At 33.9% G+C, this 72,089-nt stretch overlaps 5 protein-coding genes and 1 pseudogene across 5 annotated transcripts; 4 read left to right on the top strand and 2 right to left on the bottom strand.

The window, feature by feature from the left end:
• Positions 1-16,021: 16,021 nt before the first annotated feature.
• LOC143580187 (uncharacterized) lies at positions 16,022-16,678 on the top strand. The gene has a single exon (XM_077063283.1). The coding sequence runs from the start codon at positions 16,022-16,024 to the stop codon at positions 16,676-16,678; it is 657 nt and encodes a 218-aa protein (XP_076919398.1).
• A 2,631-nt stretch (positions 16,679-19,309) lies between these two features.
• LOC143580185 (secreted RxLR effector protein 161 pseudogene) lies at positions 19,310-20,077 on the top strand (annotated as a pseudogene).
• Positions 20,078-25,747: 5,670 nt separating this feature from the next.
• On the bottom strand, positions 25,748-33,557 carry LOC143580193 (transcription factor E2FB-like). The gene is made up of 13 exons (XM_077063287.1): positions 33,426-33,557; positions 32,128-32,320; positions 31,904-32,049; positions 31,746-31,834; positions 31,608-31,659; positions 31,490-31,542; positions 31,346-31,396; positions 31,174-31,222; positions 29,277-29,342; positions 29,127-29,203; positions 28,818-29,040; positions 28,675-28,741; positions 25,748-26,156 (listed from the first exon to the last, which is right to left on the bottom strand). The coding sequence occupies exons 1-13, from the start codon at positions 33,555-33,557 to the stop codon at positions 26,029-26,031; spliced, it is 1,326 nt and encodes a 441-aa protein (XP_076919402.1). The 3' UTR covers positions 25,748-26,028.
• Positions 33,558-35,433: 1,876 nt separating this feature from the next.
• Positions 35,434-41,041, bottom strand: LOC143580192 (protein SEMI-ROLLED LEAF 2-like). The gene is made up of 19 exons (XM_077063285.1): positions 40,861-41,041; positions 40,564-40,638; positions 40,379-40,494; positions 40,084-40,198; positions 39,894-40,022; positions 39,713-39,760; positions 39,445-39,602; positions 39,189-39,385; positions 38,408-38,676; positions 38,178-38,327; positions 37,814-38,095; positions 37,577-37,726; positions 37,413-37,488; positions 37,126-37,253; positions 36,778-36,975; positions 36,551-36,682; positions 36,354-36,470; positions 36,052-36,198; positions 35,434-35,786 (listed from the first exon to the last, which is right to left on the bottom strand). The coding sequence occupies exons 1-19, from the start codon at positions 40,993-40,995 to the stop codon at positions 35,607-35,609; spliced, it is 2,802 nt and encodes a 933-aa protein (XP_076919400.1). The 5' UTR covers positions 40,996-41,041; the 3' UTR covers positions 35,434-35,606.
• A 5,977-nt stretch (positions 41,042-47,018) lies between these two features.
• Positions 47,019-49,600, top strand: LOC143580191 (uncharacterized). The gene is made up of 5 exons (XM_077063284.1): positions 47,019-47,067; positions 47,837-47,998; positions 48,080-48,196; positions 48,872-48,979; positions 49,515-49,600. Exons 1-5 carry the CDS (start codon positions 47,041-47,043, stop codon positions 49,518-49,520), a joined length of 420 nt encoding a protein of 139 aa, XP_076919399.1. The 5' UTR covers positions 47,019-47,040; the 3' UTR covers positions 49,521-49,600.
• Positions 49,601-56,135: 6,535 nt separating this feature from the next.
• On the top strand, positions 56,136-57,550 carry LOC143580184 (uncharacterized). Its single transcript, XM_077063282.1, has 2 exons — positions 56,136-56,522; positions 56,594-57,550. Exons 1-2 carry the CDS (start codon positions 56,136-56,138, stop codon positions 57,548-57,550), a joined length of 1,344 nt encoding a protein of 447 aa, XP_076919397.1.
• The last annotated feature ends 14,539 nt before the right edge of the window (positions 57,551-72,089 follow it).

Here is a 72,089-nt window from a genome sequence, read left to right as displayed (position 1 = left end):
CCTCTTTAGTAATAAACGTCATTTGTCTATAACTTATGTTTACAAATTCTTATGTTTCTTACTCATGAAGAAACACTACTTTGACTACCCTTTGTATGTAAACTTTACGTTTCTTAATTGTGAAGAGACAGTTGACTATATTACTTCTATGTAAAATTTTGTGTTTCTTAATCATACAAAACCAATATTTTAGCTATATCCTCATGTATATAAAATTCTATGTTTCTTAGTTATAAAGAAACCTTATTTTAATTATAACCTTTGTATTTATAAATTTGATTAAGGTCTAGGCTATACCCCCGACTAGGGTCTAAGCCATGTAATATAATAATAAAATAATAACTTAGGCAGAACCCCTATCTTACACGAGTATTCGAAGTTTATATGCCTAAGCTTGTAAGAGAAACACTTCTACTCTATGTCACGAACAGAGCTTAAACCGTCAGAACTTCGAGGCTTGGCACACACTACGATGCTTGGCACTTAAAACAAGACTAACTATGTGAGAGAGAGTGTGTGTTTTGGTGTGAGATGGGAAGTGTCGTGAACCCCCTGTTTATAATAAATTTTATAAAGAAAGTGGTACTTATAACTCATTTCTCTTTCTTAATTATCTTGTAATCAGATTCTATCTTTATGCTTACCATACAAACACACACACACACACATATATATATACATATATTCTAAATCATTATTAATTTGTTTGTTTTCTTTGGTCCAATAAAATATTGATCTTTGCATTTAACGTGGAGTAAGTTTATAACAATTTGCATGCAAATTAACACCTAAGCATTGAATTTGCAAGTTGTCCACTACTTGAGTAAATTGTTATTCTTTATTATTCCGTGTGTACAGGGCCGCCAATCTTTATCTTTAGATGCACAATTAATATTTATGTATAGTAAATTCATTTGATGTAACCATCTCTCCATTTTATATATTATTACTTTAATTAATATTATTAATACTAGCGGTTAACATATTTGAACATGGAAGTATGCAACATTAGTAAAAATATTAAGTACACCACATGAACCATATGGGTAGATGATATTTATAAATTTACATTAATTAATTAATTAATTCTAATTACACTAAATTGAGTCCCTCATCTTTCCTAACTTGTCAAATTTAGACCAAAATTTTGGGGATGTTACACTCGAGAACACAACCATTCTTTTTCTTTCCGACCTCTTCTTTTCCTTTATTTCCCTAAATGATAGTCAGGAACACATCATTAAGAGGGGGTGTTTGGGATGGCTTATTCACCAACTTATAACTTATAAACTTTTTGAGAAGTAATAAATTGTTTGGAATTGCTTATAATGTGAGAGGAAAAGTTCCATAAGTTACACTTTTGTAACTTATTAACTTGATAAAAAGTTATAAGGAAGTAAAATAAGGAATCCCAAGCACCCCCAGAATATCCGACAAAACTCTCAACATGGGCCATGTCCAGACAAAAACTCTCATGTTGTATTTTCTGACAACATGATGTATAAAAATTATGCATCTTTTCAACACTAAAATACCTCTAAATAAGCATAATTTCGGAAACTATATTAGAATAAATAACCACTAACTTATAGTTTCTATCTATAAATAAATATATCCCTAAGAAATAAAACAAGTTGATTTAAGAAGAAAAGTGGAGTAAAAGGTGAAAACTAACTCAACACACCCCATGCTGAATCAAGGCATGACCATGCCAGAGTATACGAAGTAAAGACAAAAATCAGGAAATCAAGATATGACCATGTTAACCAAGACACACCCCATGTTATCAAGAACAAGAAAAGACAAAATATAAAATTATAAAGCAAAACATGGCCATGCCTTCCCAAAACATGATCATGCCTTCAGTACAAGAGAAAAGGAAAAAAACTAGTGAAATTTGGATTGTTGTGGAACTCAACACAGTCGTGCCTTGCTTAACACGGTCGTGCCTTGCTTAACGCGTCCATGTTAACTCGAGCTGTATGATCTAACAAAGAACAATCGAGCTGTATGATCTAACAAAGAACAATCAATGCAACATGACAAAAATAACGACATGGCCTTGCCTTGCTTAGCACGGCCGTGTTTTGAAGCCCAAATTAGCCTATAAATTGAATGTTCATCTTCTTCATTTAATACACCTCAATAGACTTCAATACAACATTCACTCCACTTCAACCACCTCTTTTAACTACCATTAATAAGGGAGTTAATCTCATCCATCCAACCCTTGAAGATTAAGCTTTTGAAAGAAGTCATTAGCATCAAAGATTAGTCATCCAAATTGGTTAGATTGTTTCAATTTGATAATGTTTGTATCTACTACTTTGATAGTTATCATTATGTTTATTAGTGGCTAAACTTCCATAGTATCATCTTGGTTTATAATGAATCTTAATTGAAGTTTAATAATGATAGTAGAACATGTGATTGGTATTTAATAATTAATGATTATCACTTGATGAGGAATGTTAAAATACTCTTAAAAGATACCCCAAGTGCCAAGCTTGACGATAAGCCGAGAAATTGCTAGTCTTGTGAAGCCTTGGCGAACCTTAAAATAGACACCAAGATTCCGAGCTTGATGATAAGTCGAGAAATCGCCATTATTGTGAGGGCTTGATTGATAGATTAAGAATCCTTAAAACTACCCCCCAAATACCGAGCTTGATGATAAGCCGAGGAACTGCCACTCTTGTGAGGTTTTGGGTAATAATTTAAGAATCTTTAAAAGAGTCGCCAAAATTCCGAGCTTGATGATAAGTGAAGAAATCACCATTCTGGTAAGGGCTTGATTGGATAAAAAAACATGAATCTTAATATTAACATGGACCCAATGGAATATTAGTAGTGATTGATCATTTTTAAAATGGGAACTGTCATTCTTGTAAGGGTGCAACATAACCTATTTTAAACAACTCTTAAGTGGTTATTACATGAGTTCTATAACTGTTCAAGAGTTGTGTGGGTTAATATTTGGTAATTCAAGGTTAATCCTTTACAACTCAACTAATCTTAATTGATGAATATCAAGGACAATTCACTTAGTAATTTAAGGGATCGTCTCATTTTAAAGTGAGATAACTTATTTTTATCAAAAAACCACTTGCTTACATAAAATGATGTTCTAGTAAGAAGATCATGAGTTATCTCTTTCTTTAATTATCATGGAATAACATGACTTAAGATGTTATCCCACATTTAATCACCATTGCAAGCTCATGTCACATGTTTACTAATTAATTATTAAACCAAGTTAAGAGGAGTTTGAACCAAGATAATACACTTTTATCTTTGATCTTCTTTCTATCCTAAAATATTGTCTTTTTAATTTATGTCTTAAATTTCTTTAAACTCATTTACCTAAACCAAAACGAAAACCAAAACCAAAATGATATTGGTTGAAATAAATAGAACGATTTAATAGTAAAAATCAATAAGTGTGTTTGTGGATCGATACTTGGTTCTTACCTATACTTCACTACATATACGATATGTACACTTGCCTATTTTTGTGTGGTTTAGTTAAGATAATAATCATTTTTATAAATTTAAAACTAGACATTGTGTGAATAAACATTTGAAAACATAACAACTTTATCTATACCATATCGCACGCATCACAACACTATCAAACAAAACTCTCAACATGGGTCGTGTTGAGACCCCAGATCAGCCTATAAATACCTTGTCATTCATCATTAAATACATACCATCAAACACCTTGAAGAACATTATATCCACTTCGACCGCCTCCTTATACCACAATTAATAAGGGAAATATCTCATCCATCCACATTTTGAAGATCAATGAGATTAAGCTCTTGGAAGAAGTCATTAGCATCAAAGATTAGTCATCCAAGTTAGTTAGATTGTTCTAATTTGATCATGTTTGTATCTATTACTTTGATGTATAAAATTATGCTTAGCATTGGCTAAACTTTCATAGTATCATCTTGATTTATAATGAATCTTAATTGAATTTAATAATGTTGGTTAAACATGTGATCGGTTTATAAAAAATAAAGGTCATATTGTAATTATCACTTGATGAGGGATGTTTAAATACTCTTAAAAGATACCCCAAGTTCCGAGCTTAACGATAAGCCGGGGAACTGCCACTCTTGTGAGGCCTTGGAAAATAAACTTTAATAGAGACAACAAGTATTGAGCTGATGATAAGCCGGGGAATTGTCATTCTTGTAAGGGCTTGGTAGAGAAAAAACATAAATCCTAATAGGAGCATGGACCAAATTAAATATTATTAGTAATTGATCATCTTAAAATGGGAATATTAACAATGTTGTGAAAATGGAATGTTAATGTTAATCCACTAAAATTGGTTAATTACTTGTCAAGTGAGTGTGTAACATAATCTAATTTAAACAACTCTTGGATGGTTATTACATAAGTTCTATAACTGTCCAAGAGTTGTGTGGGTTAATACTTGTTAATTCAAGGTTGATCATTTACAACTTAACTAATCTTAATTGGTATTATAAGTATAATACAAGGGTTATTTTTACTAAAATATCAAGGACAATTCACTTAGTAATTTAAGGGATTGTCTTATCTTTAAAGTAAGTTATCTCATAAATACTTAATATAAACCACTTTCTTACATAAAATGATGTTTTAGTGGAGATCATGAAGGTATGCATCTCTTTCTTTAATTATCATGGAATAACATGACTTAGAAATATTGTATTATTCCCACATTTAATTACCAAAGCAAGTCTATATCACATGTTTACCAATTAATTGTTAAACCAAGTTAAGAGGAGTTTTAACAAAGACGATACACTTTAATCCTTGATCATTTCTATAACTATATAAAAACCCAAAAAATATTTCTTTTTAATTTATGCTTTTAAATTTCTTAAAAAAATAATTGTTAAACCAAAACTACTATGATGTTTACTTCCGGTTAAAATAAATACAACGATTTAGTAGTAAAAATCAACAAGTGTGTCCGTGGATCGATATTTTGTTCTTACCTCTACTATACTACATATACGATAGGTACACTTGCCTATTTGTGCATGGTTTAGTTAAGATAAAAATCATTTTTATAAATTTAAAACTAAACATTGTGTGCAACAAACCCTTTGAAAAACTAACGACTTTTCTTACCCATCAGGCCTCATGGAAAGATGCTGATTGGGTTATGCTCCAGTTCCCGGAATTCAATTTTGGGGACAAGACTTCTCTTGAATGGGAGGGAAATGATAAGAATCATGAAGGTCCAAAAGAGCTAATTGTCTACTCAAGGAGGGGTAAAGTGCAAAGTGGCTAGTGGGCACATGTTAGTATTAATAGGAAGGGAATAATCATGTTAGTTAGTTATGAATTTTGTTAGAAATGAGCGGCTCTTGCATCAATGAGAGAGGGAATATCCCTGGATTGTTAGTGGTTCTTTTTCTATCTTTTCTTTGTTATTCCTTTATGTATTAAATCAAATTCCTTTATTGGTCCTTTTCTATCTTTCTTACACCTCATTTTCCTTATTATTTCTAGTTATTTGCTCATCATTTTCAATCTAATTTCCCCTGCAACCGGTTAACTGTTCCTGTTTGATTTGAATACTCATCAGTATTATACCAACACTATTGTATAAGAAAATTAGAGGGAGCGACAAAACAATGCCCTCATCACTTACCTTTTATAGCTGACTTCAAAGTCGGTCGTCATCGTGTAGCGTGATGGCCTTATAGGTTTGTCGAGTCCGCCCTAGCTACGCCACGTGGCATGACACGTGGCACGATTACTTTTCCAGCACGCCGCATAGCGTGATTGGTTAATTGAATGCTTGTCACGTAGCATGAAGACTAGCAAAATATCCAGATAATTACAAGGTTTCACGTATCCCGATGAGCTTTGTAATTATCCATCACGTAACACGACAGAATTGACTCACCGTTAGGCTAGAAAATTATCATGACCAGGCCTACTCTACAAAAATACTAAGGCGGCTCATGGTGATGCGAATGTGCGAAGTGCAAAGTGCGCCATCAAAGCGCCACATTGCGTCCATCGCACTTCGCCTATGCCCGTGCGTGTGCGCGTTGAGTGCTCTGCACCCTTTCTAATGCCACCAAATGTGTCTTGTCATACAAAAATATCACATTATGAGCCCTCATCTTTATAAGTAGCTCACAAGTTTATCAATCCATCAATGCGGGACTCGGACAAACCCACTTTCTCATAGATCACATTCTCAATCACACAATTTGGATTATTACACACTAAAGCCTCTAAGCAAGCCCTATATTATAATCTAACCTTAACTTTTTAACCAATGCATTACCATAATAATCATATTACAATTAGAAAACTAAACCAACTTGACCAACTTATCAACTTAGGTGCTTCCATATTCATCAACTTGTGAACACTGTCCAGAATTACCAACGTAATTGTAACTTAATTTTTATTGTTTTTCAGCCATTAATCGTCTTTGTTTCTTGATCCATCCTTCATATCACAATTCAGATCTGATTACCAACTTGAAATCGAAATCTGAGTCGAATAACCAAGAAAATCAAACAATGGTCTTCCCGTCACTAACTTGGGTAGTAAATATGACTCAACTTTGGTTTCGTGTTTCCCGACATTAGTAAACAAGATATGGTGTGGCTTCTTGAATCAATCCATTGACAATCACTTGATCTTCCTTAACATCTCCAATCGGTTGACCCTAAATCTCATTATGTAGATCTCTCATTGACAAAAATGATTGGCCTTAGATCTTTTCGTGACAGCTATAGGCTTCCATGCAGCGGCTAAATCTTGGTATCAATCCATTGGTACCACGAGCCTGGGCATAATACACCAAGCTCTGATAATACTTCAAAGCATAATATTGATCAAACACTTTACTATTGCAAGAGAAACCTAACACAAAAACTCGTTACAATAATTCTCTATTGATCACACATCGAAAGCCTCTAACCAAGCCTTATGCTTATAATCTAACCTTAATTTGTGGACCAAGACATTACCATAATAATTGTATTACAATTAGAAAACTAAACCAACTTGACCAGGACATTACGGGCTAATTTGACCAAGAAATTACCAAGACATTACCGGCTAACTTAATACTAGCTCCTAGGTTAGATAGGGCATTGCTAACATATAAATTTCCTATGAGCCAATGGATAGTAAAGCTCCCTAGTTCAAGAATTTTCTGTGGCAGTTTGTTTTAAAGAATATCTAAGCATTCATAGTTCAAGTTGATGTGCGAAAGTTCCTCTAGCTTCCTTTTGTCTGTGAGAACTTCTTTTATAAATTTGTCATACTTCAGCATTTGAGCAATAAATTCAACAAAAGGGATGTTGATATGAAGTTGTTTGAAGAGTTCTAGAAACTTCCAATGCTGGGTTTCCAATATTTCCTTCTTTGGACGACTAGGGTATAGAATAGGTGGAACATAAGTTCTGATTGGTTCTTTTGGTTGTGTGGTACTTGCTGGGTCTAGCCTCTCTTGCACCTTCTTGAAAGCTTTTTTTTCGTGACTGGTTCTCAAGTTGGTAAGTCAAAAATAGTGATTCTGCCACTTCTTAGGGTTACATCATAGGTTTTTGCATTTGGGTTTGTAATTGTGTTGCTTGAAAGAGTACCGGGTGGTCTTTCGGAAAATTGTCGTGCAATTTTTCCTATTTGGGTTTCAGATTCTGCAAAGATGCTTGTTGGCTTTTTAGGCCAGCATCATGTTTCTTTAATACTCCATTGATTTCAATGGACCTCAAGTCGGCTCATTTCTCTGCTTCAGTGTTTTTGGCCATAGTTTAAGTTAGGTTTTCTTCAATTCTCGAGTTTTCTAGGAACTGACTGATTCTAGAACTTTATCCATGAAACTGGGGTTTAGGTTGGTATGCTTGATTCGTTGGCCTTTTGTCGAAACTTGTTGAGGCTTGACCATTTCCTTCGACCTTCCAACTGATGTTCGGACGGTTTCTCCAACCTGGATTGTAGTTGTTGTTAAAGGTGTTGTTTTGGCAGGCTACGAAGTCAACTTCCTCCATGGCCATAAGGACTTGCTTGCATTCAATAGTTTTGTGTGATCCTCCACGGGTGTTAAAACTAACTTTCGTATTTGCTAGCTCGATTTGCAGTTGTTCGAATTTCTTGGAAATTGCTTCAAGATGTGCGGTGACGAGAGTGTTATAAGCGAAACTCTTCTTTGATTCCTTCTCTAGAACTTCAAATGCTTTATATAGATATTTGGATCCAAGATCACCGATGTCGATTTGGTTAATTGCCTGCTTGTTTTGGTTGGATTGTGCGTTAAAGAAAGTTTGAACTTGTAGCCACAAGTGTAATCCATGATGTGGTCATATTCTTAAAAGGATCTTGTATCTCTCCCACATGCTGCGTGTAGTGATTCACCATCATCATTTTGTAATCTGGCTTGTTACTTTGCAGTTTTGTTAGGCGGAAAGTATTTCAGAAAGTATTGTTCTACCATCTGTTCCCAGTTGCTGATGGATTCAGATGGAAGAGATTCTAGCCAATCTAAGGTTGGCCCTCTAAGAGAGAAATGGAAGAGTTTAAGTTTGGCTTGATCTTTTGAACATTTTTGAATTTTAAAGGTTCAGCGGATTCGTAGGAATCGAGAAACATGAGAGAGAAGGTCTTTGTCGAGAAGCCCATGAAATTGAACTGAATGTCCACCATATGAATGGTGTTGGACTTAATTTCGAAGTTTTCGGTGATTACGGGTGGTGCTACACCATTGCCATGGCCTTTGAGTGTTGTCCTGGCATATTGCTCATGTTTGGTTCATTTTTTGGTTCTGCCATCATGTGTTCTGTTTGATCTTCTTTCGACGTCATGTCGTCTAGTGAATCATTCTTGATTGTTTCAGCTACTTCTCTCGCTCGGTTGCATATTCCCTTACGCTGTGTTCCCGAGTTCATTTAAGAAAAGAAAGGCAAGGAAAAGAAAATTTTCTCTTCTTATATTTTCTTTTGGTATCTCCTCTTTTGCTTCGACTTATTTTCCTTCCTAATCTTTCCAATTTGGAAAGATACAAATTCTTTTATTTTACTCATCATTTTCTCTTCCCTCCCCTCCTTTTCTTTCTTTAAATGAAACTCGGGAACACCTCTTTTAAATTTTCCTTCCTTTTCCTTTCTTAAATGAAACTCGGGAACACAACATATTTTTTCCATCCCTCCTTTTCCTTCCCTTTTCTCAGTTAAATGAAACTTGGGAACACAGCCTTATGTAAAAGTCATTCGGGGTCAGAAAATGGCGAAACAAGCTCAAGTGAGAATGTAGAGGACACTCATGACATAGAGAAAAAATAGATAAATGAAATCTAACTATGTAACTAAACTAAAACTTAAAAATAAATGAAATATTAAACTTTTCACAATTATAGACAACGGTTAAAAGAAAACCTGGATCGGTCTTAGAAAATATTACCATGTCCCCTGCGACGACGCCAAAAACTTGTTGTGTGTGTGAGGGTGTATAAAACATTGATTGGTTTCACACAAGATTGTGTTTTAAATTTATAAAAAATGATTTCTACTAAGCCTAAACCACACATAAATAGGCAAGTGTACCATCATATATGTAGAATAGTATTGGTAAGACCCAAGTATCAATCTACGGACATGGAGTATTTCTAATAATAAATCTTTGTTTTTAAATTAACCAGAAGACATAATCATTCAAGGTTGTTTTTAAACTAATTCTTGGTTTAAATTAAAGTAAAATATGGTGAACAAGTAGACGGATTTTATACAAGAAAATCAATATATGAAGGCTACCATCTAAATCAATAATCCACTTAACTCTTCTTTGACTATTAATATTATGAATATGTGACTTGCTTTAAGAATATAAGATAGAATGATCTATCATTCCTAAGCGAATTACCCTAGGACATAAAAGAAAGTAGAATGCATAACTTTACGTCTACCTCGAAAATGTCAATTTAATTAACATGTAGTTTTAGTGAAGTATAAAGATTATGATTGACTTTGATTTCTCAAACACAAATCCTAACAACTTCTAGGGAATTGTAGTTTAGTCAAACAACCCCCCTTGGTTGATTTAAGTAAATTATAATTACACATTCCTTATAACATGTGATTTCTGTAACTAGCATGACAACCTAATCAATCATACTTAACAATCTTATTTTAGAATTACCAAAACTAGAGAAATTGATCATAGAATGTATCTCATCATTTCAAAGTCCAATACAAAGAAATATGTTGTTGATAAGATACCAAGATTTTATTTTTACCATTCCTAGTCTCTAATAACATGAGTTAATCATATATTATTATAAAAGTTTGTTTTTAAAGATATTAATAATCAATATTGAATTAATCTACCAATACAACTAAAGAAATACACTACAGACAAATGACGCCGTTCTAGCCTGTCCACATAAGATTTCACATAAATTGTTACCATTTTTATATTTTCCACCTAATTAACAATTAATTAAAATAAAAATCAAATGGTCAAAATAAATGGCATTCCATTTACCAAAATTACATATCACAACAGTTAACATAATTATAAAAGCATTCTCATCCAATCCTCCATATTATGTGAGGGGGTGTTTTTATAATTTAGAGAGTGATTTAGGATGTTGTGAGTGAAAAGTTTTTATATTTTAGAAAACGTGGTGATTTTTCTGAAAAGTTATTGTTCACCCCCTATAACTTTTAATATATTTTGAAAGTGGTTGTGAGTGAACAAAAGAGAAATGGTAATGATAAGGGAATAAAAAATTATTATTTAATTGAAAAAGAAAGAGAAAATATAGTGTGTTTTAGTGTAATTTTGGATTTAAGGATAGGGGGTCGGATGAGAATGCTCTAACAACGGTTTATTTGTGGATTAATTAAAACCTATAATTACGTTTTTATTTAAAAAACTAACCTCTCTATCAATTTTAATAACTCATAAAATGCTTTTCTTATACTTATGTTATTTACTCGATATTGATAAAACATATTTTTCAAACAGAATAATAATGGAGTGTAATAATATGTTTTTGTTGATTACACATCACATTGTCATCTTACATTGTTGTTAAAGTTGTCATTTACAACTTTTATGTATTTTTTTACTTATTGTTAACTTTAAACAATTTTATATAGAACCATATGACTCGTAAACATTTTGACTTGTTACTTTTTACATTGTTGTTACTTTTTGTTAAAAAGATATTTTAACTTTTCATTTATCTCAGTTATTTGTATGTTTTTTTATTTGAATTAAATATCAATGTAATATCTTATAATTCATGTAATTTTTTTATAAATATAACATTTGCATTTTATTAAATTTATATGACGATTTAAATATTTTCCACCGGTGTGTAACACGGGTCACTATCCAATGTTGTATTCAAAGAAGTTTTAGAGATTTATAAATTGCAAAATTTTGTTTATCTATGAATCCATAAGGTATTTTATTATATATATTATTAAATTTAACTTTTTTGTTGTATTTATTTAACCACATGTGTATCGCACGGGCTCTATCCTAGTGTATTAAGATGACACAACATATTTCATTAAATGATAATTGCAAATTAATTATTAATTACTTCACAAAAACTAAATCACATATTCAATATAATCATCAAATAGAGTTAAGTTAAATCATAGATTTAGATGGTAAATGGAAGTTTAGCTCATGATGAGCATGACAATGAACATCAAAGAAGATGAAGATATCAAACATGTGATTAAACAAGAACAATCTAACCAAATTGGTGATGAATCTTTCTTCAATGGTGATGGATGACGATAATGGATGATAATGATGGATGCCTATAAGCCTTCAAACTATTCAATGGATATTCATTTTGAGTGTAATGTAAGGATAGAAATGGGCGGGTTTAGGTATTCCCAAACCCATACCCGGTTATTAAAGTTTGTCCCAAAGCCGTCGGGTTTTAATCGGGTAATTACCCGTCGGGTTTTGGGTTTTCCCATCGAGTTTCGGGTTCTTATCGGTTTTTGATAAAACACCTATTGGATAAACCCGGCTCAAAACCCGCCAGGTTTCTACCTGGTTTTGAAAAAATATAACTAATCAATTACAAAGATGGTTACAATAATATTTAAAATATATTAAATAATTGACATAAACAAGTTTTGACAAATAATATATTTGGAATATAGTATGTATATAATAAGATATGTTGGGTATATAACCGGGTAAATGGGTTTATTTTATCGGGTAATTGGGTCAGGTAATCGGGTATATTAGAAATCCCAAACCCGCGAAAAATTTCAAAACTAATCCCAAACCCTAATGGGTTGGGTATTACCCGTCCCATTTATGTCGGGTTTCGGGTTTTCCCATCGGGTTCGGGTTTCATTGCCATCCCTAGTGTAAAGTGAGTGTTTTTAAGTGATAAACTCGTCCAAATCCTCTCCAAACACACCCAATGTAATGAGACATGCACAATTATTTATAGGTTATCTCGACAATTGGGCACGGCCCCGTGGTGAGTTGTCCAAGTATAATAAATGCTTGTCAGGTCGTAAATATTTTGACTCATCGCGGGGGCATGACTAAGGGAGCACGATCTCGTGTTTTTGCTACCAGATTCTTGTATTTTTGTCTTATATTGGGTAGGGTGACCATGAGGGCGTGGTACATGAGGCACAGCCCCGTGATTTGGTGCCTGATTTTTGTCTTTTCCTGGAAAGGTCATATGGGGGCGTGGTACATAAGGCACGGCCCCGTGATTTGGTGCCTGATTTTTTTCTTTACTTGAAAAGGTGACCACGGGGGGCGTGGTAGATGAGACGCGGCCCCATGTTTGATTCCTCAGATTTTGTCTTTTCTTGAGAAGGTGACCACGGGGGCGTGGTAAGTGAAACATGGGGCGTGTTAGACTGACTGGTACGGAATTTCTTTAATTTTCTTCGTTTTTCTTCGTGTGTCCACTAGTTTCTTCGTTTGATGCTGGAATAAACCTAAAAATAGAAAATAACATAATAAATAGCTATTTGAACTAAATAATATAAGAAAAGATGATATTTTGGATATTATTTGATGCTTAAAAGATGTATCTTTTTATATACATCACTGACCCATATTATAATTCGGGTAATTTATAATTGATAAAAGTGTATTATTCAGTTTTTTTATTAATTATTTATGTTATTAATGTTGCAACTTGATCGCAAGTGCTATTTCATGTAATTTGAATCATTAGTTGCATTTAATCCAAGTTTAATGGTTAATTATGTCAATTTCCAAACTTTTGGTGGTGTTTTTAGGTCAACTCGGTCAAAACTCGCAATTCAATCTTTCTTTCATGAATTCTAGTCTGATTTGTGGTGTTTTTAACTTTTGACTTCCAAAAGTCAAACTTTTCGTTGATCTTCAATATTTAACGAATTTCAGGGAAAGTATAGTGTTATTTTCTGTTCTTTTACATACAAGAATCAAAACCGCTTAATCAAATCAATTGGTTTAAGGTGGTTTAAAATTCAACTGCTCATAGTTAACAGTTAATGATTCATATTCTTCAAGTTCAAGTTTTACTCGTTAATTCTTCATCTTTATTCTTTAAATCAAAAACTTTTCATAAGCAAACTCATTTTTACGTATATGGTTTGTTGGGAGTGATCCCGAGACCTAGTTCCGAGTGTGACATTCGCCATTTTTCAAACCCGAAAACCCAACCGTTTTAAAAATCTGATTTGAAATCAAACCATTTGTTATTAACAAAAGATGCCATTTTATGTTTTTCTTCGTAATTGTATTATATAGCCAACTTGGTTTGTTTTTGGATTCATCCTTATTAATAAAAGAATGTTTTTCATGTAATAATCATGTCTCATACTTGTCATGTCGTTTTAATATCTTTAACGGTGTTCCCTTATTTTATACCCGAAATTGACCTAAAACAAACTACCGAGATCAACATTGGCAAAAACCAAAGTCTGGATGAAACACCCCCCCCCCCCTCGCGTCACGCGTACAGATGGTATATGTCCTACACGTAACGCGGCCTACCCATTAGGTCAACAAAATTCGTTTTTTGGTTCGTTTTCGAATGTTTAAACCCTGAACTTGTGTTTTAACCATCAAACCGACTAAGACTTAACCCATAGTTATTCTAGAACCCTCCAAACACATTTTTATCTCTAAAACAATTTACTTAACTCAAAAACCATTTAAACAAAATAATTAAAGTGCATATGAGTAAAACTAAACATCAAATACCCGGTTTCATGTAAATCTCATTTCATTTTATCCTTACATTATTTAACCGCGTTCGTAAAATGTAACTTAAAATCCCTAAAACTCATGCCTTATTTTTATAAACTATTATACCATTTATATGTCATCCTCAAAGACTCAATTTTAACTATTGAGTCTTTATATCTATGACATGCACGTTAAATCGAACCGTCGGTTACTTTAGGATTTATTCTAAGTTTTTCTTCATCAACGTCACATGTTCCACGTGGGTTTTCATCCCCACTTTCTTTTCTATACTTTGGGAGTATCTTGCATACTTACTCAAACAATAACGATTTAAACTTAGATTCTCAAACCAAAAACTTTAGGTTATCTATTGCTTAGAATAATTGCCCGATTGTGTTTTATATGTTTCATATGATTAATTGTTAAATGTTTATTGCTTTTGGTGGTTGGTCTCATCCTCATCTTCATCCTCAATAAGTATAATCATACGCCCCTACTTTTAGTTTGGTAGTTTTACCTATTAGAAAGTAGTCTCACTTACTTATGTTTTATATACCTTAATTGTCGCTTTTATTTACAGTTTCACATATGAGTTGTGGATTTTGCCTCATATTATATATATAATTGTGGAATTGCTCACAAACATACATGTTGACAAAATATATTTTATGAAACGCTACAGGTTTGATAATTGGTTGATTGAAGATTTGAAAACGTTATGTTATTTTGGACCGTTTAGGTTATTAGTTAAATGAACTATTTATTTTCCTTGTACTTTGTTTTATTTGTATGAAAAAGTTGTGTTGTTATTTGATGTTGAATGAAATGAATAAGTTCTTTAAATATTATCACTTTAATAGTGTCGTGTGCATCGAGCATTCATAATCGTGTCGCACCCTGACATGTTTCGATGTTTTGGTGGAGGGGGGGAGGGGAACCGGGTTCGAGTCTGATAAAATAAACACTCTCTTAACTAACTTTAAAATTATTAAATGCATGAATTTAGAAAATAAATTAAAATAAATATTTAGAAACATGACTAATAATTATATTAACCAAACATCGTAAATAAAACCGAACCTGACTTGTTAAGTTTATTTTTCTTATTTCTTTCGTATTTAAAACCTAATCTAAGAACCGAATTTCCTAGTTTTCAAATTCATCTTTCGAGGTTCTTCTAAGGTAGGTTTCTTTTATTAGAGTTTACTATTAGGTCAAGTTAACCCTGTCCTTCATCTTAAAGATTATTCAATCTCTTGCATTATTTTCTCGTCGTTAAAGAGGTGAGTATTTCATAGCCTGCTTTATTGTTTTCAAATATTTTAGGGTGTAGCATGTGACGTATTTTCACAAACTATACTATTTCATCTCTAAGAAATACATATGATTTACATAATAACATCATATGTTAGATTTTCATCATGTAGTATATGCTATGTTAAAATACATTGCCCACGTGACAAATTAAAGACCAAGTGTGCACTGCATGAAGTTTCCTATTATTAATATTATTTATTTGAGTATTTTGTTTATTCAATAAATTAGGGAGAATAAGTCTTTAGATAGTGGGGTATTGGTTGTTAGTTAGTTTTCTGGTCTTACTCCTTTATTTTAGTAGTCATTGTGAACGTTGAGTTTTGTTCACGTTCATCTTTATATATTTCCAGTTTGTGGTTGCAGAATTATTATTCAGAAAAGCTCGAAGTCTTTTATGAGCATACCTCTTTGTTTTCTCTACATTATTCTTTCACTTTTGTATTGCATCTATTTTGATTTTCACTTAACAAGTGGTATCAGAGCGAGGTTCTCAATGGCAGATCTTCAAGTAGTCGGTGGTGTAAAGAAACTCAATAACCAGAATTACAACTCTTGGTCAACATGCATCAGTTCATACTTGCAAGGCCAAGATCTTTGGGAAGTTGTAAACGGGTCGGAGACAATACAACCAACAAATGAAGACACCAACGGGAGTATGAGAAAGGGGAAAATCAAGGCAGGCAAGGCCATGTTCGTTCTAAAAACCACGGTGGAAGATGAGTCGTTAGATCACATAAGCGAGTTCAAAACTCCAAAAGAAGCTTGGGATGCTTTGGCAAATTTGTTCTTAAAAAAGAATGATGCCAAACTCAAACTTTTGGAAAATGAATTGTTGTGTGTGAATCAAAGAGAAATGACAATTTCTCAATACTTCCACAAGGTGAAGTCTCTATGTAGAGAAATTGGAGAACTTGACCCGGAATCAAAAATTGGTGAACCGCGGTTGAAACGCATCATCATTCATGGGTTGAAGGCGGAGTTTAGAAGCTTTGTGGCTACGGTTCAAGGTTGGCCAACGCAACCGTCACTCGGTGAGTTCGAGAATTTGTTGGCTAGCCAAGAATCTCTAGCCAAACAAATGGGTTGTTTGTCTACCGGGTCGTCTTCAAAGTCAAAGGTTGAAGCCTTGTATGTGGGTAAAGGAAAATGACGGTTTCAATCAAGCTCTCAAGGCCAAGGTTCCAGCCGGTTTAATGACCGAACCAAGGTTCAAAATCAACATGAGAGAAAGAACCGGGAATCTAAAAAGAAAGAGAATAGTAATGATCGGAGACCTCGATCGTTTAAGAAGAAATTCCCATTTAAATGCTATAAATGCGGAATGCGTGGCCACATGGCAAAGTATTGCGATACCGAACCGGTTGAGGAAGGTAATGTAGCTACTGCATATAACGAAGAAGTCTGGGATGCCGAGGCGTTAGTCGCTCAAACAGAAGAAGTGTTTGCATTTACGGCCACCAACGAACGTCGAGACAATCGTTTGGATGATTGGATCGTTGATTCGGGCTGTTCGAATCATATGACGGGAGACAGAGGAAATTAAGTAATCCCAAAATATACGGAGGCAGCCGGGTTGTGGTTCTAGCTGATAATTCCAAACATTCTATCGACTCCATCGGTGATGCAAGCTTTCCTCCGGGAGATCGGAGACGGGGCCTAACTTTAAAGAACGTGTACCATGTTGATGGGATGAAGAAGAACCTGCTTTCTGTTCCTCAAATAACAGAATCAGGTCACTATGTTCTTTTTGGACCTAAAAGTGTGAAGATTTATAAGGAATTTGAGACCTCCTCTACGCCAATTCTTGAGGGGCACAAGAATGATACAGTCTATGTTTTATCAGCATCGTTAGCGTATGTTGGCAGGGCAAAAGGAAATCATGGTGCAGATATGTGGCATCAACGTTTGGGCCATGTGGGCATTGACAAATTGGGCTTAATGTCTGATCGAAACCTAGTAGATGGGTTACCCAAATTGCAAGTTAATAAAGAAATTGTAAGTCCAGGTTGTCAGTTCGGTAAGGCAAAGGAGCAACCGTTTCCAAAAGAATCGAAGTTTAAGGCGAACGAGGTTCTCGATCTGATTCATTTCGATGTCTTTGGCCATGTCAAACAACCTTCTATTCAAGGTATGAAGTATATGGTAACATTCATTGATGACTTTTCTCGATATGTGTGGGTTTATTTTTTAAAGGAAAAATCAGAGGTATTTGCAAAATTCAAAGAGTTTGAAGCTGATGCAGACACCCTAACGGGTAAAAAGGTTCAGTGTCTGAGGTCTGATAATGGGGGTGAATACCTCGCCACTAATTTCAGTAATTACCTGAAAGAGAAATGAATCCGGCGACAGTTAACGTGCTCAAATACTCCTCAACAAAACGGAGTGTCTGAGCGCAAGAATCGACATTTGGGAGAAGTCACAAGAAGTCTAATTCATGGTAAAAATATGCCTGGAAGGTTCTGGGCAGAGGCAATGCGAACGGCCGCGTTTATCATAAATAGACTACCATATGAAGGTATGAATTATACTTCGCCATATGAAAAGTTAACAAGTACAAAGCCAAATGTCAGCTATCTTAGGGTGTTCGGTTATGTATGTTACGTGTTTGTACCAAGTCATCTCCGCCATAAGTTAGATAAAAAGTGTGTGTTCGTTGGGTATGATGCTGAAAGAAAAGAATGGCGTTGTTGCGATCCTAACACGGGAAGGATATACGTGTCTAGACATGTAATCTTTGATGAAAATTCTTCCTGGTGGTCTGACGATTGCCAAGTATTACCTGATACACTACAGTTAAAAGAAGACCTAGAAGTGTCAAAAGTGCAGTTGGGGTTTGATGAGGCTGCGGGATCAGAATCTGAGCTGGTTGAGATCAACGATACATCAAATGACAACCAGAATGATGAAGAGCGTGGTCAATCAGATTTGCAGCCAAGACGGTCACAACGTGTAAGAAAACCTAACCCTCGATATGCAAATGCTAATGTTGCTATTATTGAAGACAGGTTACTTGAACCCGAAACCTTTGAAGAAGCCTTTAGCAAAGAAGAATGGAAGCAAGAAATGAAAGAAGAAATGTATGCACTTGTAAAGAATCAAACTTGGGAATTGGTGTCCAAACCCAAGGATGTAACACTCGTTTCTTGCAAGTGGGTGTACAAATTGAAGAGAAAAGCTGACGGATCTGTAGAGAGGTTTAAAGCACAATTGGTTGCTCGGGGGTTTACTCAGCAATATGGGTTGGATTATGAAAATACGTTCAGTCCAGTGGCAAAGTTAACTACTATTCGAGTATTACTAGCAATTGCAACGAGTAAGAGGTGGCGTTTGTGGCAAATGGACGTAAGCAATGCGTTTTTATACGGGGATCTCGATCACGTTATTTATATGAATCAACCATTGGGGTTTGAAAGCAAAGATCACCCAACATATGTTTGTAAACTAAAGAAGGCCATTTACGGATTAAAGCAATCACCGCGGGCTTGGTTCGGTAAAATAGGTGAGTTCCTTGAGCAAAACGGCTTTAAGTTAACTAATTCGGATGCTAGTTTATTTGTCAAGCAGGTGAACGAGAAGGTTGTAGTTGTTCTCGTGTACGTGGATGATTTGATCATCACATGTGATATTGAAGAAGAGATTGATCTGCTTAAGACAAACTTAAGCGTTCGCTTCAAGATGAAGGACCTTGGTCGGTTAAATCATTTCTTGGGGCTGCAGTTCAGATGATCAAATAAATCTGCATCAGACCAAGTATGCCAGTGAGTTATTGCACCGGTTCGAAATGGTTGACAGTAAGCCATCACCAATGCCTATAGATCCTAATGTCAAGATTTATGCAGAAGAGGGCAAAGAATTGGAGGATCCTTCGGTTTATAGGAAGATGGTAGGCAGTTTGATTTATCTCACATTGACTCGTCCCGATATTTCGTTCGCGGTTGGCGTGATGAGCAGGTATATGCAAAGTCCAACAAAACCTCACCTTATGGTAGTAAGAAGAATACTAAAATATGTAAAGGGTACTGTGAATTTTGGAATAGCCTTCAAGCGGGAGGTTGATCCAAAATTGGTTGGGTATTGTGATGCGGACTATGCCGGTGACCTCAATGTTAGACGCTCAACAACGGGGTATTTATTTATGTACGGGTCGGGTCCTATTTCTTGGTGTAGTAAACGACAACCCACTGTTTCGTTATCTACAACGGAGGCGGAATATAGAGCAGCAGCCACAGCAGCTCAAGAATGTACCTGGCTTGTCATATTGTTGAAAGAACTTAATCAGACTGTAAATTACCAAGTGAAACTGAAGTGTGACGGTGTTTCCGCTATAAAGCTTGCTGAGAACCCGGTTTTTCATGCGAGGACCAAGCATATTAAAGTGCACTATCACTTCATTCATGAGAAGGTATTGACAGGTGAAATCAAGATGGAGGCGGTTGATACGACCAGGCAAACAGCAGACATGCTTACAAAAGGTTTGTCCAGTCCCAAGCTAGTTCAGTTCTGTAAAGATGTTGGGATGATGCAAGTAGGCAATGAGAGGGAGTGTTAAAATACATTGCCCACGTGACAAATTGAAGACCAAGTGTGCACTGCATGAAGTTTCCTATTATTAATATTATTTATTTGAGTATTTTGTTTATTCAATTAGGGAGAATAAGTCTTTAGATAGTGGAGTATTGGTTGTTAGTTAGTTTCCTGGTCTTACTCCTTTATTTTAGTAGTCATTGTGAACATTGAGTTTTGTTCACGTTCATCTTTATATATTTCCAGTTTGTAGTTGCAGAATTATTATTCAGAAAAGCTCGAAGTCTTTTATGAGCATACCTCTTTGTTTTCTCTATATTATTCTTTCACTTTTGTATTGCATCTGTTTTGATTTCCACTTAACATGCTATATGTGCTATTTGACTACGTGTTTATATTTCTGGTTGTTAGAGATGGTACACAAATGCAAATACAAACGTAAATGCTATAGTGGGATGGTCCTTGAGATGAACCTACTCTTCCAAATAGTTCAGTTTTGACCCGAGAAGGGAACGAGCTGAGAGTTTTCATATGATTCATTGCTTTACATATTGTTGGATTTTTAGCATGTGTTATTGATTCGTATAGTTTTCCAATTATTATATTGTATCAAACATATGATTGTTCACTCACCTTGTGTTGACAATATTTTCTACATGATGCAGGTTAGGATTTGCTCAAGATGGAAGAAATGCGTAGTCGGACCTTAGGATCTATTTAATAAATTTTAGACATGGATTATTGTTTGTTTTAAGTTTGCTGGATTTGTTTGAATTATGACATGTTTTGTGATGAATTTTAATAATATTGTCACTTTAAATTTAGTGTCCTGAGCTATGAGCAATTATGGCTCCCGGCATATTCCGTCGTCGGTTAGGGTGTTACACAAGTGGGTTTTAAGGTATGTCAAGCAGCCGTAGGTATATATGGGTGTCAAGTTCAAGAGCAAGCAACGGGTTGAGTTGCATGATTATTATAATGAGGAATAATGGAGACACAGAGTAGTCCTCGATCTATAATTTGGGTGCATTTTCCTAATTGGGTTAAGTGCGGTGTCATGGTGTAGCAAGAGATAGCTGAAAATGTCATTATCCACTGTGGAAGTCGAGTATCGAGCATCGATAGTCACATCACAAAAGTAGGTTTGGCTAGTTAGTTTGTTGAAGGAATTGAACCAAAATGTTGATCAAGGGGTAAGGGGTGAGACGAAGGTGGGATAATAAGTCGGCTACACAATTGGCGAAAAATCTGGCATTCAATGCACAAATGAAACTATTGAAGTGTGTTATATTTTTGTTTGGGAGATCGATCGTTCTTAATGGCGAGATAGTGTTATGTGAACACTAACGAGCAACTAGGGGATATGATAACTAAAAGGATGACAAAGATGAAGCTTGATCAAATGTGTTAAACTGTGGGCATGAACCGAGTTGGTATTGAGGAGTGTGAAAATAGCAATACCGGTTAATAGTCATGCAATAAGATTGGTACGGTTTGATCTTGAAGGGACGGTTTGAAGATGATCACAAGCAAATGAGTAAAATGAAAATAATGGCTTAGAGGCCAAATTTTGATGATTTGTTTTGTTTTTTAGTATTTGATTTAGTTTCTAAATAGTCTTAGTTTTCATTTTCTTGTTGCTAATTAAGTTTGAGGGGCCGATATAAACCCTTGTTTTGTTTTTGTTTTTATGAATTAAGTCAAATAATAAATGAAAAGAGTCGATCAAGTTTAATCAAAACTCGAACGTGTTCTCAGTTTTTGTGTGCTACCGGAGTCCAGTTTTACAGTTCTAACATATATATATATGTGTGTGTGTGTGTGATTATTAAGTAATATTGATGATAAGGCGGAAAAGAATCCAATCGTTATACATTACAGTAATTATAACTTACTGAATGCCGCCTCAACACAAAACCTCAGTAACTAAATTAAGTTTTATTAACACAACTTGCGCATGCTTTTTCCATCAAAGAAGTGCACTAACAAATAAAATCCTTTTTCAAATGACACATTTTGTAGCTGTGACATCACTTGTTAGCAATTTTGACTGGTAATCTATCTTAAATTATAATTTTAAATTTTGTTTTATCATCTTCGTTTACAATTCTTGATAGTTGAATGATTTTTCATGACCGAAACAAAATTGGTTACCTAAAATATAAATCAAATCAACGTTGTCATCCTGTTACATAATCAATGTTCGATGTATAAAAAAGAAAAACTGCCGATATATATATTATAATTTATACAAGTCATAGGCAGTATATATTATACCTTAACAAAGACTAAAATAAAACGTCATGCATATATATATATATATATATATATATATATTCAACATATTTGACCATTCCTGCTAGCTTAAAATGAACCACTCCATGAGAGAATAATAAACACCTAGTTTCAAATTTGTACAATCTTACTTTCTATGCACCTTCGCTTGTATTCTAAGTCAAACTCTAGCTTTCTCACTCCTAGTATATATACATGCTTAAGGATTTCATTAAAGCAATCACATAAACTACTCATAGAATTAAGCTCTAAAGGAACAAGTTTTATTAGCTTCAATTCCAAGACTTGGTTTCTATGAATATGGGGTTTAAGAAAATATGCACCCTTTTAGTTTTCATGGTTGTTCTAATTATGTGTGTTGAAGGAAGACCCTTGTGTGAAGAGTTCGCCCGAGCTAACGATCTCTACTCATCTGCGTACGAAAATGCCAAAATCGGCATGTCACTATGGTTGGAGCAACTTGCCTCCGGTCCAAGCCCCAAAGGACCTGGTCATTAGCTACAAAACTAACAAGTTCTTTTCTTGTTTATCTAGCTTACATATGTTGATGAATATATGCATGTATTCTGCATGAAATTCGTATTTATTCAAAAAGTTGTTTAAATTCGATAATATATATATATCAATTAGAAGTCTTTATATGTATGGGTGATTTATCATTATTTCCATACATAATATCAAGATATATTATGATTACACTTTACATGTATAAACTTATTTAAACTGTAGCATTACACGTATGAGTTATGTTATATGTTTGAAATGGAGAATAAATCTATTGATTTAGTAACATGTTATGGATTTAACGTACCAAACATGTCAAAGAAAATACTAGACTCCTCGTACCATGTTTTGATAAAGATATTAATTAATGTTCTATAAATACGTTTCATATGAGTGATTATTTTCTTCATCAAGTTAGGAATAATATATGGTGCACGTAACCATTGGGCCGATTAATTCTTAACAAATTAATATTTGCAATTTGTGAAGGCCGTTCTGTTGAGATAGTTACCTTTCAGAAAATTCTGATGACAGACTGAAGTGTCTATGTTTTATTCTTCTCCCTTCCCGAACCAAACATAAATCTTTCGATTTATTTGGTTCTCACGCTCAGATTTCGTTGAAATTGTTCGTTTGGAAATTTCCAGACAAAAAATGCATGTTGGGTCTTTTAAACAGTTCATATCATTTTGATAATAATAACCGACTCATCCCTTCGTATTATTCATACGATTTTGCGTCCCCTACTGATCGCTATCGTGTGGACCAAGTTAGGAATGAAGATCACAGCATGATAGTAAAAAATCAAGTTATTAACAAAATATAAAATTGAGTTCTTCCTTATTTTGAACTTATATAATTGTATTATATATGCAGTATATAGATAATAATTTCCGGGTGGTTTGTATTCTACGTGGGAGCTTCACAACGAAGCAAACCAAGTCCAAAACGAAACTAAAATGAATTAATATCGATGCTTGAAGTTGTGCAGTTAGAACAAAGGCTTGTGCAAATTTGCAATACCGTTAGCAATACCGTTAGTTGTGCACGAGTTATGACTCTCATGCATGAGCCAGGTCAATGGTCTTCAACTAGTGTTGGACCAAGTCAATGTTCTTAAACTAACAAACGAATATTATTATGTAAATGATGTTTTGGTTGGACCATGTTAAATAGTGTTTATGTTTATTTCCATTAAGCTTCGTGTTTCAACTAATTTTGAGTATAAATGAACACTTAACGTTCATTATCATACACACCAAAAACATACTCAAAACATATGTAAGAAACTTGTTCCTCAGAGTTAGAGAGAACTCTCTAATTGAGTAATTGTTCCACCAAATTCTTCGTTTTCTTTTTTCACAAAATGATGAACACCATTTTACCATGTGTAATCTCAAACGCATGAGCCATCTGTGACAGTGTGCTTGAGTTGTTGTACCCTAGAAGACAAATGAATTCTTTAAAGGGAAACTTGAAATCTGTTTTAATAGACCTGTGTTGAACACAAATCCTCACTCCCACATCTGTCATTCTATCAACATATAGATTGTTCATCGTTTCAGTCAAGAACAAAGTTTGAAGGCTCGTCATATTGAAAACCCGTGTTAAGGATACCACTTGAAAGCATTCTTAAAATTTCCGTAGAAGACAACGGTTTGAATCATCACGTTCATATAAGTGTAAGTTTTATATTATTGTTTATTCTATATATGCTCTTGTACTAAACTATTTCTCACAAATAACGAGGGCATCCTTATTATTATTTTCTTATCAATTATTTTAATAAAGTGTGAATCTATCTTCTAGGGTGAGAAGAAAACCAAAGCATTAACCAACGGTTAACTTTTGTTTTTTTGTTTTTTTTTTTTTTTGAAAAACCGAATTTTTGGTTCAGTTTTCCATTTTAAAAAACCGAACCGAATCAATTGATGGTGATTAAGATTACAAAACTGATGAAAACCGGAACTAAACTTTGAAGATAAACAAGATGATAAATGAATATTAGAATTAAACTTTTAGTGTTTTTGTTTTATTACAAAGATTATTGAATTTTAAACTCTATTGCTTTAACAACTTTTTATTCGTATGGTTCCATATAACAGACACCTATTTTTGTTTTCTAAAATCAATATATATGCTCTAATACGCTCTTACAAGCTTTAAATTATCATTTTCACTTTTAAATTTCACTTTTTTTTTTTGCAATGTCTACAAAGAATTTAAAAAAAAAAACTGACTATAATTACACCAAAAAAACCTAACAGCTTGTATATTCAAAAAACCGATGACTTCAGTTCAGGTTTCGCCTAATAACTGAACCAAACCGTGCTCAGCCCTACTAACTTCTTACCATCCATGTAAGTGGTGACTTCGTCCACACGATATGCAACATGTAATTGGTGAATTGCGCCACAAGATACACTGAAGCAATATTTGTCTATCTTAGACACCTCTTGCACGTAAAGGTGATATATCCATGGAGTGGAGTGACTATTCTGAATCTCCTCTTCTCTATCTCCCCCTTTTTTACCTTCGGCTATTACCGGCCCAACATTGGATTTGTTTGAAAACAATACAACCAAGGTGGTGTTCATTCAATCAAAGCTTTTATGCCCTAGCACTATGACTCTCTTTGGAAAGAAAGGAATGCAGGGAAGATGACCTGACCGAATGCTAGTGTTGAACCAGCCTGAGACATAATGGCTGTTCTCAAGCGGTTCGTTATAATGCAAAGTGCACCATGAAAACAAAACAAAACGTTACGCCCATCGCCTAAGGCACATACATGTAATTTTGCTTCGACTCCCCACCAGTGTGTCATCAAAACAACACAATATGCACATCGCCTACGGCACACACTTATTTTAGCAATAATGACTCAAAACAGCATTGCTAAAAGGCAACACGAGACAGCACATTTGCAAATAAGAATCTGGACAATGACTTTGATAATACTGGGTTAGTAGCTAGCATCTAGAGTGCAAAATGTGCTTATGTTTCCATAATACAAAACCTACTCAAAAGTATTTACAAAACACCAACTAAAAACGAAACTCATAATTTATTAAGCAGCATGCATATACTCCTACTTTACATTTGTTTAGCATCCCCGTATATTTTGCAAGTGGTCCCGAGGCGAGAGATTATGAAATCTTACCATCTGAGACGATTTGGCTATGTAGGCTTTGCATCAGAATGCACTTGTAGAGTATCTTGATTTGGTGTTTGGTGTTGTGGGGTGGTGACACCTGGCATGGTGTAGTCATCTTCAAGCAAGCCAATATCACCCCACTCAACACTTGCTATTGACTCAATGTTAAGAACACACAATATGTCTTATCAGAATTAGATGTGGCAACATCTGTTTCAACCCAATTATAAATACATGGGTTGATTAAAAGGCTCTAAAAAGAGGTTGGTTAATTGTCACAAAAACTGTTTCTTCATAAAAACTTTCTAAATCAGTTTATGCATAAAACTATATCATATTTGTTGTGTCAACCTGATCTAGCCTGTGTCGGGTGTGCATGAAACCTAAAAAAACCCAACCAGAAACTGCAAAGTCTGAAAAAACCAAACTGAAGAACCAAGCTGTAAAAACCAAACATTCGGTTTCGGTACATCATCATCATCATCATCGTACTCGGTATATCCCACCAATAGCAAAGCTATGGTAGGGTCTGAGGAGGGTAAGATGTAGACAGCCTTACCTCTACCCCGTAGGAATAGAGAGGCTGCTTCCGGTGAGACCCCCAGCTCGATGGTAGTTTTGCATCAAGCCTTGGACATAAGGCACATAACACTCAACCATTGGGACACCGGCCGATTGGTGCATGTACCCTTGTCTTTTGGCTATCAACGCTACCACATGATGCCTGATTAACCTTCCGCCACTTTTAACGTTATTTTCACGAGATTAGTAAAATAACGTCAAAATTAGTGCAATTTCACTTTAGCCCACCTGAGGTTTCGGTACATGTAATTAAAAATTTAAAACCAAAAAAAAAACTGAACCGACTTAATAGATTTTCACTTTTATTTTGAATTTGAAGTAAATTATCATAATTTAATATATAGTTTAGCCCAAACGTATATTAATCAATCAATTATAACCTATTTAGGCCTAACTCAGTATTATTGGTGATTTTTTTTCCTTGGCCCAAAATTTTCAGGCCCAAATGGCAAAACATAAAAAAAAAATAAATAAAACCGAAACTGAATCGAACCGAACCCAAACCGAACGATTTTCAAAAACTCAAAAGACTGAAAATTTGGTTTTGGTTCGAGTTTAGACCCAAACCGACCCATGCACATTGTGTTGATCTGATAGTCAACATGTGTGACTAGAGGTGGCAATTTGTATGGGTTGGGTTGGATTGGGGTGATGGGTCAGGATGGGTATAGGTTAGGATGGATTTTTTTAAACAAAGGTTAGGATTCCATCATGACCCATGTAAAAATCAAAATACAAAGGGTTTCAAAAACCCCTCAAAATATTTTTAAAAAAATTAATAAAAAAAATAATAACTCAAAATATAAATAAAAAACGAAAAATGTAAAACAACTAAAATGTTTCCCCCGTCATCCTGGCTCATAATAAAAAAAACCGAAAAATTTCGGTTTAGCTTTAAGGTTTAGTTTAGCTCTTAGGTTTCGGTCTTTTCAGTTACTTTGTTTTGTTTTGGTCGATTTTTTCTTTTTCATTTCAGTTCAAGTTTGGTTAATATTTTTTGTTTGTCGGTTTTTTCGGTTTCAGTGTTGTCTCGTTTTAGTCAGTTTTTTCAGTTTCATTTTGTTTTTTTTTGTTTCGTCTTGATTCATTTTGTTTTGTTTTGGTCGGCTACGTTTAAGTTTTTTGGTTTCGTTTTGGTAAGCTTTTCGATTGCACTTCATTTTTTTTTTGTTTCGTTTTAGTCAGTTTCCGGTTTCATATCTCGGTTTTTTTTGTATCGTTTTTCTATTTCGGTTCAGTTTTTTGTTTTGCTTTGGTCGGTTCGGGGTTTTTGATTCGTTTTGGTCAGTTTTTCGATTGCATTTAGCTTTTTTTTTGTTTCCTTTTGGTCATTTTTCAGTTTCATTTCGGTTTATTTGCTTCGTTTTGGTCGTTTTACTATTTTGGTTCAGTTTCGTTTCGTTCTTTTTTGTTTCGTTTTGGTCAGCTTTTCGGTTTCATATCGTTTTTTTTTGTTTCGTTTTGGTCGTTTTTCTATTTCAGTTCGGTTTTGTTTCGGTTTCGTTTTGGTCGTTTTTCTATTTCGATTCAGTTTCGTTTCGGGTTTTTTGTTTCGTTTTGGTCGATTCGGTGTTTTTGTTTAGTTTTGGTCAGCTTTTCGGTTGCATTTCTCTTTTTTTTCGGTTTGGTCAGTTTTTCGGTTTCATTTCGTTTTTGTGTTTCGTTTTGGTCGTTTTTCTATTCGGTTCAGTTTCATTTTGGTTTTTTTATTTGTTTTTGTCGGTTCGGGGTTTTTGTTTCGTTTTGGTCCTTTTTTTGTGTTTCGGATGAGTTTTGTTTCGCACATGATAGTTTGGGTATTTTGAATTAGTTAAATTTTGGATAACTTGGGTATTTTGTTTTGACCCATTTTAACCTATAAATGAAACTCACTTGCATATTTTCAACCCATCCTGACCTCCTTGAAGAATTTTTTTGATCCATCCTTAACCCATTTAACTTTTAAAGTTTATCCATCTTGACCCAAAATAACCCATTTGGGTTGGGTTTGCCACCCTTATGTGTGACTGGCCGTTTTGACACCTCTAATCAGAATAATGAATGACACTAAGAAGACCTAAAAAGTAGAAACAAACAAACAAGGATACATTCGGTCCTCCACATGTCGGTGATGCTGACATCAGCATCTGATAAAAGCCAGTAGTCTGCTTCACTCTGCAACATGCCAATTTAACACTTACTATGTTAGTAATCAAAATGGTTGATGGGTCCTCAAATGTAAAATACTTACATCAATATCTGGAACTATCTTCATGATCCCGCTAACAAAGTCACCTGATGCATTTACATCTGAGCATGCATTACTCTCTATTCTTTGCACCCCAATTTCAGGTTCTTGGTTCAACCCCACTGTCACTTCTGCAGTCGGGTCATTAATCATCATCGATGTTGAAGGAATGCTTGAATTTGCCTCAACATGATTATTAATCTCCTGAAGCTTTTCTTCAAATTGGCTAACACAGCCAAAATGGTAAAAAGAAAAAAACAATACACCGAATCAGAATGTCACATAAGCAAAAGAATAAAGGAAAGGTGATACCTGACAAGGTAAACATCTATTGGGCCCATTGTGCTCCTTAGAACAATTCTGTATCTTCTTTGAGGATAGTCAACGGCCTGAGTCATTAAATAAGAATTTTATGTAAGTTTTATGCTGATATGTCATAAATCATTTCATTACTCAAATTACCTCATCAGGATCTGGAACTTCTAGAGTCGTGCCATGTGGAGCTTTAATTGCAATCAAGGTTTCGTCCTGAACCCAACAAAGGACAATGGTAAATCAGTTAGTCATAGGGGTAAAATGAGTAAAATAAAAAGATTGCTTAAAACAGGTCACATAGTTGAAAGCCAATAAAAGTGTATTTTCAAGCATGCAACCTCTTAACTGTATAATACAGTTTTTCTAATCATATTTAACACCTAACTGTTTATAAAGTAAGTGAATTTTAAAACAAAAAAAAAAGCAAGTGTTTTTGGGTCAACTTGACCCATACAAAATAATGCTTGTTTTGACCCATAATCCCAAACTATCTATAAAGAACTAGGTTAGTTACCCGTGGAGCACACGGGTTAGAATAAGTAAAAATTTTTAAATAATAACATAATGTGAAATACAAAAAAAAATGTATCACATATTTATATATTATACAATAAAATTACACATTACGCAATTTGGAAATATAAAAAGTTGGTAGAAAATTCATAAATCATAAATTATTTCTTTGTTATTTTCTATATCAAAACTTATTTGTAAATGACAACTTTTTTAAACCAACTCATGGACCAAAACTCATTTTAATCTTAAACTGTTTTGACATGAACAATGTTTGATACTTTAATCGGTTAAAGAAATCCAACCGTTTCGTATTGGTTACTTATAAAAATCTAATATTAATAACTAATGCAATGCATTTTATATTAAACAAATTAACATATTTATGATGGTATTAATTATTTTAAATTATGATGGAATTATTAAAAATTGAAAATGAAATATTAAAAAGAGAAATGTAGTTAATGTGAGAGAGATGAGGGAAAACTATTGGACTAAAACCGCGGATTTCGACAAACCATATGGACGAAAACCGCAGTTCACTCAATAATAATAGATTGAAATAAAAAAAGATAAAATATAAAACTATTAATAAGAAAAAGAAATATATATTTAACATGAGAGAAATGGGAAAATTTTGTAAGGGTCACTCGTGTGTAATGGCATATGGCATTAAAACCCGTGTAGAACACGAGTTAGAATAAATAAATTTGTTTAGATAATAACACAATGTAATATGTCAAATGATTTAAAGATATAACATATGGCAGAATAAATTACATATTACACAGTATGGAAATAAAAAGTTGTTGAAAATTAATAAATCTCTAAATATGTTTTTGTGTACAATATTTGTAATTTTAACCTACATATCAAAATTAGTAGTCTCGTTTTGTTTTTTTATTTCAACTTTAGATAATGAAACACATCACTTACCATGCGTTAAAACAGGTTGTCTCAAAAACAAATCAAACCATCTATAGTGATTGACTTTAGCTTTTATTAATCTTAATTGCAAAACAAACATAAAGTTAAAATTTCTTTATTTGAAATTAATTATTTTATCTAAATCAACGTGAAAATTTGTTACTTATAAAAGCTTAATATTAATAACTAATACAACATATTTATATAAAACTAAATAATATATCTATGTTTGTATTAAAATTTTAAATTAAAAAATAATTATTAAAAAGAGAATAATTGATTAAGAAGGAAAAAAGAGTTAAATATAAAACTATTAATAAAAAAAATGCATTTAATAAGAGAGAGAGGTGGGAACATTTTGTAAGAAGCTATTTTATGTGATGCCATGTGGCATTAAGAACCTTTATTTATTATATAGTATAGATGTTAAATGACCCTGAATACAACAACAAAAACAATCATACCCAGTAGATCCCACTCATAGCAAAGCTACTAATAGGGTCTGGGGAGGGTGGGATGTAGGCAAACCTTACCTCTATCCCTAAGGATAGAGAGGCTGATTCCAGAGAGACCCCCGGCTCAAAGTGAAGTAATCAAAACATACCTGAAAGCAGGGTAAGCTCTTAATATCTTCTTCAGTGACAAAAAGCCACCTAGAATACAACCACGCATGAGAGTAAATGTTATAAAATGCAGAAACTTCAAAAAATATCTCTTTTACAGTTAGTGTAAAACATCAGAAAATGCCTAGATTGTTGAAATAAAAGAAAACCTACTTTTGATTATTTTCATCTTCACTCAGGTCCCTTAATCTCTCTTGCATTTCTCTGTGGAAATTTAATTATTGGAAAACATTAGCATTTCAAAAACTGCATAAAAGGCAGCAAGTTTAATCTTTATATAAATATTGAGTGAATAACCTTGTTTGTTCATCTAATCTATGCTCCTCAACTGATAGATTTTCAACTTCAGCCTGTTTTTTAGGTAAAATATTAATTAGGAAAAAAGGTCTGTAAATTAGTAAAAGCAAACCCGTACCTGTAAAGTAGTAACATTCTCATCAACGTCCCCTGTTGATCCATCAAGTCCCCTGGTTCACCAGTCAACTTGTCAGAAATCAGTCTAAGCACCAAGACTTGTAATATTCTATAAAAAAAGAAAGAAAAAATTGCATACTTCCACTGAATCCTATTCTTGAGCTTTTTCTCTATGAGACCAATTCCTTCAAGTACATTTGTTATATCATATATACGCCTCTTTTGCACCTGTATCAATACAACCAGTTCAGTTGGCAGAATTTATTAGATTACTTGAAAAGATAGAGATATAACTACCTCTAGTGTTTCTGCTGCTTTATTTAGATCTAGAATACCATCTTCTGCATGCTTGATAAGGTTAATAAACTTCTTGGTTAAGAGGCCTAAAGAGCTATCATAACGACAGGGACCAACAGGAGTAAGATTATGCCCTGATGGAGAATCTGTATAATTCACAAAATGTCACAAAACTTCTGTTAGTAACATAAATGTATACAGATTGTTAAGAAAAAGTAATTCACCAGAAATGGATGCTGGAGTTTGAGATCCAGCCCTGTTGTGCTTTCCAGTTCTTGGAACTTTGTGTGCTTTTGACGCCTTTCCAGATACGGGTGTCTGTAGAGGAGTGCTAACGGCTAATGTGCTACCAGTAGTGGGGTTCTGATCATCAGCTGCAGCTTCAAATGCTGCTGCATCCCCCTTCCTCTTCAATGGCTAACAAAAAGGAAAATAATATCAACTTGGTCATAAGTTTACAGCATAATTCATGAAAAGAAATACTAGTAACAAGCTAGACGAAAGTTTTCATATTAATTGTCCACTACAGTAATAAAATAAAGAAATTAAATAAATTTATTTAAGAAGCTACTATGGTCAGATTAAATACCTTAGAATCTGGTATTCTGAATATCCAACTAACATCTCAACTACATATAAAGTCTAACATCCTATAATCCTATCAGTGGCGAAGCTTGGACTAAGACACTTGGGGGGGGCGGACTCAAAATGTATACAAAAATTCACAAACGATCGGGGCTGGGCTCAACTGTTCGGCAGAAAACGCCTAAATTTACACTACGTATAAAAAATTTCGAACAAAAACGGGTAAATTTACACTACTGTGCGAAAAAACAGGGGGGGGGGGGGGCCTAAGTAAACTTCGCCTCTGAACCCCCTACCAATAACCCCTTAATCATTTCCATGGTTCCTGCTTGTGTGTTCAGTACCTCACTCAAAAATACTATTAGTAAGTATTAACAAGTAGATGACACAAAGTGCAGATATAATCCACCAAAACAGCATTGTCTTCAATATTTATTTATGACCGCGCAGAGATACCAACATGCCTTTAGCCTAGCAGTATCAACAACCTAATGGTTGTGTTTGAGTCTCATTAGAGACAAAAACAAAAGATGTTGCCATAAAAATATGTAGCCACCCTAAAAGAAGGGTGTTTCCAATAGCTAAACAGAAGCTTCTATTACTTTGTTTTAGAAGATAAAGGTATATCCCACAAACTTATACATAGCAGTTTTTGGCAAGTGAAGTAATTAATTCCAAGGTTCGAAAAGCTAATTTAAGTCCACTGGAGACCTAAGTAGAACCAAAGCCCTAGAATTAGAGTGAAATAGCACATAAGTAAGCCTTAATTGGATGTGGAGAGAGTAATATAATATTGGGGTTTAAAAGGTAATAAAAAAGATAAAGTTGAAGTGAAATCAGAGTATGTGTGTTTTTATTATGAAATCGAAGCAAGTAAGTAATAATATGATAATAATCTAAAAAAAAAAAAGATAAGATGAGATCTGGAAAAGGTTACCGTGGATTTGACGAGTATGGCTTCGGATTGGTGTTGCTGAGTAGGAGTTGAGGAGGAAAAGCGGTGATAGTCACCGAGCTTCATGGAGGTGAAGGGAAGCTGACGTCTTGAATTTTGATTTGGTTGTTGCATGATCGTTGACTGATTGGAAGCAGATAGATCGAAATTAGAATTACAACTACTTGAGTCTGAATGCAATTGCAATTGCAATTGGGTTTGACAGAAGAAGAAGAGAAGTTGAATTAGGCGGGAAAAGAAAGATATGACTCAGAGAGAGAAAGAAGAGATCTGGGGTACTTGTGGATAGTAGATGATGAAAGAAGACCGAAGGTAGGATGAATGATTGGAAAAAGCGGGAAGAGAGACAACAAGACTGACTGACTGACTGACAAGATTTGATAGACATTACACATAATGAAGACCTGAAGAAGTTAAATATTCAAATCTAAATATTTAACTTAAAAAAGAGAAAAAAAAACTTTGAAAATAGTAATTATTCAACTTTGGATAATTTAATTAGAGATTTACTTTCCTAATTATTAGTTCCACAATAATAAGCATAAGGGTTTGAAGTCTATAAATACTAGTCGCAAGAGTTACCGGTCAAGCCAAGCTCAGCCATTATCAAAAAAATTTACCAGTCAAGCCTATCAGAAATATTTTAGTCACAAAGTTACAAATCAAGCTAGGCGCAACCACGAATAGAATCACACAGACACCTCACTGTGGGCTTATGTGCGTAAGTAGGTTTATGACAAGATACAATAACAATACAATATCCTACCTTATCTAGCCTAAGCTATAAAAATTTACTAAATAACATGTTGGGAGGTAAAATCGTTACTTGTCTACATGTTAGGAAAATCTTATTCTAATAAAGCCAAACTACTTCCCCATCCCATATAAGTTTTTTTTTTGGACAATGAATAGTGTAGCTATCTTCTCCTCACCACCTTTAGGTATTCTAGAGAAGGTTACTTAAACTAATCTCTCCTAATTACTTTAAGTTATTAAGAGAGAAGAACCGGTTTAGATGAATTCTCATTACTTCTTCGTTTATTCTGATAAAGGACTAACTAAGTTGTACCCCCCTGTTACTAAAGTTGCTCTTAGGGAATGATCATCTGCATCGAGTCATGTTACCTTCTCCCTGATACATACTGTTATTTCAAGAATGTGGGTGATTGAATTTCCATTCCTTTGTGGAGCCCGGGCATTATGGATAAGTGCCAGCTGAAACACTTCATAATTTCGCCGAGCTATGCTTTGTCAATAGAATTTGGTTACTCCAATGATGCGTTTTGTTGAAAAGGTCTTATGGTTATTATTATCATTGTCGCCCTCAATACTGTCATATGGCATTTAACTACATCAAGATGAACTGAAAGACAATCGATATTCCACTTGGAACGATTGCACTAGTGTCGACGCTCATTCTGCATTAACTCCCACGTCCTAAATAACTTACAAAACAAAATGTGGAAAACTGGGGCCGCGAAAACATATCAAATCAGGCACAACCATGACTAGGATCATTAACAATCTAATTTATTTTGACTTGTATGATTTAGGAGGTTTTATACTTCTGACCTCTCTTTCCTTTTGGATAAAACATAGTTGTATGATTCATATCATTTTATCCATAGTGGATAAAACATAGTTCAAATTGAGTCATTTATAAGTTAATGGGCTATTATTGAAACCAGAAATAAACAAACTCTCTTCATCGCATGTAAAAAAGTAACGATATGAATAAATGATTTCTGAGTTTGTATGCTTTGAAAATAGACCTTGGGCGCGTTCAAAACTGTTTGACCCCGTTCCCTTTTACTCTTCTAGATAGTTTTTCATCCTACTCGTGTGAGATAAAATACAACCCAAATTAACTCATTCATAAATAAACCTAGGCACATAAAATTCAGGCCTATCAAAGAGAAGGGGATAACAAAATCTAACATGAAAACTATGAAAAGTGAAGACAGAAGAAAATATAGAGTAAACGTGAACCTTGAGATTACATTACTCATTTCATTGGCTCATAAGCCTTGAATATAACATTATATCATCAAAATCCAACAGCCGAGGATAATGCGATGCCATCATTTCGGTCTCATATGAATAACAAGAATTATTAATTGTATAAGGATATACGAAACATAAGAATTGCTATATTCATATCTACTAATATCTTGCTGGCTTCAAAAATTTGTCATATGGACTTACAGCTGGTAACCCGAATGGCTCGTGTTGTCCGTACTCATTCAAACAAGAAAAGGCCTGATCGTTCACTTCAGTCTGGTTACTCGTTGAAGCTAGCGGTTGCTGTCGCATAACATTCACACAAGTTGTTAACTTTAACCCCTTAACTGTTATACACTTTTAAAATTACAATTTAACCCATGTTATTTGTTGTTTTATTGTTATTATATAATTAGTATTAGTATTATTTTTGTTATTATTGTTGTTGTTGTTATTATATTTGGCAACACATTGCACGTGTTTGAGATGACGCGCAGCATGTTTAACACAACTATTAAACCCGAACTAGGGGTGCTAACGGTCCAGTTTTGTAAGAAAGAAAGATGTTTGCCAAAGGAACATGGATTCTTACATAATTTGATCCAACTGGAGAATGCTCCTTAAAACTCTGAAGAACAGACATTCTCTGCTGTTTTCCTGTCACGAGAGCCTCACACTGGTTTTTTATTTCATCAAAGGTTAAATTTATTGATGAATTCGGCATGTTTTCAACATGTTGTGCGGTTTCCACTACCTGTTTGTGACACAACAAAATAGATAACTAATCATTAGTTGGTTTCATAAATATATTTTTATTTTGTGAAACTTCAAGAGAGTATTGACTATTAATATCTGAGTTGATAACAACCCGAAAGCACAATAACACAAAAGTAAACTGAACAGACTTACTGATTCCAGTAGCTGGCTGACACTTATAATGTCAAGCGAATCGATGGGTTTGGGATCGGATTGGCTTCCACATTGATCCAGAGGATCTTCATTTGCTGATTCAATATGAGGTATAACCTAGGAGAACACAAAAATTGCAAGTGCATTCGATAAAGATGAAAATTAAATGCAGCAAAATGTTATATGGGAAATTTAACCTTATCAAAATCAGGAATATCCATCTGAAAAAATGACAGTTGTGTCCCCATAAACGGTGGGACCCCCATAGGATACTCATCATCAGGCATAAACCATTGTGAAAGTTGGGACTTCATATCTGACACTTCATTCTGCAAAACATTCAAGAAAGAAATTAGAACAAATGTTATGAGACACTTATTTCTCTCTATGTGAACGTGTGTGTGTATATACTATGTGTGAATACCTCTGATGATTTGCTAAGACAAGATACCAAGTGTGCTGAAACTGCATCTTTTAGTTGTTGATCCTTTGATTCTATTTCAGAGAGTGACTTCATTGCAGAAGCGTCATCTGTGTGTTCTACATAACAGTTTTTGTCATCTGGTTTTGTACCGATAGCCCGAAGCCTAATATCTCCATCCAACACCAAATTAGGATCTACCTGAATATAAATACACTAAATTTAGTAAACATACTACTGACATACATGCATACTAATTTATACAAACTTGCATTAACATCAGGTTTACAAACAAGTCATTAAAAAAGATGAAAGCAAAAAAGATGCGAGTAGTATGAAGTGAAAACTAACCGTTTCTTCTATCAATGTAGATTTAACCAAACCAACTAACTCTGGAAGCTGGCATGCCTTTGCAGAGACAATAATCATGTATGAAGCCAACATAAACATAGGCCTTTTCTGGGATGCTTGCAGGCTACCTTTATAATATACAAGGAATCAACATAACAAAACAACATTATCACCATAGAAAAGCCACAAAATAGATATTTATCTCACTGACTAACAATCTCTTGATAGAGTACTTCATAACTGTTATAAGTTTGTTACATTAAGAAGTTTACAGTTGAAGCGAATACATTGTCGATTCAAAGAGATGCTTCTGATGGAAAATGCCAGCTGGAAAAACCTAAGTAAAGCCACATGATATTGATTCTGAAGATAACCATGCACACCATTTAGCACATAAACATCATATGAATGATATATAATAACAAGAATGTTGAATTTCATTTACTGATACCTTTGACAAAATAGACGATAAAGCAAGAGTATACGTATGCGCCATAGCCTCAAAACATTTAGGGCTATTTTGCATGGATGTTGCTTGAATCCAAATGGATGAAAGGATAAGACTTGCTTGATGACCACTCAATCGCATTGAACTAGAGGTCTGAAAATTTTTTAAAAAAAAATAGAATATTTTTGGTAAAAAAAATTACCATCTATGTTAAGTAAAATAGGTAAAACATGATCATACTGTATTCCCATTACAGGTAGAAGAGTCTTCAATGATATCATTGTCTTTCTCTATTGTTTCTTCATCTATGGTTTCAAGTACCGTACTTTTGTTGCTTTCATCTTGCAATATCATTGTTGGAAAGCCAGCTTTTGAAGAAGGTATTAAATCTTGGATTGACCAAGTTTGATGTAAAGAAGGAATCAACACAACAGAGAAAACACGGTGTGCAATAACTCGTGTTTCATGATCTGTGTGTGACATTGCTAAGAGCAAGTGATGAAAGAGAGCCTCAGGAAACACCTAAAAGGGTTCAAAAAATTAGATTAGCACTAAATAATATACTTTGCGCAATCATATTTTATACAACAATTATTTATACAACCTTTTGGAAGTAGGTTTTGTTTGGAATGGAACTGATAACTTGAGCAGTTCGATAAATAGCATGAACATTTGCTCTAGCCAAGTCTGCACTAATCGGGATATTTTCTAGCGCGATAGCCATAGTATCGAGAATGGGCCCCACATCACCAATCTACAAATAATCAAGCAAAAAGAGTCATGCATTTAATTTACTTTGCATCAAATTTGATGTTGATAGAGCATATTACAAACCTTACATGAGAGATTTGAGATGCAGTTTTCTAAACCACTTTGAAGATCCGAGCTTGAAGGTTCAGATGATCGAATTAAACACTTGCGTAAGTGTTTGATTAGATCAGATATTGCACCAACAATGGTGACCGAAGCATGATGCTTTACATGCCCTGACAGTTGTGTTGTGACATTTATTATTTGCAACTGCAAAACAGGCTGCTTGCTAACATCTTTGTTATCCAGATGTTTTACCAAGAAGATTGGTAATAATAAGTGGGACCTGTCATCTGAGTTCACATGGAAAAAGTTTATATACCAACTACAACTTAGGGGTGTAAACAAGCAGGGACAAGCTCGAGCTCATTGCAAGCTCAAACTAAATTATTAATTTATATAAATTAATAATTATATTTAAATATTTTGAGAAAAACCTTAAACAAGTCTAAGCTTGGCTCAAGCTTGTTTGTGTGTGCGGTACCTTAAACGAGCCAAAGCTCGACTCGAGCTCGGTTGTGCAGTGTGAAATTGATACATAGAAGTCTAAAAGAGTTAAAACGTAAAAATACACAAGGCTCGAGGAGCCTAAACGATCTTCCCATGCAAGGCCCGAGCTCAGGCTCGGGAACTAGACGAGCTTTATCTAAGTCTCAGGCAAAGCTCGGGCTCGATATGACTCGGCTCATTTTGAGCTTTTTGTCAATCCAATCTCGAGTAGTTCGCAATCGGCTTGGCTAGTTTGCACCCCTATGAATAATCATGTATTAAGACTTGAAAAGGGGATCTAAGTTCTCCTGGTAACCTGTTTCATCCAAAACCGTCAACAGATACTGCAAAACCGAAAAGGCAAGCCCTTTCTCTGGTACCCAAAGCTTATTAGTGTCAAATTTGTGAAGAACAGGTTCCAGTACACGTCTTAGATTTGTCAAACCAGTTGCAGACCGGACCATGTTATGCAAGCAAGCCCGGGCCCAATACGAAGGGTTCTTGTGTGCATCCCTGAACATAATCACAAACAATCAAGACTAGCTAAATATGAGCCAAAAGTGTGTACTTACACCAAAGGGGCATCTTTAGAGTTGACTAAATCTGAGGTCTTGCTAAAGTCGGAGAATGAAGGAGCGTGCTCATGGCCTTGAGAATGTTGTCTGTTGTACTTTTTAAATTCTTGGTTCATTTCAAAGTCTGTATAATTCTCCAAAGTCACTGATATAATCTGTTTAGAATTGAGATTAAAATTCAACACAGTTCATAGTTGAACGTATTTCTTTGTAAACTGCAAACAGATTATTGAAATCACCATGCTTTTCAACTAATGCAACATACATTCTGAAAGTCCATAGAGACATGAGGCTGCTCTCCCAATAATCGCACCTAGTCAAAAATATTAAACAATTATATTGGAACGTGAAATGTGCAGTCTTCTGTTATGTTATTAAGCATGTATACTAATTAAGTGTTTAATTATCGTATAAAGATAAAGATAATGAAGTGAAAAGAAGTGTACCATAGAGGCTAACACTTCAAGTCCTGCTGATTTTAACCTTAATACTCTTTCATCATCTCCAGCTTCTTCAGCTAGTTGACAAAGCTTCGGAATGAGGCCTTCTAAGTTGAACAAGTATGCATTGTCTATCTGCCAAATGATTTCATATTTAAAAGGAAGTTATAGTAAGTTATTGATGTGAATTAAGTACCTGGTTGCTTATGAAGTTGACAAGAGCATTACAACCAAGAATTTGCATTTCGTGGTTTTGTGTTTGCTCTAGCAGACTCCCAATGATCCCCAAAAAACTACTTGCAAAAAGAGGCCTAAAATATAACACACAATGATATGTTAAAATATACACTTGCAGGTTACTTCAATTAATACTTTAAACTCCATATGGGAGAATGAATTGGGCTAAAAGTAACACTGAAAGTTAAATGAGAATTGATAGAAAAGATATTCAAAAGTAATAGTTATTCCAGTGATATAATATTTAAACTTACATCTGTTGCTTACAAGAGGATAACAATTTCCCATAAACGAGCAGTACAGCTTTTACTGCACCAATGTTTTGGTTCCTTAAATTCTTGTAAAACTTTTGCTCCAGGTAATCAGTAATCTGTAAAGGGAAGAAATCGTAGGTAACTTCATGAATGGATCATGAAAAGTGGATAGATGCTAAATTTACCTTGGGTATTCGTAAAGGATTTTTAGAAGCGTATTCACAAAGCTTTCCAATCTTGCGCTTGTTTGGCTCACCACTCTGCCATTTCATCATAAGCAGATTGAAGATTCATACTTGAGACTGTTTATTATTCCAGAAGTAGAAAATATACTTACACAAAAACAAATAAAATGCAGCATTTTTTGTCAAAGTAAATTATTTGATTATTTGATTCTAATTACTGCATATCACTATATATAATCTCAAAAACTATCACTTGATTCTAAATATTTCATAAAGTAAGCGAGTTGAAGTTTCGACCTGAGACCGAGGGAATATTTCTGCAAGAAGCTTCTTATATCGTTTGACCGGATGTCTTGACCTAGCCCGCAACGAAGGACAACATACACATAGAAAGCTACACACAGGAAGAACCCGTCTCGAAATAACCCCCATTTTCTCAAGATATTGGAGTTAATCTTCTCTGGAAGATAATAATAATAATAATAATAATAATAATAATAATAATAAAACAATAATCTCAGCTGCCAAAATGTAACACAATGATCAATCAGTCACATTCGATTATTATTATTATTATTAACCCGGCCATGGGGTTAATATTTCGATTAATAATAAATGGAGATTTAGATCAGTGCGAATTGGTGACAATAGAATTAATAGATAAGTCTGGATCTGGATAAACACAGAAAGAAAGAATTAAGTAACAGATCTGTAACCGCATGATCACAATGGAGTTATGAATCATTTAATACAAATCTCAGGAATAATAATTATATATTGATATTGAATTGAATCATGCATGAGGCAATTCAATTTCAATTGAAGAATCAAATCAACCACACCAAGCAGTAACCACACAAGAAGAAAAAGATGAATCTACGTGGAATGCATGCTTCATCGTATCAAAATGTCCCCATTAAATAAATCATTATTATTATTATATTAAATTGTATATATAATATTTACCCTTCAACTATACTAAACTTTTGAAATTATATCTAATAATTATCATTCCACTCCCTTTAGTTTAACCACATATTCCTCCATTTTGTTTTGTTTTTCTTTTATATCTTTTAATGTATTAAGTTTTCATAAATTTTGAACATACCATCGCGGCATGTTTATTTTTGTCTACGTTTCGATGTAAATTTTATTAAATATTTATATGCGGGTAATAATATACAAGTCATTGTTGCATCAATGTACAACTCTGTTAAAATAAATATCTTTTGTGATTAAGTTCAAAGTTTCAAAATGCCCCTTTAATTTTACTCTATTTACTTATGCTTTATGGCACAATCCAATTCAAATCACAATTACATATTTACAGTCACCATGCCCACTCTCCTGCTCCTCCTATTTTCATGCTACCCCATCTTGTTCTTAAATTTAGTATACAAAATTTCACTTTGAAATCGAGAATAATCATCTCCTGCTACATCTTCATGTTTTATCAATTTGAAAAAAAATCAAACACACAAAATCTCCATTTTAGGGCATGCCATAACCCTTCAAGATCAAGCCACATATTTAATGGTTTTCCTTCATATTCACCTCTCTAGAGAGAAACCAAGATGAAAACCAATAACACAAAGGTGGATTCATCAGTGGTTCATAATTACATTTGGATTGATGTGTCAAAATTTAATTATGGAACTTGTTATAATCTGGAAGGTTTATTTGATAATTTCATCTTGTTAGTTGATTTTAATTTTGATTTTTTAATAACTGTTTGATTTGTTTAATATGTTCAAATTTATACCACAGTTAAAGTTTGTAATATTGTTAATTTTACATGTTTGACTAAACTGACATTCATATGACAACTGGACAACACATTATTACTCATTGGCTTGTTGGTTCGGGTTGCGTCAATCGACATATCAGTGGCTTTGGATGATCATTATTAGTGGGTCGATAAGATTAAACTTTTACATTTATACGGATCTCCTTATGAATTGTTTACTACTTGTGGCTGTTACTCTTTAATTAATATAATGTTTGTTTTGATGATCATGAAGGTACATGCTTAAAAACTAATCTTGAGCCGAGCTCAAACACTAATCGCAAGTCGGGCTCGAGCTTTATAAATATAGCTCGTTTTAAGGTGAGACCGAGCTTGAGCCCTTGTAAGTTCTCAAGCTTAAAAATGAATCCTGAGCCGAGCTCAAACACTAATCGCGAGTCGGGCTCGAGCCTTATAAATATAGCTCATTTTGAGGTGAGATCGAGCTTGAGCCCTTGTAAGTTGAATGAACATTGAGCTCATGTAAGTTAAATGAGTCAAATTCAAGCATATAAAACTAATATTTATAATGATTTTAGTTTTATAATCATTTTGGTTTTCAATTTACCCAATTTATATGTGTTTATGTGAATTCAAATATCTAATTTTTAAGTATAATTTGATTTCGATAGTTTCCTTTTTGGTGTTATTAATAAGTCCTTTCGATCCAATATATGTTAAATTAGTGACACACGTGTTATTGCTAGCTTGTATAGTATGAAAAGATGGAGATCATAGATCATAGATTACAATTTTGTCTATGAGTAGTGGTTTATACTAGATAGTGGGAACATGGCTTTCGTTGCAAAGGTATTATTATATATATTAGTAGATTTATTGATACGTGGCATTTAGTTATAACATTTTAATATAATGCTACGAATGTTTAAACTTTAAATAACGTTTACTTAATAAGATATATAGTTTTTGTATCAGAGTTTAGTATAAGTTAGGTTCATGTGGAACCCGGAAGCAAACATCTGAATGAGAACGACATACAAATTCAAGAGCAAAAAAATGGAAAGTTAGCATTAAAGTCAAAGATTCAACGTCACCACTAGAAAAGTTAGTATACATTGATTCAAGTATACAAGATACACATGTGTTTATGGTTATATGTTAACCGTTATATTTTGAATGCTTAGACTATTTGGACATTAAATAGAGTAAGGACAAGCATGAGGTTCTCATCCGTCTTTTTTGTTTTGTATATTTGAACTTTGTAAAGTGGTGTAATTGAAGAAATTTTATTCACACAGAAATTAACTGTAAGTTTATCAGCAAATATGTATGTTTACATTTACTAATTTGAAGGTTGTGCTTCTTTCATATGGTCTTAAATGTAGAAAAGCACTGAAGAAATAAACGTCGACTATCATACTACATGTATATCGCGAGATGATTGATAAACTAACAAGAAATAAGTATCCCGCTGTAAGTTTTCGGCACCGCCACATCGCGTGGGTTTGCTGCTAGTGTAACAAAACTAACCACTTTTTACTTTTTAGCTAAGTTGAATGTGACTCAGGTTCGATTGCTTCTTTTCATTTGGTTTCGGTGGCACCGGATGATGATGGTGGTGGACTAGGCGAGTAGGCCACGTTCACTAATTGGATCATTGAACTAAATGAGTCTTATCTCACTACATTTTTGTGCCTTCGGGCATGTGTTCAAGGCGTTGTCCTTAGGTGGAGGTTTTCCCCTGATCAAAAGGTAAGTGTATACCGATTTGATGAATTTAACCAATAGCTTATTTAAATGACTTGTTGATCGTTAAAAAGTATATATATTAACAACTTAATTTATAGCACACATTAACCCTCTTGATTCTCATGTTTAATGCCCCTATTTATTCATATTTATGATATGTATGGTAGATTACATAGACAATATTGTTTAATTGAAAATCAATATCATTTTTTAACATTATTCTAAGAGTGGACTAGGAAGCCATCACTACAACCATTTGGGTTAGCTGAGATGATCAGAAAAATGAGAGGAAGACTTGGGGATCTCAGGTCACAGGTTCGATTCTCGATCTCGACTCGGTTTTACCGGCTCTTCGTTGTGGGGCCATTTGGCCAGCGTGGGAGACGGGTTTATCCGGTAGGCGGTAGGCGTTCACCAATAACTCACGAGTGTTCAAGCGTGAGCCCGGTTAAAACAACATAGTCTTGGCATCATGAAGGTTGAAAGTCATCGTTGTAAAAAAAAAGGAAGCCATCACTACCGCTAGGAACACCAGCGCAGTTGGAAACACCATTATGGGTGTCCCGATACCAACTAAAAAGAACCCTATTAAGTTGATAAAAAAGAACCCTAACTCTATTAAGCTTTGACATTATTATTATTATTATTATTATTATTATTATTATTATTATTATTTCCTTTAGTATCTGTTCATTTTTTCTCAAATAGTTTGTGTTTTCAAACTAAGTTTTACATAATCGATTCGTATCTTCCTTCCAATTAAAAGCAAGATTAGTTTGAAATTCGTTAAAAAATATAACGCCGTTAATTTTTTTTTAACAGAGGACCATCGGGGGATTACTTTTTAAAATTTGACACCATGGTTAGGGGTGGCAATCTTGACCCATGGGTTGAATGAGTTGTATCAAAATGTATAAGATGGGACAAACTAAAAAAAGAAAATGATTGAAACATGTCAAAACGGGTTGACATTTCTCTCTCTCTCTTTTTGTTTAATATGGAACGAGAAATACGGAGGAAACTTGTTGATATTTTTACTTTTTAAGTTTTTGATTTATATTTCGAGTTATAATTTTTTAATTATTTTTTTGAATTTTTTGATGAGGGGTTTTGAAATCTCAACCCATTTTGACATATTTCAAAACCCCTCATCAAAAAATTCAAAAAAAAAATAATTAAAAAATTATAACTCGAAATATAAATAAAAAAACTTAAAAAGTAAAAATACCAAAAAGTTTCATCCCTTTTTCTCGTTCCATAAAAAAATCCCGAGAAATGTCAACCAGTTTTGACCTGTTTCAATCATTTTCTTTTTTTAGTTTAACCCATTCTGACCCATAATATACATTTTGATACAACCCATTCAACCCATGGGTCAAGATTGCGACCCCTAACCATGGTTACGATAAACTGACACCAATACCATAAAATAGAATTATTAAGCTTCAATAAATTAGGAATAGATGGGTTGTCTATAGGACCCGTTTTATTATCAGGATTTATTACTACTTTGGCTACTTTAGCGGCCTGGTCTGTTACTCGGGATTCTCGATTATTCTATTTTTTGATGTTAGCAATGTGCAGTGGTCAGATATGATCATTTTCTTCTCGGGACCTTTTACTTTTTTCATCATGTGGGAATAGGGCTTGCTTATTTAAGTGAAAAATGACTTTTTGTTAAAAGAACTTATTAACTTATGAATTTTTTTAAAGAAGTTTTAAAAAAAATGTATGGATTAGCTTATATATTGAGGAAACCAAAATGACTAAAAAGAACACTACTTTTTAAAAAAAAAATCAATAAATAAAATACAAAAAAATAAAAAAAATTTGATGAAAAGACAAAATGCCAATATCAATAACGTGATGACGAAAATGAACAAAAGATACAATTATAACTAAAAAAGACACAATAGATGAAAAAATATAACACGATGCCGAATAAAATATAGCACAATGTTAAGTAATATAGCACAATATAATATAAAGAAAAAGACACAATGTCAGGGAAAATGACACAATCAATGACAAAAATAAACATAAAACACAATGATAAACAAAAAGACATAATAACTTTTTTCACTTACTATTATGTTTTTTAATGAGAACGAGAAAGACGTTGAAAACATTTTTTGTATATTTAATTATTTTTGTTTTTTATTAATTTTGAGTTATGATTTTTTTGATTTTATTTTTTTAACTTTTTATTGGGGTTTTATTGTATGACTAAAAATCATTCTCACCCTTCTCATTTTCGTATAGAATAACTTGACCCTAAGTGAAATCACATATTCCTAATTTTTCAAAACTCATTTATTTTGCCTTTATCATCTTTAGTTAAAATTGCCAAACACCTTACACCTTATAAACTTTAAAATAAATTATTAACTTTTTAAAAAGAGTTTATAAGTTTCTTAATTAAAAATAGTTGACATATAAATGAGATGTGGCTCAATGGTAGAGCACTCACTTTACTAGTAAGAGGTAGGGTTCAGACCTCACTATCGCTAATTTATATGGGAGATATGAGGGATGATCCTGGCGTGCTAGGGTTCGAGTCCTGATAAACCGGCTCCTCGCTGTCGTGCCATTTGGCAGGCGTGGGGGTCGGGTTTTATTAGGTGAATCCATCAATAGGTGGACCGCTAGAGGCTTCGTCCGTCCAGACTAGTGGCCGGCTCAGACTATCTTTAACCAATGAGACCGCGCACGAAGTATCCGTACTTAGTTGGTCGTTTAAAAAACAAATTTAAAAAATAGTTGAGAATCGGAAGGTTACATCGGGTTAGGGTTTGTGTGAATGAATAATCCGTGGGCAAAGAAAATGGCGAATGGAAACCCTAATTCTCCAATTATTCTCAGCAGCAGCGATGATGACAACCCAACAATCGTAGAAAAACCAATAATAAGGCCAGCATCCACCAGCATTAATCCTTCATCATCATCTGTCACAACAACAGCACAATAAAAAGAACAAGAAGATGAAGAAGGAGACAATCGTTCTTCCGGTAATTAAATTCCGATTTTTCACCCTGAATAAGCAGAGAAACTGTTTAAATAAGCAGCCCTAAATACACCCCCCTAACAACGACCAGACATATATAGTCACAAAAGATACCGAAAAACTTCAAACAGTGTGTTTTGTATCTTAGAGTTTCCGACATTTGTAACTTGTAACTAGTTATAAGTCTGCGTGAATATGAACTTACACAGAGCTCGAGCTCGGATCGTTTCAAGCTCTGTTTTCAAAGCTCGAGCTCGGCCGTGAGCAGATGTTGAAGCTCGAGCTTGGCTCGTTTACTATTTATCAAAATTTTTTAACTATAATTTTAATTATTTTGATCTATTTTTTTCTATTATAATTTTATGTATTGTTATCTTTATTTATTTTTTCATATAATTTATATTGATTAATAATTATAATATATAATTAAAAAATTATATAAATGACAAGCTCGTTTAGGCTCGATAAGTGAACCGGCTCGAGCTCGATAAGTGAAGCTCGGGATCGGGCTCGTTTATATTAATTTTAGGCTTGAGCTCGGGCTCGGGCTATTAAGCTCGGCTCGATCGAGCTTTCTAACAAGCTGATCTCGAGTAGCTCGCGAGCAACTTGGCTCGTTTGCACCCCTAGTATGAATGTTAAGTAGTTTTAATGAGATTCTTTTTTTGAATAAGCATAACTTAGATCTTAAGATGCGTGTAGGTGTGTGGCTCATTTCTATTTCTAGTTGGTTTTGCTGAAACTGTAATATTATTTATTTTTACTTTTCACAGGGTAAAACTTGCTTTATATGCAAGAAAGGTGATCATCGTGTGAAACATTGTCCAAAGAAATCCAGTTGGGGAACTCAAAGCACCAAAATGTGTTTGAATTGTGGTGATGTTGGGCATGAAATGTTCTCATGCAAGAGCATGTATTCTCCAGATGACCTCAAGGTTAGTAGTATCTTTTTGGCTTCATCTATCTACGCTTTTGTTATTTTGTTTCATGTAACTTTCTTATATACTTTGTTTCAGGAAGTACAATGTTATGTTTGCAAGGGTTTTGGCCATCTTTGCTGTGTAAATTATGCTGATGAAGTCTCAACAGAGGTTTCTTGCTACAAATGTGGCCAGTTGGGCCATTCTGGTTGGGTAAGTTCTTCACTAGCTCAAACTATTAACAAAAATTGGATTTAACTATCAGATAAATTTAGGGGAGCATTTTCTTTCATTCAGCAAACAAGCTGAGCCAAGCCTAGCCAGCTTGGCTTGTTTATTTTAACAAGTTTAAATGTTGACCTCGAGCTTGGCTCGTTAAAAAAGCTCGAGCAGCTCATGGTTCGTCGAGCTCGCTTGTTTGTTTATATTTAAATATAAGTTTTATATTTTTAGACATTGATATATATATAAGCAATATTAAAAATAAAATAATAATAATAACAATAATATAAACATACGCATAATGCAGAATTTATAAACTAAACAATTTATAATTCATATATGTCAAAATTTCTTTTATACTTTTTGTTATAATCTCTATATGTATTAAAATTTGGGCTTTAATTAAAGCGAGCTAATGCGTGAACCAATGAGCCAGCTAAACAAGCCATGTTGTCCATAAGCCTGCATCAAGATTATCAATAATCTTATCATACAACTGTTTTTGTTATAAACTAACATAAACTATCACATTATTCCACACCTTCAATTTGATATCTATTATAAATATTTGCATTTTTTTATTGTGGAGTTTTGTCTGTTTTGAGGTGTAGCTTGTTTGGATAGAATTAGAGGTTTTATTTAGTCTGACATGGTGGCTTTATACAGGAATGTGCAAAAGTGCATGCAGAAACAGGCAGTGAATGGACTCCTAGTTCTTGTTGTGTGTGCTATCAGGAATCCCATACGGCATGTAAATGCATTGGTGTTCCGAAGGTAATGGGCTTTTAGTTAAAGATTTATATTATTGCCTGTTTGATATATTACAAATAAAACATAACCCAGTTGACCCATTTGTAAGTAAGAGTGTAAACGAGCCAAGCCTGAGCTCGGCTCTTTTAACCAACTAGAGCTTGATCAAGCTCAAGCTTCACTCATGAGTAGTTTTTCCTAGCTCGACCTCAGCTCGTTAACATCTATTACTTAGTTTATGTACATTATTAATTAATTGTATATAACATAATAAACATTTTTAGTTATTTTATCAATTTATATATATTAAATAATAATAGTTATTACTATAAATAAAAATTATACAAATAAGACACTTTTAGGCTCACAAGTCAGCTTCGGCTCATTCATTAAACAAACCTATTTTTAAGCTCGAGCTCATTTATTCGAGATTTTAGAAAGCGGATCTCGAGTAGCTGTTTACACCTATTTTTACAAGTAAATGGGTCGACTTTGCTACTGCTAGGGTATTTATTATTATTTTTAACAATTTTTAAGTGGTTTTTTTTTCTTAAAAGAGTGTTAAGAAGGTAAAGAAGAAAAAGGATCCTTCGATTCCTGAGACGGAGGAGAAGGAGAAGAAAAAGGCAAAGAAGATGAAGAAGATGATGAAGAGGTTGGAGAAGATGAATGAGATGATGGGTAAACGTGGTAATGATTTAGGAGAAAAATCTATACCTCCTCAACCGAATCCAAGGGGTTCGGGTAGTTCGATAACCAAGCATCCTCCTGCCTACAATCATAACTATAACCATGGGCGGGGATATCCAATGGCCATTCATAGATTCCAATTTGATGGTGGTAGCGGTTATAGTTCAGGCTTTCATAGCAACCCAAGCATGTTTCATGCAGCAGGTTATAGTATATATCAACATAGGTTTTCCGCATCTGGATTTGGAAATTCGAGTAGTTATGGAAGAGGAAAACATGGTTGAGGTTCTTAGTCTTTTTTGCTAACCCCAACGAGTACAGTTTGAAAACCGACACCGACCTATAGGCTATGTAGATATGACAATGGTTGCAACAACCTTTTGGTATTGTTATTGGTTTTATGTTATCCTTTTTGGGAGTGGATACCAAATGTTTCTTTGTTTTACTATATCGCATTTTTTTACGCTGTCTAAGATGGAATTGAAACACAAGAACAATTTTTTTAAAACATGTAAACATTGGTTATTGTTGTAGGCAGATTGGATCATGTAAATATCAATTCGTTGGGTGTTGATGTAAATGTTGAAAAGTAGAGGTGGGCAAACAAATCGGTTAACCGAACCGACCCGAAAATCGAACCAAAACCGAATCGGTTTGAACCAATTATGTAGAAACCGATTTGAAACCGATTGAAACCGTAGGTTTGCAACCGGTTTGTAATTTTGTCCACCAAAACCGGTTAACCGAACCGAAACCGGTAACCGGTTAACCGAACCGAAACCGGCAAAACCGGTCAAAAATTGAACCGAAACCGATCAAGACCCGAATCGAAACCAATCGTAACCTAGTCAAGAAACTGGTTTGAACCCAAACCGAAACTCGTCTTAAACCTGTTTTGGACTTTTGTTGACCAAATCAAATCGGTTTCAACCCAAACCGGTTTTGAGTTTTAAACCGGTTTGTGCACCTCTATTGGAAAGTGGACATGGATTTTGAAGCAAGAATCCGCATGTATTAGTTCCAGACAAATGATCCAGGAATATCAAACTTGAGCATTTTGGGCGAGCACAATTTTCATGTAGCCTAATCATTATGAGAGGATATTTTGTGATTGAACTCCGATGAGAGAATAAGTATTTGTTTGGAAAAGGAAAGGCAAAAATAGGGATATATGTCCAACCAGAGATGTTCAAATTCGATTTGGATCCGAAAATTATGAAATTTGACTCGATTCGAATTCAAATTTAGTTATCAACATTCATATTTGTTTTTAAAAAAGTTGAATTCGATTCGAATTCAAGTCTGGTAATCAAATTTGAATCAAATACAAATCTATAATTTTCATTTCAATTAGAATTCGAATTCAAATTACATACACATATACAGTAAAACCTCTATAATTTAATACTCGATAAATTAATAACATCGATAAAATTAATAATTTGTCCAGTCTTAACTTGGGACCCAGGCAAAATTGGACCCATTCAATAAAAGATAATACTCTATAGAATAGTAACCAAGTTTTAAAATTGTTCCAATTAGGTCACTCAAAAAATATTTTGTTTCAATCAAGCCACTAAAGTTTTTTTTTTCCAATCCTAGATATTTTACCTTGATAACAAGTTATTTAGGGTTTTTTTTTTAAATTTTTTAATAGTTTGACACTGCAAAATATTTTATACAAAATAAAAAAATAGTAAAAACTGAGAAACATAGTTTTTAAATTGCGAAAAATGGTGAAAAGTAGAAAAATTTAAGTTACTGTTTATTTTATGAGAAACCACCATTTTTTAGAAAAATTTCATAAAAATAGTTATGTGATATTTAAATATTTAATAGTAGAATTATGAATTGCTTCGATACAAAAAAATAAAGAAACATATTAATTATATTGTAAATTTTCGCAATTTTATAAGAATTTTTTCTCCTTTTGTAGTTTTTTGCAATTTAAAAATTCTTTTTTTAAAATTTTTAAAACAATATTATGCAATATCAAACTATTTAAATGTAAAAAAAACCTAGATAACCTTCTATACAGGTAAAATATCTATAATTGAAACAAAAAGAAAATTTTAATAACATGATTGAAACAAAATATTTTATGAGTGATCTGATTGGAACAATTTCAAAACTTTGTTAATATTTTATAGAGTAATTCATCGAAAAAATAGTAAGATAATAACTTTTTGAAATCCTAGTGTATATATATTGGTCCTAACAAAACTATAAATTAATAATTATTAAAAGAATTGTCTACTAAAAAAATGAATCTATAGTCACTTTTTTTTGGTTAAACTTTAAATCTATATTGAGTTCATCTTTAAATCTACTTATTGCGCTTAAGAGTTGGAGCATTTTCTTCTCGTATCGCAACAAAAAGTTGTGAAGAGTTATTGCCTTGAAACTTGTTTTTGTAATTTATTTTTGGTACCATGAACTTACTTTTTACTTATTAAAAAACAATAAACTTTACAAATTCAATTAATTTGTGAATGTACATTGCACTTGGAAATTTAAAGTTTATGCGTAAAATATTTTAAATTAATAAATTACTTTGTGAACGTACATTGCAGTATTGCACTTTAAAGTATCATTAGTTTATGAAGGTTTTATTGTATTCTGAATGTGTTGAATGTTTGACTATTTATACCTTATTAACTTGTAATATGGGGTTCCCGATTTTAATGTTAGCCCATTTGTATTTTACTTTAAACCTTTTCTCATTTGGCATTGTGGCTAATTTAAATTTTTATGGGTTTTTTTTAATTATGATTTTGTTATTTTGACAGTGTTATATCATTAATTTTGTAGTAGTTTTAAAAATAAAAGTACGTTCTAGATTCTTATCCAAGACTTGTATAATTTAATGATTCCATGTGAATCGCTAGAAACATGCGAAGTGTATGGCTAAACCAACAATGAAAGTTTCGTAAGGGGACTGGAGCATGCTACCATGAGACAAAAGATCTTCTTTCTAAAGAGAATCGATTCGGAACTATTATATGTCTAAGGTTCAATATTGAAAAAACTTCAAAGGTTTTCCTTGACTTTGTCCGTGTCAACAAACAATTCGAAATACCTTGACTTTTTAGAACATGTCCGAGCCAAATAGCAATGACTTGAAGCACTTCTTTTTACACTATTTCGGAAACCTAAGGACTCAATCGCATGGATATGTAAAATACAATAATTTTTATTTAGGGTGAATTTGAGTTAAATTAAATTTATTTGAATTCAAGTTTCAAATACGAATTGAATAGAATTTGACATAAACTTTGAATTGATTAAATCAAATCCAAATCAATTCGAATACGAATTCAGGCAAAAGAATATAAAATTTCAAAAAGTGTGATTCAATTTGTTGAACACTCCACGTCCAACATCTTCCCATACTTGTTTCAAGGTACCATTTGCATTCCTAAGCTACGGAGTGGAGTAATAGTTGGATCATGGCTTTGGTCATGTTACTAATGTGCTCAAAATGTATAATCGGCTGTATAAAATGTGTTGTATACTTGTATAGTATTTTCAGGTCGTGTCTGCTTATTATTCGTCCCTCCTTGTTTCTCATGGTATTGATAATCCAAAAAGTATAATGACCTGAGTTACGAAGTTCATAGTCTCAACAAGAGAGGAAAATGATTTTGATGTCTCAACCGTCAAATTAAACGACTTAGAACAATACGAGTATTAGAAAAGATATATATATATATATATATATATATATATATATATATATATATATATATATAGGGAGGGACAATTTGAAAACTTGGTGAGTTTTAAAAACTTTAAGAATCCATTCTTAACTACACATTTAATTAAATATGTTAGATTATGTGGTTGAAATTAGATCTAATTAAAAAATTAAGTAGGAAAAAAAATAAAAATGTACAGTGATTACACTAATTTAAACGTCCGTTATACCTATGTAAAAAGTAGACTTGGTGCGTAAAATTTTTTGTTATTTTTCTACGTACATGTAACCTACATATATGTAAACAAAATTTAAAAATAAAAAATAAAAAATTATTACGTTTAGTTCTTTCGAGTTTTAAAACTAAAAGTGGTTTTCAAATGAAATCAAACACACACACACATATATATATATACTTCCAAAATGGACCAGTAAAACATCTTGTTAGGTTACCTACAACTAGGGATGAGCTCGGGATGGTACCGGTATCGATCCTGAAAATCCCGATCCCGAATTTCGGAAATTTTTGGTATCGGTACTGAAATTTTCGGTTCGGTACCGGTATTTCGTGCAAAATTTGAGAAATACCGGTACCGAAAACTCAAAACTTGTGACTCGGTACCAATCAATATCAATACCGAAAACGCTCATCCCTACCTACAAGTCCATAACTTCATTAGTATGCTTAGGTCTAGTAACATATTATTAAATTGTTTGATGTCAATAGACATGTTCAGATTTTGGTGCTTTTATTGATTTTTTATCAACCAAGTTCACTTACTAATGTTAAATATATTTATATGTATATATATATATCTTTTTTTTAAAAAAAAATCTATGCTCTCATCAACAACATGCCCTAAACGTCGCCCGGGTCCTGTACGAGACTGAGATGGCCTTGACTACTTGTAAGTTAGAAATTCTTATGCTACTTAGAGGATGCTCATAATCCGTTAAATTACAATCCAAATATCACTATATGAGAGATAAAAGAACTATGAAGACTAATAGTTTGAGGCTGTTGCACAACTGAAAACTGTTTGAGGCTGTTGTAGCTAGGGCTGTCCAAACTGCTCGTCGCTCGTTCGTCGTTCGCTTGAATTTTGCTCGAAAAATGCTCGTTCGATTTCGGCTCGGTTTGGAAGTGAGCCGTTCGGATCGGTTCAGTTTAAAAGCAATCCAAGCACGAGCAAAGCCTCGCTCGGTTTGGTTCGGTTCGTTTTGCTCGAATTATTTTTTATTTATTAGTTTTATATATAATCTTTATGTATATATATAAAAGTATACTATTTTTTAAAGTTTTTAAAATTTTCCTCTTTTGTGTTGAATTCAAAGTTCAAATTTAAACCATAACCACTCGTTTTATATATGTTTTGTTGTAAACTATGAGTTTTATATATTTTAAAGGTGAAAGTTTAGACAATTTAGAGTTAAAAGTCTTGAATTAATGATATTTGAAGTTTTAGTAATTTAAAATTGGAAACTTTGTACGAAATCAAGCAAAACCAAACCGAACCAAGCCGCTCGGTTTCAAAACCAAACCAAGTTCAAGCATAAATATATCGCTCGTTTCTTTAAATTCAATCCGCTCGGTTCGGCTCGCTTTCTAACCAAACCAAGTATGAGCATGTCCGCGTTCGGTTCGGTTCGTGAACAACCCTAGTTGTAGCCCACTAAGACTCACTTGTCCCGTGTCACTATGATGTGTGTCTAAAGGGTGTTTCTTTCTACGAAACTCACAACTAAGCTTTAAATTTATAAAATGGATTTTCCTAACAAAACTACACACAACCGGCAAGTGTACCGATCGTAAGTAATATAAAACTAAGGAAGTCCAAGTATCAAACATAGGGCTGTTCAAAAAGCTCACTGCTCGAAGCTTGGAGAAAGCTCGCTCGAAATCGGCTCGATTGTAAACGAGCCGAGCCTAGCTCGACTCGATTTCTAAATGAGCCGAGCCTGAGCTAGCCCCGGCTCGACTCGAGCTCGCTCGATTGGCTCGAACTATTTTTTAATTTATTATATATATACATACATGCATATAATTATTGAGCACAATTATTAACACATGGGCTTTCTTTTAATCCAGCCCAATTTCCTTTATTATACTCCATAGTCCATATTCATAATTTCATATACCGAGTAACCGAGAGATGAGACTTCATAGTTCACACACTCAATAATTAGTATGCGTTCCATTTTCCACCCTAACCCTAAACGTTCATATTCATCTCCGCCGCTGCTCATATTCACCTCCGCCATCGGTCGCTGCTCATCCTCCGCCATTGGCCGCCAATTCTCTGCTTAATTTTGTATTAGACGTATAACGTATTTATTTAGTTTGTATTTGGTTGGTTTTGATCTCAACCATAGTTAAATCATTAGCCTAGCCGCAAATTTCGAATTGGTACGATGTGGACCCAATCGCAATTCGCCGGCGTTCCGGTCGCCGGAGAATTCGCGATTCCAGTTGCCGGTACGATTTGATCCATAAAACCCTAATTCGCGATTCAATTGAGCCTGGTACGTCGTTCGATTTGATTATGAATTCGCGATTATCGTTAATTGAAATCGCTATTGCGTCGGTCAATATTTTTGGGCGGGAATTTAGGAACGACGTTCACACTTCTCACTCCACAGTCATTATTATAAAGGCTATTATTATTATAAAGTCTTTAATTATTATAAAATCCTACTTCTTTCATCTCTAATTTCACACTCACACTCAAAAAACAATCTGCAAACTTCTAGTCTGTAACTTCTGTGGTTCTGCCCAATATTAGAAATTTACGAATGGCTTCTGGAAGTCAATCTCAATCACAAAGAACAATAGATGAAAGTGATACACATGTAAGTGAGACGCAACATACTTACATTGACGTTGATGATGATGAGACTGTTCATCCATCAGCAGCAGCATCAGGTGGTAGTCAATCGAAAATTGACAAAGATTCATCTAAGCCACCACTTAGTGAAGTAACATTCCATGGTGCGAGAAATAGTAAGAATCCTGGAGGTAACAAACAGTGGACTTGCATTCACTGTAAGGACAAGTTCACAAGCACTTACACGAGAATTCACGTTCATTTCTTCGGGGCTGCTGTGGGCAAAAAAACTGAGATTAAAAGATGCTCAGCGGTACTTAGAGATAGAGGGCTGTACGAAAGGCTTTTTACCAAGGTAAAAGAAGTTGAGAATTCGGGAAAGACTTTAAAAAAAAATCAGTTTTATCCACTCGTGCACCTTCAAAGAAAGGCATTGTTGAAACTTTTGGCGCGTTAGAGAGAAACGTGGTGGACTTGAAGATAGAGAGAGGCTTGTGTGCAAACGGAATTCCGTTTAATGTGTTACGTAACCCACACTTTCTTGAAATGATATATGCTATAAGGAATGCACCTGTTGGATATAAGCCACCATCAAGTGAAAAGGCGAGAACGGTACTACTTGACGAATGCGTAAGGGACGTGGAGAAGGAGTTAGCACCCGTTAAAGATACGTGGTACACCCAAGGAGTATCGACTGTTTCAGATGGGTGGTCTAATGTCATAAGGAGTCCACTTATCAATGAACTTGCGGTTAATTCACGTAGCGCAATGTTCATGTACGCGGAGGATTTTTTAGGGGTGGAGAAAACTGGAGTGGAAATTGCTAACTTTCTTAATGGAGCTATTGAGACGATTGGGCCAAGCAACGTGTTGTCGGTTGTGACGGATAACGCGGCGAATTCCAAGGCTGCCGGAAAAGAGAGCGAGAAGGTATATCCACATATATTTTGGTCCCCTTGTTGCGTACACACGTTAAATCTTATTTTTAAAGACATGGTAAATGCATTTTTTTGGATGTTTGAAACTTATAAAAGAGGCAAGGATGTTGTTAAGTATTTCCTTATCCACACTCATGCTTTAGCAATTTTCAAAGAAAACTCAAAGATTGAATTATTGAAAGTTGCAAAGACTCGTTTTGCATCACATTATATTCTCTTGAGTAGGTTATTGAAATGTCGAGAGGCACTAGCAACAGTTACCGTCCTCAATTCTTGGAGGGAATTGATGAAAAGTGGGGACGAAAATAGTCGAACAACCGGGGAAAATGTGGCTAAGACCATCAATGATGACTTGTTTTGGGAAGATGTTGAGAACATATTAGCCATCACAAAACCAATTTATTTGCTAGTTAAATTTTGTGATGGTGAAGGTCCTAGAATGTGAGAAATTTATGAGAAAATGGATAACATGGTTGGTGAAATTAAAGATATTATGGTGGAAAACAAGTTCTCGAGTTATTTCCCTGAAATTAAAGCGATTATTGTGGCTCGATGGAATAAGATGATAATCCCTCTTCATTGTTTAGGCTTTGCTTTAAGTCCTAAGTTTTATGATAGATACTATTTGGAGAAGTTGGCACCCGGTGGAGAGCGTAGAAAGGCTCCTAACAATGACAAAGAAGTTACACTTGGTGTTATGGAGGCGTTTCAAAGAATTTCTGAAAACGAGGCTGAACGACAAGTGTTGCAACAACAATTTGCAACTTTTCATATGAAGAAAGGATTATATGCAAGAGTCGCAACCCAAGCCGATGCTGTTGTTATGGATGCAAGTGATTGGTGGTCTACCTATGGATCAGAGACACCCGAAATAGCCGAAGTAGCAAAAAAGGTACTTTCACAACCAATTAGTAGCTCTTCGGCCGAGAGAAATTGGTGTATATACTCCTATATCCATAGCGTGAAGCAGAATCATTTAATGTAACACCCCGGCAAAAGCAGAAACGCGTGAGTGTGACGTATAGATTGTTCAAAACACATGTGACACTATTAAGTGACAATAATACCATTAATTGATTTAACAACAAGTACACAAGTTTGAAAGTAAGAGAAATACCAAGGAAAATACAAGAACAATTAACAACTTGTCCATTTATTAATAAAACCTAAGTTTCTAGTGTCTTCTCCGTTTCATCTTCTAATAATTGTACCTGTAACATATATATAAAATAAAGTCAATTAAATGAATAGTTGGTGAGTTTACACAAGTTTTTATATACATACATAAAAACTATACAATTACATGAACATGTGTAAATGAGCAAGTAAGGTCCTTTCCAACTGAGATTGTGCACCAGCGTACTCAGATAAGCGCAAGTAAGGTCCTTTCCAGTTGGGATTGTGCACCAACGTACTCGGATAATGAGACCCTTTTCCACTCATAACAACAAATGTACTGAGCGCAAAGGGGGGTGTATGATCATACTATATTGAAGTAATCCATGTGAAAGTAATTTTGAGCAAGTAACAAGTAAACACACAAGTCCATGTAGCAAATTGTAGTTTGTAAATAACAAATAAACGAAATTGTAATTTGGATAGGATATATATGCTACCCCAAAAGTAGTAAAAGAGTAAAAAGGGGGTGTGAGAAACTCACCTTGATGTTGAAGACAAATTTGAAATAAAATCGAAAGTACGTAAATGAAATCGAAGCAATTGAACGTCACGAACTAGAATTAAAAGCATAAAAATTAATATTAACTGACGACTTAAAAAAATAGATATTCATACAAGCACTATAAGTATTTTCTAAGCGATTCCTAGAATCCTTAGTATCCAAACAATCCCACGGATTATTAAAAGTTTGACCAAAGTTTGACTTTCCGTTGACTTTGACCAAAAGGTTCAAGTTGTTGACCGTTGACTAAAAATATTGACCGTTGACCAAAATATTGACCGACGACCCATTGGTGACTTTTGACCAATTATCTAGACTTAAAATATTCATAAGATATTCATAGTCGCAACCTAATAATCGATCATGTAATTTGCAGTTAATCATTTTTCATGCAACCCTATGACTAAGTCACACTTTTACCAATTTCATTTCTCATAAGTAAGACTAACCACTAAGTCAAATAGTTCTAAGTTGACCCATAAAGTCAAAATTCAATTTACCACAATCAATCTATTAAAAATTACAATTATTTTCACTAACCAATATGTTGATCATCCTTAACAAGTTTTCAATAATCAAAACTGATTTTTCCAACAAACCAAAACTTGTAATTAAATTACCAAATAATTCACACATAGTCTTTCAAGTATTATGTATAACATATATTTTTATTATAATTTTCCAATTCACACAAATATGAAAAATATTCACACTCAACAACAACCTAATTTCAGTCTCTATTTTAACAAAGCAGTACACAAATATTTTCTAAAAATTCTATATTAGTCTAATTGATGCAAGACCAATTGGATTATATTCCTACTTCAATTTATAACAATCTAGAAGTGTAATAACACCTATATCTATTTTCAATCTCAAGTTATACAATTTACAACACAGCTCAGAAAATTTCTTTTTCAATCTGGATTGCAACCCGATTTTGTAAATTAATAAAAACTAGTCAAACAAAGTCCAAAAATTATAATTCTTAACTTTTGAAAACTAGATTCAATGTACCTAATCATAGTATCACAAATCAATGAGAAACACCAACGTATCATCAAGTTATACAATCTACAATCTAAAACACAGAATCTGTCAACAAAAAGATTCAAACCAAAAGTCACAAAAATCATGATTCTTATATCCTTATGATCTTTAATTATCAAGGAACCATTTTCTATAACCAAGTCCATGTATTTCATTATTTTACTGATTTTTAAAATAATATTTATGTACAAAAGGTTTCCATATTTTCTTTTATGACAAGACACACAATTTCTTTTAAAACCATCAACTTGATCATCTTTTTTGTTACTTTTATGTCTGACATGTTACATTCTATTATAAACATCTGACATGTTACATTCTATTATAAACATTTTTTAGTAACCATATGTTGTGTACTAGTCTTTTTGTTACTTTTCATGTAATATATCATAGCTTATGTTATTTTGATTATTCACTTCTTCTACAACATATAAGTATACAACAACTAATCATGTAGAATGTAACACAATTTCACCCACCACATATAATACATGTAACATATCATGAGTGACAAATTTATTATAACCTATCATATATTATAACATGTGTGTCAAGTTTATTATTATAGTTATTAGGTCACCAAAGACACCACTGACTCAATGTATGCATACATGACACTATATGCATGAGAGTTCATTAACTTAGTTAACAGAACTAACTAGGTTTACTGACACAGTCAACATGATTTAACTGAAAATGCCGGGTGTCACATCGGGGATTAGAAATGTTGAATGTATATTTTATTATGGAATTGGATATTATAATATGTTTTTATACATATATTTATAAATAAAAACTGAAAATTTAAAACGGGTCGGATTTTCAGGTTTGAAAAGTAACGAATGTTACAGGACTTACATCTTTTGGAAATTTCATCCCGAAATTAAAATAGAAATAAAATTTTAAAAGAGAAAAACTAATATACGAAGTTGTTAGAAGTTTAAACAATTTTATACATACATAATAAAAAAAATAGAATAACGCCGATCTTTTAATGACCCAAGAGAACGCCACAAATAGAAAATATGACAAGAATACTTATATATAGGAATATAAGATGTACCAGCGGCGTATCCACCATGCTCTTATCATATTGTGTTTGTCTCGTTCCCCAAAGTCATTTCAAGTTCCGAGTTATTTCACACAACTAGACTTATTATATTTTTCATGCGAGGACTTTGATAATTACGTGTCGACCCATAATTACCTCTATCGTCGGATGGTCCATATAATGTGCCCATATTGTGTGGTTTTAAGACATAGACCTTAGATATATAAATAAAATTCTCATATATAACGTTAAAAATAAAAAAAAATAATGAATTATAAGGGTAAAACATTACAAAACACATTGTTATACCATTCAGGCCAAGGATAACGCGAAAACACTAAGTCAAATAAATGAAATCATCATAGTCTGAACCAAGTAAACGATGTTGAGAACAAAATAAAAGAGGTAATGAAATTAAAAAATGAAAACATTTGAATTATGAACATCGTAACATGTAATTGAAATAATGAGGTTGAGAATAACGTGACAAGTAAACGCAACATTTAACCAACGAAATATGAACATGTAATTTGTTAACGCATTGGGTTCAAGAATAGTTTAAATGAACGAAACTTTTAAGTATCAAAATACCATGATGTTTAAAAAAATGAAAATCTCCAATAAAACATTGACGTGACCAATGGCAGCGTTGAGATGAATAAACAATTATATTTTACAAACATGTAAATTGATAATAACTTGAAATGAAATGGATAAACGAAAATTTTAATATTAACATATTGAAATCGATTAAGTTTGTGAAAAGAAAAAATTTCAATAGTAACGTTGTGCTTATCAAGTATATAATTACAACTTCGAAATTAAAATAAAGTATTTGTCTTAGATTGATGAAATCAAGAACAATAAAATGGTTCAAATAAAACATTGAGTGGAAGAGAAGTACAAGAATAAACAAAACAATTTGTGTAAAAATATAACATCAGATAAACTAGGCATGTACATGGGACACAGTCCTGGTTCTAAGTAAACGAATTTGTTTGGAGAGAACCGGTCACCGATAGTAAAATGTAGAAATAAAATGAAAATACGGTTTTTATTAGGTAACTATGTACACATACATGTTCATAGTCCCAATTTCCACTTAACGGTTACGTTGATGGGAAATTGGTCATAGATCACAGAATTCGAAATAACAAACGTAAACCAATTCACAAAATGCGACTAAGGATGATGTACGAATTTGCGTTTAAATACAAACGAATATGGATCAAAGATAAATGAACAATTGAAACGAACTTCGTGAACAATATTCTAAAGAAGTGGATATAAAAGTCACTTTGGGTATGTCCGAAAAATATACGTGATGGAGAAGTTAAAGAAGAAATGCAGCTAAAGAAGTGGATATAAAAGTCACGTTTGTCTTCTCGGAAGTTGTTTTGTGGTATGAAAGTTGACGTGGGAGGTGGTGCCATGATTTCTTAGCCGAAACTCATTGGCGTTAATGAAAGGAAAAGGAAGGGATAATTTTAATTATGAAATTCGGTTGTAAATCGTGATGCTTTTAAATCTCATGGAGAAATAAAATTTATTCTATTTTATCTAGATAAAAGATTTTTAGCTATCGCTAAGACTTGCAAATTTTATAAAATTCTAATCGTAGAAACAAATGTTGTTCTTTTTTATTCTTTTGGACAACGACCTAGGAAGTTAGATTACTTGACTTGTTGAATGAGAAATAGCTTCAAAGGGCTCAAAACTTAAACAAAAAATTTACTTTAAATATGGTTTGAATAAATAATTACATTGTTATTAGTGGTGACGATAATACTAATAATAATAATATTACTAATAATAATAAATAGTATTAATAAATTTTATTAATAATAATATTGATAATGATGGTAATAAAAATAATGATGACTAGAATGGTACTAATAATAATGGTAGTAGTAATAATAATAATAATAATAATAATAATAATAATAATAATAATAATAATAATAGAGGTAATAAATCATTTCTAAAGAAAATCCATTTGATTGAAAGTTAAAAACAGCCAAGGATTTGGGTTTAAGCGTGATGTGTTAGTAAAAGAGATAAAATATAGGAAAGTATGCAAAAGAAAAATATATACGAGTTTGATTAGTTTTGTAAAAATCTAAGTATTGAAACCGGAAAATCGTGTAAGGTCGACAAAGGACGCGGGGTTAATATATTGCATGGCGGAACCAAGTTAGGCCTTCCAAAGTATAACGGGTGTGCTAGGGTCACCACAATGATAGTAGGCTTGAAGCATGAGGTCAAACATGTGATTGAGACAAATGGTTAGGTACATGTCTCGAAGATGGGTGAGTGGCGTTGAGTTTGGGTGGGTTTTAGCAATAAGTGGTAATTGAATCTACCACATATTGAAGTATATCAACGTTTCAGGGAAGTAAAGTGGTTGGATTTACACATACTATATAAGGGGTGTGTTTCAGCGCGAGGCTTTTCGGTTGTGTTTGGCTTGCGTTTCCAAGAAAGGTGCTGGTTTGAATTTGAATTTACTATAGCGATGAAGGTGGGTGTGGTTAAACGTGGGGTGATCGGGATCGCGGAGGCCATTTTCTTGATATCTTGGACTGTCATTTTGTGAGTTGAGTGTGACAACTAGGAAAACATGGAGGCATGATACGAAACATGAAGAATTCACGTGACTTGGGGCGTAAGTATGATAACGACTAATAGATACACCAATAGAAACAAGTAAAGAAAAGAAATCGCATGAAACAAATTTGAAATCGAAATTGGAATTCCCATGAAACGTCATGAGTTTTCACCTTTCAATAAACGAAAACCTCATAAATTATTGAATAATCATTTGGAAAAAGTATTAAACTTAACAATAAATAGTGAATTCGAATTGAAAATCGAGTGTTCATGAACCACCATGAATTTTCGAACTTTCAATTCTAAAACATAAGATAAAGGAATATAGTGATAAGGTAATTGAAATGAAATTCGACCATTCATGTATCACCATGACCTTTAGAATTTTCAATTCTAAAACGTAGTAGTAAATGAATAAATAATAAAATGATCGAATCGAAATTCAACCATATATGTATCACCATAACTTTTTGAACTTTCAATTCTAAATCGTAATAATAAAATAATAAATTAATCGTATTGAAATTCGGTTGTTACCTTCGAAATTCTAAAATTTTAAACCGTAAATGGATGTATAAATAAAGAAAATGAGTCACAAAATTTTTGAACTTAACTATTCTCGTATTAAAATGCGTAATTTAAATTGAACCGAAAGCTGAGTATTCATGGATCACCACGACTTGACAGACTTTCAGTTAAAACGCATTGTAAAAACATAGCGAGTTAGACGTCAAACGTCGCATAAACCATCGAAAACTGAAAATCGAATATCGGATTATTGAGAATCCTCGAGAATCTTTACGTTAGGCATAAGCCTTGGACTTGTGTGTGCTTGTGTAATTGAAGTAATTGAATCATCAGTATAATCGTGTCAAGTAAGTGCTTCGAACAATCACATAAGGCTCACATAATTTCTAATCATGCAACCTAATCAATTAAGCAAATAAACTATATATAACCAACTAGAACACTATGTCTAATGTCCTATCTTATAGTCACGGCTCTGATAGCAATTTGTAACACCACCGGCTAAAGCAGAAATGCCTGAGTGTGACGTACAGATTGCTCAAAACACATGTGACACTATTAAGTGACAATAATACCATTAATTGATTTAACAAGTACACAAGTTTGAAAGTAAGAGAAATACCAAGGAAAATACAAGAACAATTAACAACTTGTCCATTTATTAATATAACCTAAGTTTCTAGTGTCTTCTCCGTTTCATCTTCTAATAATTTTACCTGTAACATATATATATATATATATATATATATATATATATATATATATATAAAGTCAACTAAATGAATAGTTGGTGAGTTCACACAAGTTTTTATATACATACATAAAAACTATACAATTACATGAACAAGTGTAAATGAGCAAGTAAGGTCCATTCCAACTGGGATTGTGCACCAGCGTACTCAGATAAGCGCAAGTAAGGTCCTTTCCAGTTGGGATTGTGCACCAACGTACTCGGATAATGCGGCCACTTATAACCTATCATATATTATAACATGTGTGACAAGTTTATTATTCTAGTTATCAATAGCTAGTTACTCTCACTTAGGTCACCAACGACACCAACTGACTCAATGTATGCATACATGACACTATATGCATGGGAGTTCATTAACTTAGTTAACAGAACTAACTAGGTCTACTGACACAGTCAACATGATTTAACTGAAAATGCCGGGTGTCACATCGGGGATTAGAAATGTTGAATGTATATATTTTATTATGGAGTTGGATATTATAATATGTTTCTATACATATATTTATAAATAAAAACTGAAAATTAAAACGGGTCGGATTTTCGGGTTTGAAAAGTAACGAATGTTACATTTAAATTCCAAGAGAGCGGATAAACTTGTGTTTATTCACTCTAACATTATGTAACATCCGGCCCCTCGCAACCACCAATATTGTCCGCTCTGCCCACGAAGAGCTCACGGATTTGTTTTTGGTTGCCCATATGGAGACTTCCCAGGAGGCTACCCACCCTAGTACTACTTCCACCTAAGCACACTTATCCGTGGAGTTTTCATGTGCTCTAGAGCCAACTAAGCCCAAAACGCGTTGGTGATTGAAGAGGCAGGACATTTACTTATGAACCAAGGATCTCTCTTGACCACGACCGATGTGGATTTTGTAACACCCCGTAACCGCAGCGGAAACGTACACGGGATGCAACAGACACATCTGATATCAACAGCATTGCTTATAAAGAAATACCACTACATTAATTTATAACATATTACATTGTTGCGAGTTGCGATTACTGTCTAGGTGTTACACACATATATTAACCAATAAAACATTAATAAATTCATTACAAAACATAGAGCAGCAAGCTTCCAACAGGTAGCACAGATAGTTAAGCACATATCAATCATTCCAACTTGGGCATACCTAGAAAACATGTAAAGAAAACGGGTCAACTACGAATAGTTGGTGAGTTTCACTAATTTAAATAAACACTGACAAATCATTTTTTATAATCATTTATTAACCATATAATCATGCTGGGAACTATGTTACCCCAGAACATTTCATTTAACTTCCCTGGGAACTATGTTACCCCAGAACAATAATAACCCCTGGGAACTATGTTACCCCAGAACAATAACAACCCCTGGGAACTATGTTACCCCAGAATAATAATAACCCCTGGGAACTATGTTACCCCAGAACAACAATAACCCCTGGGAACTATGTTACCCCAGAACAATAATAACCCCTGGGAACTATGTTACCCCAGAACAATAATAACCCCTGGGAACTATGTTACCCCAGAACAATAATAACCCCTGGGAACTATGTTACCCCAGAACAATATAACCCCCTGGGAACTATGTTACCCCAGAACAATAACACATTATAAACATTTTATATATTCTATGCATCAGTCCATATATATATAAATGTACAAGTATTTCCATACGATCGGTATGTACTTAAATACTTTAAATAAGACATGTTTTCCGCCCCGGGAAAATATAATTAAAACAATTCATTAAAAAGGGGCTCGTGAAAACTCACCTTTTTGTGAGTCGGTGAGTAATATAAGGAACAGCTACGTGCCTGGATCTGTAATATAATATCTAGTCGTTACTATATTAATTCCCATAACTTAAATACATATCAATCGGTACATCTGGGAACATTGTTAACCCAGTATGTACTCGATTCGGGACAATGTTAACCCCGTGACACTTCTAAGGACTCAGATTGAACATTGCTTAGAGTTTCACAGTCAATTTAGTTAAGGTGATGAAATTATAGCTCGGTTTGACACCCCGTTTGGCCGTGGGGCCCGTTTCCGGTATTTCGGTGCCGGAAACGGTACAATCGGGTAAAATTACCCAAATCATCCGAATTATTTTCGGATGATTTATTTTTACTTAATTTACTTAGATTTATGAAATAGTCTATTTTTAGAGTTTTCATGTACCAGTCAGCTCGCTTATGCGAACTTTGCCGGTTTACACGTTTTAAGCTTTAAAAACTTGTTTTTATGTTCTTTTTAGCACAAATAATTTACCCGATTAGTCTCGGGTCTTGAAACTTTGCACAAAACTTAATTTGACAGTAAGGAATTTTGTAAAAATTTTCCCAGATTTATTTTCTTACATTTATATTTATTTATCTATTTTTAAATCTTATTAAAATACTAAATATATCAAAAATACCAAAACACTTTAGAAAAATCCCAAATTTTTCTGGGATGATCTCTATCATCCTCATAACTTTCTGGAATTTTCCCAGATTTATTTTCCTATATTTACATTTATTTATCTATTTTAAATCTTATTAAAACACTAAATATATCAAAAATACCAAAACACTTCATAAAAATCCCAAATTTTTCTGGGATGATCTCTATCATCCTCATAACTTTCTGGAATTTTCCCAGATTTATTTTCCTATATTTACATTTATTTATCTATTTTTAAATCTTATTAAAACACTAAATATATCAAAAATACCAAAACACTTTAGAAAAATCCCAAATTTTTCTGGGATGATCTCTATCATCCTCATAACTTCCTGGAATTTTCCCAGATTTAAAACTTATTTTTCAAGCCATTTTCACCCAAAACCGAGCTAGAAAAGCCCTAGAACTCGTTTCACCGAAAAGCCTACTTAGGCTCTCCCAACTGAGCTCAAATTTTGTGGGTGACTTTTATATGTTATAAAAAGCTTATCTTAAATTTTCCGGAATTTTTCATCATGTTTTTTCTATTTTTCACTATTTTTGGCCAAAACCGAGCATTAAATTCACCAAATATTCATCTTTTATCCAAAATTACCAAAAATTCACAGATCTCATATTATCATGTGTAGATCATCTCTGTGAAATTTCGTGACCCAACTCTAAGCACACAACAATCTGTCCATTTTTCATAAACACACGAAAACCGAACTATTTTGTGTTTTCTAGCTTTAGATCGCAAGGATCTCGGTTTCTAGCCTTTGCTAGCCGCTAGATACAACACTTACAAGCACATCAACACCACACCAAGCAAGTTATACCCACAATCAAGCCATTTCTTTCAAAGTGTCGGTTAAAAACATCAAAACAACGATTTTGACCGTAAAAATCCGTTCTCGACTCTTTTTACTCATTTCTTGGATCAAGATCCTTTGTATAACTTGTATACATCCCTTGATCATACGAGAACCGGTTCCATCTCGGGTTTTCACCCATATTTCACTTGGAACCTTTTGTTCTTGCAAAAACAACTCAAACTAAGTAATTAACACCAAAGATTATGTATTGTAATAGGCTTATACCTTCAAAATCTTGGTTAAAATGGGATGATCTTGGAAGAACACTTGAAAGAGTTAGAGATTTGAGAGAGTTTTGAGAGAGTTTTGAGAGAGTTTGTGAAGAAAAAAAGAAAATGTAATGTGTAAAAGGGTGTGGGGAGGGGTGGCCGGCCTAATGAGGTGTGTGGGGGGGGGGGGCCCACATCTCAAATATTGTCCACACATTTGGATTACACAATCCGGATAATGTTGTGGATAATCTGGTTCAGTTCGTTTCTCGTTTAAACTCGTAATTCGGCTTGAAACGAAATTAAAATGGTCGTTTTTCGGGTTAAAGTAAAATTTTCATAAAACTGATTTAAAAACTTTCAAACTTAACCCATGACATTAAAACATCATATCATTAATAATTAACGCATCTTTTTCGGCTTGATTGATCGTCTCTTGCTTGGTTTGGTGTTAAAGGTTTCGTTTATCGTACCGACGTACTAATAAATCGAAATCCTTTTTCTGTGCTATAATTCACTTATCCCGAAGCATTAATACCTCGTAAATATCACTAAACATTATATACTTCGTCTATAATGTAATTCCCGATTCGTTCGGGTTTCAATAATCGTTCATTGGTTAATTGTAATTCCAATATGATTCACTATATAATTGAGTATGATTCATACTGTGAACCATATATATTCGTATAAACGTGCTATAACTCATATAATCAATATTAAATAACACGTAAATAGTATATTCCCGGCTAGGGTATACCTGAATTTGCCGGAATCGTTACAGATTTGCCTAAGAGTAGGACGATGTTGTGTTTGCAAGGGTGTTACAAACAACCCCCCTTTGGACTCATCGTCCTCGATGAGGAGTGTCCCATCATCCCGAACGACACAAGAGTGGCTCTGATACCACCTGTAACATCCGGCCCCCTCGCACCTTGTCACACCCTCACTTAGGGGCCTAGGCGTGTGACCCAATAGTTAGTACCATATTTGTATATAAATCACAGTTACGTTTGATTAGCGGAAATCTTATAAAATATAAGGATCAAAGTTGTAATATTACAAAAGACGGGATTATAAAAGATTCTCGTATAAGTTTCAAAAGATTATTTTTTTTAGTTACAAACCACCATTATATGTATTCAAGTTCGCAAAAGAAAATCCGAGCCATCTGATATATAAATAGCACTTCGACATTCCAAGCGCTAATCTTGTTCACCTGCAAAATGTAAATAAAATACGTCAGCAACGAATGCTGGTGAACACGCTGACGCAAAAATATTTTCTTTTACTTTATTACCCCTCGAGACTACGCATGCCTCGGTACATCGTGGCTTAGGAATAACAAAGTTAAATAACACATTTATAAATTCAAGTCTCTACTCTAGGTCACCTCAGCAAACACCGCAGCGTTCGACTTAGTTAAGTACCCGTAAATATACACAACGATCGTACTTCCAGCGGGAAAGCGTCCTACAATCAAGGTGATGCAATGTGCCCATCGCGTAGTACCACCTATGTATGGATCCAGACATACGTATACCACAGCCTGAGGGCTAGGTTTATACTCTCATTTATAATGGTTTTAGGAACACGTAGTTCCTTGTAAACAATTTTCATATAAAATGTTTGACTCGTTTGAAAACGAGTTTATAAAACTTTGGGGGCGTATTCACCTTATCGCTTTGGGATCGGCTTCAACACTGTCCGAGGGTCTTTCCCTTGCTATCTCGCACCTATAGTACGAGTATAACCATTTGTTAGCGGATATACAATCCGGCTTAAGACCTTTAGTCTTATTTTATATCTCTACCTCGATGAACCTTTAGTTCATATATTTCTTTACTTGAAAACCTTTAGTTTAAAAGTAAATTATAAACCTTTAGTTTATATGAAAACCCGACGTTTCTTCTTCTCTAAGAAACGTATTCTTTTCTTTTATTATTTAAGAATACTCATTTTTACTTAAATAATACTTTCATAACAAAGAACATACATATATACTTACACACATATATACGTATTTACAATTTATTCTTTTAATCTTTTTCTTTGTTATGTTTATATCTCTTTTATCGAGGTATCTAGTTATAACCTCGACTTAAGGCTTTAAGCCCTTAATATAATATTTATATTATATTCATTTTGTCGTTACGCCTAACCTTGTTGGTGTTTAGAAACCTTATAACTTGAGCAGCATTCCAACGCCACTCCACTTTCTCGATCAACTTGGGCACGCCAACGACAACACTAATCTTCGACAATTGCCAACACGCCTTTCGAGAACAAACACCTCTTTGGTCGTATGTGGGTGGAGGGTGGCACGCACTTCGAGGAAACGTCAATACGGAAATCAAAGATCGGGACAACGTTTATCGAGGAATCGGAGCACGTTTTACGAGACAGATCAAAGGTATGATTTTGGAATTATAGAGAGATGTTAGAGAGATGACTGTGTGTGTGAATTGAGGTGTGAATGGACTGAACCCGTAACCTTCTATTTATAGGCAAAAATTGGAGTCCATCGCGATACGCGATGGCATCCTGGCTAAGCCCATCGCGTATCGCGATGTAGGCTCAGCCAGTCACCACGTAGACCTGCCACGTGGTGACACGTGGCAGGTTTTGTGCCGCGTGGAGGACACGTGGCGGACGTGTTGCCACGTGGCAGGAGACGGTGCCACCGTGTGCCACGTGGTACACGTGTCACAATGTGTCAGGCCACGTCATCGCGATACGCGATGACAGTCGGCTCAACAGCGATCGCGTATCACTGTTGACTTCGTCTAGAACCTTTGACCAAGCCCCATCGCGATACGCGATGGGATTGTCCTTTGTCCCGTCGCGTATCGCGATAGGACAAGAAAACAAAATTTTTGTTTTAAACCCTAAGGTTTGGAATTTGGCAATTTTAGTCCCTATACTTTGGAAAGTTGACATTTTGAACTCGAAATTTTCTCGATGTTACAGCACCACCAATATTGTATGCTCTGCCCACGAAGAGCTCACGGATTTGTTTTTGGTAGCCCGGATGGAGATTTCCCAGGAGGTAACCCATCCTAATACTACTTCCATCTAAGCACGCTTAACCGTGGAGTTTTCATGTGCTCCACAGCCAACTAAGCCCAAAACGCGTTGGTGATTGAAGAGGTAGGACATTTACTTATGAACCAAGGATCTCTCTTGTCCACGGCCGATGTGGGATTTGCCTAAGAGTGGACGATGTTGTGTTTGCCAAGGGTGTTACACATTAGGCTTCAATCGTGTTTCACGGAATCTTATAAATCGGGCCCGAACAAAAAGTGGGATATCAATCCGGAAAGCGCCTACATAGAAGGCTCAAGTTCTATATTGGAGGAAATGATGTGGGATGATCTTGATGACGAAGGGGTTCAAAATGGGAGAGGAAAAGGAAACGACAAGATTAGAACTTTATTGTTTTGACTTTTGAAATCTGAACTTTCTATTTTGAATGTCTTTCTTATATGTTTTGAACTTATTTTGTACTTTTTAACTTTGTGCTTGTATGGTGGTATTAGTAATGAAGATTTTGTTTGAAGTTTGAAGTATTTTACAGTTTTGTGTTTTGGTAAGATTGTATTACTATAGGCATAAGAATATATTAGACATATATCGAGCCGGACTACTTGGTACATCGTGCCGAAGCGTACCGAAATGAACCTACCCCCTCAGTACCGAATTCGCATCGCCTAGAGAACCGCGTACCCGTACCGAAGCGTACCGCGATTTATGTGACTATGATCTCAACGTCATATTTATTTAGTTTAACTTGATGGTTGCATAT

This window comes from Bidens hawaiensis, unplaced genomic scaffold (genome assembly GCF_021521415.1).
Source record: "Bidens hawaiensis isolate Kalapana, Puna unplaced genomic scaffold, B.hawaiensis_p1.1 tig00030276_1, whole genome shotgun sequence".
In the NCBI taxonomy this organism is placed as follows: Eukaryota; Viridiplantae; Streptophyta; class Magnoliopsida; order Asterales; family Asteraceae; genus Bidens; species Bidens hawaiensis.
Note: the sequence above shows the minus strand (reverse complement) of the source record. Positions and strands in the feature narration are given on the sequence as shown.

Bases quoted from the DNA above. Each gene is read 5' to 3' on its own strand.
- LOC143580193 (XM_077063287.1), bottom strand. From the start codon at position 33,557: ATGCAACAACCAAATCAAAATTCAAGACGTCAGCTTCCCTTCACCTCC. The intron at 32,321-33,425 runs GTAACCTTTTCC...CCTTTTTGTTAG, and splicing joins CCATACTCGTCAAATCCACG to CCATTGAAGAGGAAGGGGGA. The intron at 28,742-28,817 runs GTAAGTATTTTA...GGCATGTTGCAG, and splicing joins AGATAGTTCCAGATATTGAT to AGTGAAGCAGACTACTGGCT.
- LOC143580192 (XM_077063285.1), bottom strand. From the start codon at position 40,995: ATGGGGGTTATTTCGAGACGGGTTCTTCCTGTGTGTAGCTTTCTATGT. The intron at 39,603-39,712 runs GTATGTTGCATT...AATTCTAAACAG, and splicing joins TCTCTATGGACTTTCAGAAT to ATTATATCAGTGACTTTGGA. The intron at 38,328-38,407 runs GTTTGTAATATG...GATTATTTGTAG, and splicing joins TCTCAAATCTCTCATGTAAG to ATTGGTGATGTGGGGCCCAT.
- LOC143580184 (XM_077063282.1), top strand. From the start codon at position 56,136: ATGGCTTCTGGAAGTCAATCTCAATCACAAAGAACAATAGATGAAAGT. The intron at 56,523-56,593 runs GTAAAAGAAGTT...GCACCTTCAAAG, and splicing joins ACGAAAGGCTTTTTACCAAG to AAAGGCATTGTTGAAACTTT.
- LOC143580187 (XM_077063283.1), top strand. From the start codon at position 16,022: ATGGCAGATCTTCAAGTAGTCGGTGGTGTAAAGAAACTCAATAACCAG.
- LOC143580191 (XM_077063284.1), top strand. From the start codon at position 47,041: ATGAAGAAGGAGACAATCGTTCTTCCG. The intron at 47,999-48,079 runs GTTAGTAGTATC...ACTTTGTTTCAG, and splicing joins ATTCTCCAGATGACCTCAAG to GAAGTACAATGTTATGTTTG. The intron at 48,197-48,871 runs GTAAGTTCTTCA...GGCTTTATACAG, and splicing joins AGTTGGGCCATTCTGGTTGG to GAATGTGCAAAAGTGCATGC.